This window comes from Pinus tabuliformis, chromosome 7 (genome assembly GCF_031772625.1).
Source record: "Pinus tabuliformis cultivar Carrire ecotype Pingquan chromosome 7, CPIR1, whole genome shotgun sequence".
Classification (NCBI taxonomy): domain Eukaryota; kingdom Viridiplantae; phylum Streptophyta; class Pinopsida; order Pinales; family Pinaceae; genus Pinus; species Pinus tabuliformis.
This window is the reverse complement of record NC_142293.1, coordinates 1961021363-1961093451: the sequence shown is the minus strand read 5'-3', so window position 1 is coordinate 1961093451 and position 72089 is coordinate 1961021363. Positions and strand designations below refer to the sequence as shown.

At 38.6% G+C, this 72089-nt stretch overlaps 1 protein-coding gene across 1 annotated transcript; it reads right to left on the bottom strand.

The window, feature by feature from the left end:
- Positions 1-55400: 55400 nt before the first annotated feature.
- Positions 55401-65013, bottom strand: LOC149256309 (cold-responsive protein kinase 1-like). The gene is made up of 7 exons (XM_089455308.1): positions 64182-65013; positions 63940-64077; positions 63689-63828; positions 56786-56984; positions 56430-56679; positions 55841-55985; positions 55401-55742 (listed from the first exon to the last, which is right to left on the bottom strand). The coding sequence occupies exons 1-7, from the start codon at positions 64966-64968 to the stop codon at positions 55401-55403; spliced, it is 2001 nt and encodes a 666-aa protein (XP_089311434.1). The 5' UTR covers positions 64969-65013.
- Positions 65014-72089: the final 7076 nt, after the last annotated feature.

Sequence of the window (72089 nt, the reverse complement as noted above, 5' to 3'; positions counted from 1 at the left end):
TGATTTCATAAGAAATTGCTTCGGATAGTAAATTAATGACGGAAATATACTCAACCATATTATTTGAAGTGGGACCAATGCATACTCCCCCGAACATCATCAACTAACCAGTTGGATGGTAGATTACCCAAGCTGTGGAAGCGAGGTTCCAAGTGTGCCGACTAGCACCATCGACGAATCCAAAATAGACCAATTCATCCAACAACACCTGCCACAACAGACCAAAAAGTGTTGATATCAAAAAAACTCCCGACGCGATATGTACAAACATACAAAATGTACAAAGAAGCCATTGCCTAGCTTCTACTTAAGCAAAGTACTTCTTGAGGTAGAGCCCGTTTCGGGCTCTGCCAACTTGTTTCCTTCAAAATCGATTAACTCATACACCCCTTTTTCTAAAACTCGTTTAATTATAAAGGGACCGTACCACATAGGCTTGAACTTTCCTACCCCTAAGGCATCCTTATCTTGGTCATAAACCAAGACAAGGTCGCCTTCAGAAAAGACTCGAGGACGGACAACTTTATCATACTGAGTTTTGACCCTTTTCTTATGAGCCTCATTGATTGTGGCGGCATCTCGACACTGCTCATCGAGATGTTCCAAATGAAGGAGGTTCTCTTCAAGACTAGAGGTCTCTGGAAGGAGCTCAATACCTAACTTAAGAGATGGAATTTCACATTCAATACGAAAGATAGATTCCATCCCATAAACTAACTGAAAAGGTGTAAAACCTGTAATAGTCTTTACGGAGGTTTGGTATGCACAAAGAGCTGGATACAACATAATATGCCAATTGGACTGTTTTTTGTCGATCATCCTTTGCGGGATCATCTTAAGGGTTTTTTTCACTACCTCGACCTATCCATTGGCCTAAGGATAATATGGAAACGAGTGCTCCTGCCAGAAACCCAATTTAAGATCCAATTCAGACATTAGTTCATTCTGGAAATGACTGCCATGGTCAGTGACAATCTCTCTCAGGATACTGAACCTTGAGATAATCTGATTAAAAAGGAACAATGTTGTTGTTTCACTATCGTTTTTATAAGTGTGCATGGCCTCAGCCCACTTCATGAAGTAGTCTACGACCGTGATAATGTACTTGTGATTCGCTACTAAAGGCGGATTACAAGTTGTAAAATGAATACCCCACATAGTAAAAGGACCGACAGTGACAACGGGAAAAAGAAGAGCTGGATGTGTGCGCATCTTCTGAGTAAAAACTTGGCAAGGGTGACAGTGTTTGACCGCTTCAACACAATCTTTGAATAGAGAAGGCCAAAAATAGCCTGCACGCAAGATATGCTGGGCTGTAGCAAGCCCTGAAAGGTGACCACCACAAGCTCCACTGTGGCAATCATTGAGCACTAACTCTGCTTCCTCTAGGGTTAAACAACACTGAAGGATTGAATCAACCCCTGGACGATATAATGTATCACCAATGATAACATAGTTCTTAGCTAGGTAACGTAATTTTTGGCGTTCATCCTTAGAGAAAGTATAGGGAAACTTCGAAGTCTGGAGATAGACAATGATATCTCCATACCAAGGGTCGAGTGAAGAGATGAGGAATAAATGTTCATCGGGAAAACTTTGCTCATAAAAAGTATCCTCTCCACAAGGCAGCTCGGAAATCAACTCCGCAAAAACCATAGATTTCTTAGACTTAGCGAACAAGAACTTGAGATCGAATTCTTGTAAAATGACTATCCATCGATTATATTTTCCCGCAATCACTCGCCTACTGAGGACAAATTGGAATGGATTGACTGCCGCTAAGACAAAAGTTTTGCGTAGCAAGATATAATGGCGGAGCCGCTAGACAGCATGGACAGCTGCCAAAGCCAACTTCTCAATAGGAGAATAGTGAATTTTAGGACCTATCAAGCCTCGGCTCAAATAATAAATCACGTGCTCCATGATAGCATCATCTTCCTAAACGAGAACCATACCTATGGTTGATTCTGCTGCAGCGAGATATAAAAGGAAATCCCTACCATAATTTGGTGGACTCAAAAGCGAGGAAAACACTAATGCCTTTTTCAAGGCATCGAGTGACCACTACGCAAAGTCATCCCATACATATGGAACTCATTTCCGTAACAAACATATAAACCCTTTACTAATCTTGGCATAATTCGCTATAAACCTTCTTAAGAAATTAGCCTTCCCTTGAAGACTTTGAAGTTGTCGAATTGAGGATGCGGGAGGCAACTAAATTATTGCCTCTACCTTGAAGGGATCAACTCGAATCCCTTCATTTGACATACTGAACCCTAATAACCAACCACATGTAATCGTGAAAACACACTTATTGGGATTCAACCGGATTTTGTAAAATCGACATCACTCAAAAACCAATCGAAGGTGACTAGGATGATCAGTTCTCTTTCGAGAACGAGCAGCTAGATTGTCCAAGTATGCTTCGATGATATGTTTAATGTCGTGGAAAGCATATGACATGGCCTGCTGGAAGGTAGCTCGAACATTTTTTAGAACCAAAGGCATCTTTCTGTATGCAAAGGTAACCCAGGGACATATAAAAGCTATCTTATGTTGATCTTCAGGACGGATAGAGATTTGATTATAACCGGAAAAACTGTCCATCAAGAAGAAAATCTCATTACCCACACACTCATCAATAATCTGATCAATAAATGGCATGGCGTAACTATCTTTGGGACAAGTTTTGTTTAGGTCCCTAAAGTCAATGCATACTAGGATTGTTCCTTTCTTTTTATCCACAGGGACTGGATTAGAATCCCAATCTGTAAGAGGAACAGGGTATATGAAACTCGCCTTGAGCAGCTTCTCTACTTCAGCTTTAATGGCTGCTGTTTTCCTAGGATTAACCGGCCGAAGCTTCTGACGAATCGGCTTGGCGTTTTCATATGTCTTGATCTCATGTTGAACTATGGATGGATCAATGCTAGGCATTTCTTCATAAGACCAAGCAAATACATCTCGAAACTCCTTAAAAAGGTCGGTGTAAATTTTAATTTCTTCAGGGAACATTCAGCTCCGGTGAAGAGATTCTCGATCACATTAGGGTTCCTAAAGATGTTTATAGATATCGTTTTTGAAATCGCTGACATATTACCTTCAACACGAAAGTGTGCTGGAGCCAAAGGATTTGATACCATACAAACATCACTAGTAAACAGCTCGGAGAACCTAGATTCTACTTCCTACAACGGAGGAAGAAAGTTTGAACAATGGTGTAAGTCTTCCCAAGGTTGATCTACACCCATCATTATCTCTAGGATTGCTTCTTTGGATGGTAAAACTGTATCTAAGCAGTCCATAGTGGAGGTAGAATTAAGGGTCTAGGCCAGGGCTACATCACCGTCTCACTCCTCTTCAGAGAAAGGAGTAGAATGGTTGTCTGCAGAGTTGACGATAGACTGATATCTAAGATCTGTTGTAGACATAGGGAATTCCATTCCACCAACTTGTCCTTCAGCTAATGTGGTCGTAGGTGAAGGCAAGGTCCAAGGGTCTGAAAAATAATGAGTTCGGAAGAACTCTTCCCATGAAGACTCCTTGGATGATGAGACGACATTGATTCTAGCTATAGGAGAGGGAAAATCAAATGTACCCATCAATGAAGAATACATCCCAACTCCTAAATTCTCAGTAGGTGGGCGAGCGTTATCCACTAAAGGAACAGTAGAATCCGAAGTTTCTCGAGGATCAACTGGAGAATAATCCAATTGGTCAGCCTTGACAATTTTCCCCTCATGAGGAAAGCAAATGACATGGAACAGAGTCAAAACAACGACATCCATTTCATATACCCAGTTATTTCCTAAGAGGAGATTGTAATCTAGGTTAGTGCCAATGACTTCTACTTCGATATTGACGACCTTCCCCCCAACACATATGGCAAAGGCCAGGATAATCCCATGTAGCCTATGAGAATGCCCATCGAATGCAGTCAGGAGGGTAGGTGAAGGAACAGCTGAAGGCGATCCAATGGCCTTCCAGCATGACATCGACATGACGCATGTGGAAGCTCCTTCATCAATAACGGTACGAAAAATATTAATTTTCTGGTATGTAGACTTTATTTGAAAAGCCATGTGATGAGGGAGTCACTTTTTGACATTAAGCATGTTGAAAGTGAGCACTAAAGAGTTATTTGGATCAACTACCCCTATCACTGAAAGCAAAGAACTTCGTTGAGCTGGACATGACTGGAGAACCTCTAAAGCAGACATAGCGCATGGACTCTGAGCCAGATCCTCAACAATGGAGTAATTCTGGGTGACCCTAGCATTAGGATTGATAGTCACACATTTAGCGGAACCTTTCGGTATCCATGGTATAGTCTCAACAGGGAGTCGCTCAATATGAAGGTTGGTATTTCCAAGAGCAGTTTTGTCCTTGGATGTTTCAGTTTCACCATAATCATGTGACCGAGTGGCCACATGGACATTAGGACCCATCACGAAAACATTTGATGATTTCTCCCCTTCCTGGTTGCCCCCTGCGAGGTACTAGGATTCGAGCTCACGCCAGCAAGCAATTGCTGCCCTTGGGGAAAAGGGTTGGTTAACACAGCTTGAGAGCTAGAAGTCCCTTGCTACCCTAACAAGCACTGAGCGTCTTGAATCTTTGGGTAGAGATGAGTTAAATGGTCTCCACTGCATAGCTTGCATGGAAACTTGACTTTCTTTCTAGACTCATTTCCACCACCAGCAACATTATTGCTAGGTTTATTTGCGTCAGTCTTCCCATCTTGACTCTTTTTCTTACCTCATCCTTTCTTTTTCCCATTGGAATTTTGATTTCCTTTGGGGTTGGAAGATTGGATGGCATTAACAGAAGAGGGTTGAGAAGATGAAGGGTTAGACGATGTGACCTGATTGTTAGGAGTAGTTTGTAAAGACAACTGCTGCAATTGGCTCAACAGGTTCACTGTATTTGTGTCTACAGATCCAATGATACCATCCACATGGGGACCTGGCTTCGACTTGGCTATATCAACCTTAGTCTCAGGAGCATCTAGCAAGATTTTTTGTAGAATCCAGGACTGAGAATAAATCAATTCTAACTACTGGGCCCTAAAAATAGCTTTCTCCTCAGAATAGACTCCGGACAGAGAGACATCCTTAGAGATTTCAAGTTGTAAAGATTTCAAAAGCCATTCGAGACGGTATTCCAGAGGAATTTCGGCTTTAATGAGCCTCTTTCTTCGTCTCCATTCCTAAATATGATTAGAAATGTGAGTTTTCATGTCCTGACAAAAATTGGCTAGAAGTTCAGTTCCAGCATCACAACGGATGGGCAACTGGAAATGATTTAGGAAAATATTAGCCAAATCAGCGAAAGATGTAAAGTTGCCACCTGGCAACTCTATATACCACTTGGCTGCATTGCCAGTCAAGGTGCATTGAAAAAGTCTCAACCTAATTGAGTCATCGATAAGGGAGTTTGATGAGCACCACAAATGGAATTTGGTTACATGGTCACTTGGGTCTTCACCGCCCTTCCCCTCGAACTTTGGAATGTCCGAAGGGAGTTTGGTTGGGACCGGAGGCCAGGCCGAATTGTATTTGATTGGATCATTTGTTAATTTCATGAGGTCTGGCAAATTCAACATTGCCAGAAAAGGAAGCCTAAAAGGACCTTGGGGATTCCACCCAGACTAGGCAGAGCCCCCAAAGTTCTGAAAAGATTGGCCTGGATTTTGGAAGGCACCAGGCTGCCCGAAGTAACCAGCAGAACCAGCTGAACCAAAAGTCAGACCTTGTGATCCAGTAAAACTCGGAGTTTGACCAACTCCGACTGAAAAACCTCCATAACCAGCGAAGCTCCCTCCTAAAGGATTATAAGGAGTTGATAACCCCTGATAAGGATTCCAAGCAGAAGCTAAGGGAGGAATACTTCGAAATGAACTAACTGTGGAGTATGGCCTATTCCCTTGTTGGCAGAAAAATGGATTCCCAGTTCCTATGCCACTAACCACAGGGTTAGTCCAACCTTGAAAGGCATTGTTGCCTATTCCTATAGAAGAAAAAGGCATAGATCCTATCATTAGGTTGGAATGTGGTATATGACCACCTCCAAAAGGAAAACCATAAAATGAAGCCGACCCACCCATCATGGATGTGGAGGCACTAAATGGAACTAACAGAATACCCTGTGAATGGGTGCCAAACGGGAAGAATCTAGAACTAAATGCATTGGCTTGGGAATTTCCACTCGTAGAAGGAATGGAGGTAGACCCAACTAAGGATGTGCTAGCAAAAGACCCAAATAGAGATGCAGAGGGGATGGAAATAGTTCCTCCCCCTTGTACTGATGTTGGAGTCTGCATGGTTGTAGCACTTGTAGTAGAAGCCATACTTCCAGTGGTGATCATCGAAGGTAAGTGCGTAATATGACCTAGACTTGACGGTCTATGCGTTAGAGTCCCAACGTATTGTAATACTTATAGATGGTTAGGAGGTAGAGGAGAATTCAGAGCTACTAACGGCTCTGGGAGTTCTTCTACCGCTATGTTATCTTCCCATTGAAAGAGAACTTGAGAAAGAACTAGAGTGTTCCTCTCTAGTTCTGCGAAAGTACCAGGCCTATCCTGAACACTAATGCCCCTGAGGGGAGGATCAATCCCCGATGCGTCAGCTGCCATGGGATGAAACCCACCGGCAGTATTACCTCTGCACCTTCTAGGAGAAGGCTCTAAACTTGGTGGTGAAAGACCACGAATTCTTCGAGACCGTTTAGGTGATTGGTCAGCCACTTGAATTTTTTTATTAAGATCTAATTAAAGACTCGAGAAAAAATGAAAGCTAGGCCAACTAAGAGCACAGAGCACACACTAAAAGGTCCCTAAAATATGTCAGCCAGTTAAAAAACTTTCGAGTATTTCCGCTCCTAGTGATGAGGACCAGACACCAAAATACAAGAAAGTGAAGTAAGGGCCTTCCAAAGATAGTCTGGGATAATGAAAGCCCAGTCCTACCACCGAAGGTAACAGAGGAAGTTACACTGACCTCCTAACAATAGCCTGTGCCGATGCAAGCCCCCAAGCTTCACAAGGGTGCCCTCCAGTAGTACCGTTGAGAGTGATACAACGTCGACCTCGGGTGCCATGGGATTTCCCTCCGCAGCCACTTATGTAGATCCCTAGGAGAAGCAACTATGGTTACCAACTCATGTCAGAAGCCAGGCGGAACATTCATGAGGTAAGATCTGACAAGTAGGAGAGGGGGTATCTGTCTTCCTTATCTTCAAAAACCATCGTGCTTAACTCCTAGATCCGGAGCTTTCCTGGTCTTCCTAACGATATTAGATTTGCACTCACTATTCAGACTCCTATGTTTGACAGTTTAAATGGCCTTGGATAGTTTTCTCTCCACACGCCTAATCCAAGGCCCTAAAATATCCTAAAACTTGTTGGTGTGTCTAAACTGACAATTATGAAAAAGTTCTAGTGTATTTTAATTGGCGCTTATTTTTAAATGGGTTGTTCTTAAGTCAAGGGATAAGCAGAGATGACACTAATGGTGTTTTGATGCAAAAGAAATTAATAAAAACCAAACTATATGCAAATGCACTCGTTTTGTTCTTCGATGAAAGAAATTTCTACTAGGTTCTAAGGAACTTCTAAGAAAGCAATAAATTTTTCTTTTCTTTTCTTTTACTCAAGCTTCACAGTCATAAAATTTAACAAAACTATGGATGCCCTAAAAGATGCACAAATTTATCCTAATGCAATGAGTACATGCTGATGCAAACTTAAGACTACTCTAAATCAAAGAATGAAAGTAACTTGTTTATCAATTCTAATTAGCCACTTAAGATGTTTAGATAGAATATAAGTTGTTGATGCTCATTTTCATCCAAACACTAAAAGCAAATTTCAAGACAAACAAAAATGCACTTTCACTCGCAAAAAGGAAACTAAATCAAAACAAGGCCAAAGAAAGCAAAAACCAAGTTTTCAAGAAGTTTTCTTCAAAAGAAAAAACAAAAATGACTTTTCAAAAGTGCTCCAACTAAGACTGAAACTTTATGATCGAAGAATAGGCAACAAAACACTTTGCAAGTTAACAACACAAAATGGGTGAAAACTCAACAAAAAGTGTGTTTCAAGATGCTCTTAACAATCAAAAAGCAGCGAAAAGAGCTTGGTGATAATGATCACGAGATCAAGAAAGACAATTCTCAAAATCATCACACAACAACTTTCAAAAAGAAAGAAAAGTAAATGGCCACAAAGATGCAGTTTTGACATGCAAACAAAAAGATCACCAAAACAAGATTTGCCACAAAGATTGAGACCAATCTTTCTGCCCTTGAAGACCAGAACAACCAAGATTCCTAGAAAGAAATCTTGTGTTCTTAAACAAAAATGATGACGTTTGCAACAAAACAAAACAAGACCAATACTTTCCACAACTAGAGAGAGTTTGAAATCATGAATTTTCTATAAAAATAAAGACTGACATAGAAAAGTAACTATTCAAGAAAGACTCAGACGAGCAGACAGATCTTCAGAAACAAAAATATTTGAAAAATATTGAAAATTTTAGGGTATACGCGATTGTGTCAGTGCACAACTATGTGTATACGCTATTCAGCCCAAGGAAACCTGCGTATACGCGGGTTTACTTGAGGAAACTTGCGTACATATGCCTCTATAAACTGGAAAAACAACATATGCAACAGATCTCAAGGAAAAAAAATAAAAATTTGAAGAAGCTGATAAAACTTACAGTTCAAGTTCCTATAGTAACAGACTACTCAGTCATAGCAAGAAAATAAACAGCTGAGCCCTGATTGGCTTGAATAAACCCAAACTAGGAACAACAACACTATTGTCCCCACAGAGTCACCAATTCTGTTTAGGGACAAAGTCCCCTAGGGTCTTGGGTCAATACCCTAGCATATCAGGGGTTATCTACAAAGAAAAACAAGAATTCCATGCAGCCATGATGCTAATATAAACAAACTACATGAAGAGAGGTGCACCTGGGGGTCCTTCATTTGGGAAGATCCAGCCAAGGTCCAAACCCTCTTGGAGTTCCTCTCGATCCTTCAACCTACAAAACAATCAATTCAAGAAAGCATAGCAATATATGGACCAAGCATCATAAGGTAATCAACTTCATAGCATATTGAAAAGTATTTAGTTATACAATTGAAACAACCATTCATATGTAAATCATAACATTGATATAATAAGCATGAAGAAGATTAATATCAGGAACAAGACAAGTGTTTCTTTTATTATAGATAACTAAAGTACAGAAAGGAATGATTTCACCTAAGTCTTCCTTTCGCAGGCTCCAAGCGGAACCGTCCTTCAAATTCGTCCAATCTCAAGCCTTCAACAAGCTCCTTCCATGACTCACTCAAGGATATTTCAACTAATGGAAAGACATCATAACTCAAGGAAACAAGGATTTCCTGTAATGGGGGAAGTGTTGGAAGCACAAGGATCTTCAGACCTGATCAAGGATAATCTCAGTAGGGTGATTTTTCTCTCTCTTCTCTCCTTCTTAGGCCTTCCCATTGAAGCATTTTTATACTTCTCCCAAAGTAGTTTTTAAGTAGGGAATTCATTGGGAACAGTTGGGCCACAGGCACTAATAGGTAATGAACAGGTAAAACCCATGATCTCCACCTGAAATTAAGGAGATTTAATATTTTTAAGTGTTTTAAGACATATACGTGGGTTGGGTATACACAGACCTGCGTACACACGCGTTTAGCTCAGGGCAATGTCACGTATAAGGAGTAAAACACTATTTTTTAGTATTTGGACCAGGTCTGGAAGGAGAGGTTGCCCTAGGCCATGAGTGCAACATCACAAAAATCAAGAGTGAGATTTGGAGCTATAACACGGACCATTAAAAGAGTTATGAAGAAAAAGAACACATAAGGAATTTAAAATCGAGGATCATGTGTATTTGAGAGTGAAACCCCAGAAGAGAACTTTGTGTATAGGAACTTGTCAAAAACTATCTCCACAGTTTTGTGGACCATTTGAAGTTTTGGATCGAGTAAGATGTGTAGCTTATCAATTAGCTTTGTCTAGTCACATTAAAGTTCATAATGTATTTCATGTATCTTTATTGAAAAAATATGTACATGATAATACTCATATAATTGATTGGAAAATGCTATAGGTGGAACCCAGAGGCGATTTATTTCCAGAACCACTCTACCTTCTATACATGAGAGAGAAGTGGCTCCAGAATCGAGTGATCACTTAGGTTAAGGTGCAGTGGAGGAACTTCACTCCCAAGGAGGCCACGTGGGAACTGGAAAGTGAAATGCAAGAAAAATACCCAGTGTTGTTTTCATCTTAGGAAAAACTGAAATTTAAACACTGAGGACGGTGTGAATAAAAGGGGAGGAGAATGTAATACCTCTCCCTGATTGAAAAAAACATTAGTATTTTTCCATTTTATTAAAAAAGAATAATGATGATGTTTGTCATAGGATGATGATGTAATAAATGTTTTTAAATAGGAAATAAATTGGAATTTCTTGGAAACGGAACACTGGCAGATAAGAGTATATCATAATAATATTTCCATGACTAGAACGTAGAAGGATTTTGGATAGTCTTGGTGGATTGGAGAGAAAGGTCCACTAAGAACTTAGTTGGAGATAAACGCTAACTTGAGATTGGCATAAAGTGTCGCTAAAGATAAAAAGTGAGCTTTTGGCACAAAGGGAGAAATTGCATAAAGCCATACGCCACTTTAAGAAAAATCTCACATGGAAAGAATGCATAAAAATGGATATTGGAAGAATCAATAGGGTGTTGATGTCTTGGATAGGAAAACTCTACGTGGGGGTGAACATGGAAGATAGAGTTCTACAGGTGGGTGGAAGACAATGTTTCGGATCCAAAGGAATTCCTTGACTAACACATAGTTAGCTTATAATTAGTAGTTCTTTGGTTAATGTAAATCTATAGATTGTTATTCTAAAATTCGAATGTGAGGATTTTACGCAGGGTAGAAATTAAGTATAAGAGATGCTAATTTTCATGTCAATGGAGGATGAATAGAATTTTATATTTTACTTTCTCGCAAACAATGAATTTTTGTTATATTTGTTGTGTAGTAGGAAAGGTTACTGTAATTGTGGAATAATTGATCCTTTGTCTAGATTGTGGTTGAACTTGATAGGTATTACCATAAAGGTAGAGTGCTAGTAGCCAATCCTGTTAGTGAGATAGTACACTAATTAATCTCACGGGAAAATAAAAATTCCTAGTTATGGAAACAGAGTATTATTAATTTCCAAATTTAATGAACGAAATTATAAGCGTGTAGTATAAAAGACCTTATTACATGTATATTTTAATGCAAAATTTCATGAAAATATGAACAGAGGACTTTGTTATATGCATGCCATGACATAGTTTATATTTAGATATATTCTTCCATATAAAACAAATAATTGGAAATTAAACGTTGGAGCCATATGCATCAAATCCTAAGTACTTACAACTGTGAAATAGAGAAATAATATATATGCACTTAAGGACAACCATCACATATGATGAACAATGTTAACTCTTAGATCAAAATAATATGAGTAAGTTAATTTCTTCTAGCTTCCTAACTAAATTGAATACATAAGATAACTTAAGCATAGAATAAGATCAGCAAGGTGTTGCAATATCGTAGAGGATTACAATAGCCATATTTCAACACATTTTATTAATCAAACTGAAATAGAGTGAAGAATGCAAGAAAACAAATAGGAATACTCTCAAATGAAACGTAGTAATAACTATAAAACAAATAAATCACAAGAAAATCAATAAGTGGGGGTATTATTTCTTTAAATGGAATTTGCAGCCTATACAAAGGCGTGCTAAAACATTATGACATTCACAAAACATATTCAGAAAAATCAGTGACAAACTGTCCTTGAAGTATATATAAATATAGTAAGGTGGAACCATATATCTAAAAGTATCCTTACATCCATGAACATAGTTAAAAATTGAAACAATAAGGAGCCTCTATCCTAAGCATTTAACTAATTAAAATAAGCTAGTGGCAACACCCAGAGCGATGAGTCACAACATCAACAAGGAAAAATAATACCCAGTTAAAAGAGAACAGTAAGAGAGAAGCTCCATATAAATATAAATGGTGCCTCTTAAGGACGTTGTAATTGTTATTTTAGGCAAAAATAGAGGATCATGGATTGATCAAGCCTACGACTACAACATATTCATATGCAGTTGAACACCTATATACTAGAAATAATAATAAATATAGTTCAAGAACATTTATCTGATAGCAAAGGATGACACAACATTCCATTTTCTAGAGTCATTGTAATCTACATAGAAATCATAGGCACAATAATCCATCACCCATAGCCAGCAAAATGAAAATACAACTGACCTCGCATGTAGAATTAAGAAATAAACTCATTAATTAGGGATCACGCCGGAAATGGAACAAGCCACAGATGGATTAACCTGAATGTTTGCTAGAATACATGCATAAATACAAGCCACGAGAAGATAAAGTTAGTACACATTGGAATCCTCCCTCGAACCCAAAACTGTAGAAATTATTCCTAAAAATACTACTCAGGATATAAATAATTACTTGAGGGATTAAGGGAGTTGGACTGGTTCATCCATTCATCGAATTGAATCCCCAACAGAGACAGGGAAACTAGGTCAACAATAAATTCGCAGGGAATAACAAAAAAACACCTCTAGGGTTAACATAAGAAACATATTAAGTTCACAATTGATTACCTACGAGAGCTTTGAAGTAGAGCCTTGACCTATGGCGCTACTGAAAGAAATCTTGTTGGGAAAGGATTGCAATGAGTAATAGATGCTAGATTCCCTATCTGGAAAGGAAAATTCCCCTGCAAACATGAAAAGCCCAAAATTCATTAGCACAATCCTCTATTGTAAGAAAATAACCATACACAGAAATGAAAATGATACCTCTCATTATTGATGCATAATGGAGGAAATGTCGCTCTCGACAGGTCACTATAGGGAGAGACAGAACCACTATAAAATTAGAAACGAGTAGGACGAGGAGGAAATGTTTATGAAAAACATTGTTGGCAGCAGAAGTAACATGGAGGAATAACCACTCCCTCTGAACAAAAATGTTATGCGATGACACAGGCTCATGGAAGAATGCAGTTCAGGCATGGAATGAAGGCACTTCAATGCATGTAGGAAAGAGCCAGGTTGCACCAGGGTTCAAAGAGTAGAGCGCAACAGATTATTAGGCCAATCTGTTGATGCACGTCTTGGGGGGAGGCCACCAAGATCTAAAAGATTGAAATGGATTTTGGGGGAGAGGCCCCCAAGAACTGAAAAATTGAAATTCCAGAAGAAAAAGAGGAGAATGCCTAATAAACAAAACAACAAATAATTTTTTTTATTAAAATGAAGAATAACTGTAAAAGCTACATTGTAGCAGACAAACTGTCCTTTTACAAAATGCGACTTGTTACTTATAATATTTTTTTCTTACAATACCATGGGTAAATTCCATGGGTGAATGAATACCATTGGTGGATGTCACAATACCATGGGAAAATGCCATGGCTGGATGCCACTTACAATACCATGGGTAAATTCCATGGGTGGATGAATAACATGGGTGGATGGATACCATGGGTTGATGCCATTTTCCATTCAGATCATTCCTCCCTCCTTAAGAAGCAATGGTCCCCATTGCGAGAAGTTCCCTCCTACGAAGCCTTTGTTGAATATGAAGAGCCACTGAAGAGAAGGGTTTTATGTGGTTTACCCATAACCATGATGAATGAAGATCTAAGGATAGAGATACCCTGTAATTCTTGTGACCAACTGTGATACTGACAGCGTGTGACTTAGCAAATGGACTTCGATGAAGTGTGGGTTTGTAGATGACCCATAACCATGATGAACAAAGATCCAAGGATAGGGATACCCTATAATGCTTGTGACCAACTGTGATACTGACAGTGTGCTGCCTAACAAATGGACTTCGATGAAGTGTGGGTTTTTGGATGCCCCATAACCATGATAAACGAAGATCTGAGGATAAAGATACCATGTAATTCTTGTGACGAACTATGATACTAACATTGTATGACCTAGCAAATGGACTTCGATGACAAGGATTTTGTGCAGTCAACCCATAACCGTGATGTTGGTTGTTGATGAAGTAGCAGGTGCCTACATAGCCTGGGGTGGGAGGGAACATCTCCAAAAAACCCAAGCCAAATTCTGCTATGTTGAAACTGATGAATGTGAAGGAGATGCCTACGAAAGCAGGGTGGGAGGGCACGTCTCCAAAGGCAACCCACTCCGAATGCTACTCCAGAATTAAAATAGACATAACTCGGTCAATATAACTCATAATATTTATTATAACCTGTTTTTGGAAACAGAAGGACCATTTTTCATCTGCTCATGTGTTGGAAATCCTTATCTGGACACTCTAGAATCTCAAATCTGCGCTACAACTTTTCTGCCGTCACAAAAATTCTCAAAAAATAGCTGATTTTAAATCAACGATATCTCCCACATCCAAAATTTGATTCGACCCATTTTTTTTTAATTTGAGAGATTTTTCGAGAGGAGCTCAGATCTACAATCACTTTTATGAAATTATGCACCAAAAGTTCAAAAAAAAAGGATAGGAGAGCCTCCATCCATGAATTGTCATCAGAAACATTTTTGCAACATAATTGATTTTAAATCAGCGATATCTCCCTCATCTGGACTCCAATTTAGTCGATTTGTTTTTTGAATTTGGGTATTTTTTCACAAGGAATCCAGATCTGATATTTTTCTTTGTAAATTTTGCACCAGAAATTTCAGATATGATTTGAAAACATGCCGCCCAAAAACATTCCTGCAAAAAAATCAAAAAAATAAAAATTCTTCCCACTTGGCTCAAGAAAATGCTCTGTGGAGGACATAGAACATGCCTGAAGTTTTTTGAATATTGCTGAAAAATTTGAAACTGAAATATGCATCAAACCCTCATTCCTATGCAACCATAACCTTCTCTGATACCACTAATACGGATCTTGGGGGGAGGCCCCCAAGATCTAAAAGATTGAACTGGATTTTGGGGGAGAGGTCCCCAAGATTTGAAAAATTAAAATGTGAGAGGAAAAAGAGGAGAATGCCAAATAAACAAAACCAAAAAGAATTTTTTTATTAAAATGGAGAATAACTATAAAAGCTACATTGTAGCAGACAAACTGTCCTTTTACAAAATGCAACTTGTTACTTATAATATTTTTTTGTTACAATACCACGTGTAAATTCCATGGGTGAATGAATACCATGGGTGGATGTCACAATACCATGGGAAAATACCATGGGTGAATGAATACCATGGTTGGATGTCACTTACAATACCATGGGTGGATGCCACTTACAATACCATGGGTAAATTCCATGGGTGGATGAATAACATGGCTGGATGGATACCATGGGTTGATGCCATTTTCCATTTGGATCATCCACGGTAACAATGAGCAAGAGAGGAGGTAGGTTATGGTAAAATGGAGTTACGGTTTCTAGAAGGTGCCACTACCGTTGAGATGTGGTTAAGCCAATCTCCACCATCGCACAAAACCCAAGCCAACACAACTGACCACATGAATGGCTTGAGGTGGCAAGCGGAGGATGGGACTCCTTGTACCCCAACCACAACCATCGCCAATCAGATGAGAGCATAGCATCGAGAGTAAAACCCTTCGAACAAATAGAATTGACACACATTGAACCCTCGTGCTTACCGAAACATGCCATGGGTTTAGACCTAGGGTAGTAGGTAATTAAACATATAAAATTAACCAATGTGTGCCCATATATAAGTTGGTAAGTCCTCAAAGCCATCACAAATATATAAGTGATGTAACATAAGGGTGTTTAATTTGGAACATATGCATAGTACATAGCCAATTAAACTTAGAGACATTAGGCACCTTACCATATCAGAATGCACACTTTAGGAAATAAATGGGGTGAATAAATAATAGATATAAATAGATAGAAAAAAAATAAAAAATAAATCGTATGTGTTGATGTAAGATATGTGACATATGGTATCAGAGGCCATGTTCTTCATTAGACCTTAGCAAGCCATCATAGCAGAAATGATCAAAGGAGGAGAGTATGAGCCTGAAAAAATAGACAGTGAAAGGGAATCATATAAGACCTATTTATGGAAGTCTAAGTGGAAAAGGAAACCAAAACTGTAACAAGAATTTCAAAAGATCAAACCCCCCATGTTTGATGGGGAAAGGGAGGCAGAATCCTGGTTATTAAATATGACTAAATAATTTCAAGTTTCTGACTATGAAAGTAATTTGAAGGCCATGTTATTTGTTTATCAGTTACAAGGAAAAGTGTCCTTGTGGTGGGAAGAGGCAAAGAATGTAGAGGGAATGGAGGAGAAACCATCTTGTGCGAGGAATTTTGTAAACATTTCAAAAATAACTACTTGGGTGAGCGATACTGTGATGATAGCACCAAATAATTTCACAAATTATGGTTGGGATAGATCACTATGGATGAGTTTGTATCCAAATTTACTAACCTACTGAGATATGTTCCATACCTCAGGGAGGAAAAAGATAAAGTACAAAAGTTCATGAATTTCTTGCCTACAGTGTATAAGGAGCGAATCAAATTTGATAACCCAAAAACTGTGCATGAAGTGGTGAGAAAGGAAAGTTTATGCTACCAATAGTTAAAAAAAAAAGGTGAAGGTTTCAATACTTTGCCAAATAAGGAGAATACCAAAGTAAACATAGGAGGAAGGCCGTCAAAACCAAGGCATCTCAAAAAATTTGGTTGGGATCACCAGCAGAAAAATTTGATAAGGTGGTCATAAATAAACAAGCTACTTCTAAGGTAGGATCAAAAGTTGTTGATATGAATGTTAGAAAGGGGAATGGAGAGAGGGATAAAGGAGTATTGAGTATTGGGGATGTGGTGAGCCTCATTTACTAAGAGACCACCCACATAATCCCAGGTCAGTACAAAACATACAAACCATCCACAAAGCCTCTAGAGTAAATTACATGGCTAGGACCATACCAAGGATAAGCGTAGCCTTGGAGGATAGAAAAGTAGAACATCAGTCCACCATGATTGAGATAGAAGGCATTCTCGCTAACAAATATCTTTCAGTTTTAATAGACCTAGGAGTTAGTTTAAGCTATGTGGGACCACAAGTAGTAGAAAGATGTAAATTAAAAATAGAAAAATATAAATAGCTTGGTTGGTACAATTGGCCATGGGTACCAATAGAAGAGTCACTAGCCAAGTGAAGCAATTTCCATTAAATTTAAATAGGTACATGACCATGGTGTATTTAAATATACTTCTTGTTCAGTCATATGATATCCTAATTGGTATGGATTGGATGAGCAACTGACAACACTTATAAAATTCCTGGAAAAAATTGTAACCTATGTAAACTTGTATGGGAAAACTCATACCATTCAAGGTATAAGAAAACTAATCTGAGTTAGGCAATTTTTTATGCTACAAATGAAGAAGAGCACCCAGAAGGGATGTCAAATATTTACGGAACAAGTAGAAGAAACTGGACAACATAGTGAGGAGAAGGAAATAAGTGTTGTACCAGTAATTATGAATTTGTTGAAATTTTTCCTCAGGATATTCCCAGTATACCACCCCATCAGGACATACACTTCACCATAGACTTGGTACCGGGTGAAACTTCGGTGTCTATAGCACCTTATTGAATGAGCCCCCCTAGAATTAGTAGAGCTGAAAATGCAGCTACATGAACTGTTAGATAAAGGGTATATCAGGCCTAGTGTGTCACCTTGGGGAGCACAGGTACTTTCTGTTAAGAGAAAGGATGGTACGTTAAGGATGGTTATTGATTATCGTCAGGTAAACAAACTAACTATCAAGAATAAATACCCACTACCTTGCATTGATGATCTATTTGATCAGGTAAGGGGAGCCACCCTTTTCTCAAAAAATAATCTGAGAATAGGATATCATCAGTTGAGGATAAAAAATGAAGACCTTTATAAGACAACCTTTAGAACTAGATACAGACACTATGAGTTTGTAGTGTTAGTGATTGGCCTAACTAATTCTCCTACAACTTTCATGTGTCTAATGAATAGTGTACTCAACAAGTTTTTGGACAATTTTTTTTTTGGTATTCATTGATGATATTTTGGTATATTCTTGGAATGAGGAGGAGCACAAGGAACAGTTAAGGTTTGTGCTGCAAACCTTAAGACAAAACAAATTATACACCAAATTTAGTAAGTGTGAATTTTATAAGACCAAAATTCAGTATCTTGGGCATATCATCTCAAATAAGGGATTAGCAATGGACCTTAATAAAGTAAAGGCCATGGTAAATTGGCCTATATCTCAAGATGTAGCTATTGTCTGAGTATTTGTGGGGCTTGTGGGATATTACCACGAGTTTATTAAAACATTTTCAAAAATAGCTTACCCCATCACATTGCTGCAAAAAAAGGGAGTAAAATTATAATGGACAACTCACTGCTAGTAAAGTTTTGATAAAGTAAAGTATTTATTTACTACTGCTCCTATTCTAAAACTGGAAGATTTAAACAAAGAGTTTAATGTGTGTACAGATGCATGCTTGGAGGGGATGGGAGGATTTTTTTTACAAGAAAGTTTTGTAATAGCATACGAGTCAAGGAAGTTAAAAGGACATGAGAAAAAGTATGCTATGTACAATATGGAATTAGCAGCTATTATAAATGCCCTTAAAATATGGAGACATAATTTGTTGGGGAAAAAATTCAAACTGCTAATAGATCATTTCAGTTTAAAGTATATGTTCATTCAACTCAACCCTAATAACAGACAAGCTAGATGGATGGCATTCCTGAGTAAATTTGACTTTGAGATTAAGTATATGAAAGAAAAGGAAAATAAGGTAGCATATGCTCTTAGAAGACACACTCATACTCTAACAACAATAGCTATTAGTAGTGTTAAAACACACTTTTTGGAACAAATTAAAAACTCTGTGCATAAGGATTTCAAATACTTAGAAATGCAACAAATTTTTTAGCAAGCTCATATACCGGGGTATGCAGGAAATGAGGAGAAAATATTGACGTAGACATGAAAGTTGTACATACCCAACATTCCACAATTCAAGGAAATGATATTGAATGAGCATCATAAAAAGCCATTTGCAGGACATATGGGATACCAGAAGATTGTTGCAGCATTGAGGAAAAGTTTCTTTTGGCCAGGAATGAAAAAATAAGTGGTTGACTATTTAGCGATATAGAATGCCAATAAGTTAAGGTAGAACATCAACACACTGCTAGGTTGCTGAATCAGCTACCCATGCCTAAAAGGAAATGGGAGATAGTATCACTAGATTTCATCACAGGGTTACCTTGGACAAATAGACAACATGACTCCATCATGGTGGTAGTGGACACGCTTAGCAAAGCTGCCCATTTCATACATGTATAATCTACCTTCGACACTGCTCAAATTGTCGATGTGTTTATGAAGGAAATCTTCTGATTAGATGGTGTCCCTAAAATCATAGTATCATATCGAGATCCCAAGTTCACCACAAACTTTTGAAGATCCCTATTCAAAAGCATGGGTATGAAGTTAAATTTCAGCACCACCTGCCATTCTCAAATGGATGGACAAACCGGAAGAATCAATAAGATCCTGGACGATATTCTCAGAATGTATGTGATGGATAAGCCTACCTAGTGGGCGAAATTCGTACATTTGGCAGAATTTGTGTATAACAATAGCTACGATAGCTCCATCAAAGTGAGTCCCTTCGAGGCATTGTACAGGAAGAAATGCGAAATAGCCCTCAGCTGGAGTCAACCAGAGGAAAAATTGATTATGGGGCCAGATTTATTGTAGGAAATGGAACAAATGGTACGCAACATTCAACAAAATATTAAAGTAGCACAAGACTACCAAAAGAGTTATGCATAAAAAAAACACATAAGGAATTTAAAATTGGGAATCGTGTGTATTTGAGAGTGAAACCCCAGAAGAGAACTCTTCGTACAGGAACTTGTCCAAAACTATCTCCACGGTTTTGTGGACCATTTGAAGTTTTGGATAGAGTCTGACCTCTAGCTTATCAATTAACTTTGCATAGTAACATTAAAGTTCATAATGTATTTCATGTATATTTATTAAAAGAATATGTACATGATAATACTCATATAATTATTTGGAAAATGCTACAGTTGGAACCTGAAGGTGATTTCATGCCAGAACCATTCTACATTCTAGAGAGGAGAGAGAAGTGGCTTCGGAACCGGGTCCTCGCTTACGTTAAGGTGTAGTGGAGGCACTTCACTCCTGAGGAGGCCATGTCGGAACTGGAAAGTGAAATGCAAGAAAAATACCTAGCATTGTTTTCAACTTAGGAAAAATTGAAAGTTAAACACTGAGGAGAGTGTAAATAAAAGGGGAGGAGAATGTAATACCTCTCCCTGATTGGAAAAAAACATTAGTATTTTTCCATTTTATTAAAAAGAAATAATGATGATGTTTGTCATAGGATGATGATGTAAGAAATGTTTTTAAATAGGAAACAAAATTGGAATTTCTTGGAAATGGAACACTGTCAGATAAGAGTATATCATAATAACATTTCCATGATTAGAATCTAGAGGGATTTTGGATAATATTAGTGGATGGGAGAAAAAAGTCTACTGAGATCTTAGCTGGAGATAAATTCTAAGTTGAGATTGGCATAAAGTGTCGCTAAATATAAAAAGTGATATTTTGGCACAAAGGGAAAAATCCCATAAATCAGGATGCCACTTTAAGAAGAATATCACATGGAAAGAAGACATAAAAATTCCTATTGCAAGAATCAATAGGTTGTTGATGTCTTGGATAGGAAAACTCTTCTTGGGGGTGAACTGGGAAGACACAGTTCTACGGTTGGGTGGAAGACTTTGTTTCGGATCCAAAGTAATTGCATCAGTAACACATGGTTAGCTTATAATTACTGGTTATTTGCTTATGTTGGCGGTGTTGGACCCGCCAACATGCCAGTGGATCTCCCCAGTAAGAATTCCCAATTAGATCTCAGACCATTTGGTGTACAAGTCCCAGCATTGGGTCGTACAGTAATGCGTTGACCACGGTTTCGCACAGAGGCAAATAAGATGTCCCTGTTGGGAGCAAGGGTGTGACATATGTATTAAGTCAAGGAAGGTGCATGAGCAGTTATAACACATGGAGGGAGAGATGAGTGCGCCCCTTAGAAACCTTTGATAGCACAAAGTTAAGAAGGGAGCACACAAGAAAGATGCATCACAACATGGAAGGCAAGTTAGCTAGTAATCCAAAGTGATGGTTAAGCCAACAACACATTTTAGAAAGATACATACATACATATATAGAAAGCTACACATGCATCTGTAAGAAAATAGATACATATATCATTTAGAGTACTCAAGATAGCTGAAATATAATACAACATATGCATGAAACATGTTGTCTCTGTTATATTAAGAAGTGTAAGTTCCAGTCATAAAATACAGTCATGTCCAACCACTTCTTCTGATAGCGGAACATTACAGCCACAACCCCCTCCTCCTCCAAAAATATATACTAGCTCTGCACAGTGGAGAAGCCAAGGCGCATTACAATATTGTCCAAGCTCTCTCTAAGATAGTCTTATCAGAAGCTTGGCTGACGAAAAGCCTCTACAATGTGTTATGAGGGACTATTTATAGCAAAGGGTGGGGTGGCCCTTGACATTTCCCTTGGTGATAGTTCATCTACCCTCATGACTCTTCATCTACTTTATGACTGTTACATCCATCTATTGACACTCGAACTTAAACTTGAAAAGATGTTACATTAAAATGCACATGTACCCATGTGAGACAAAATGGCTTGAGAAAGCCATGCAAGACATCACTATGATTCGTAAAATTGTTGGAAAACTAGCTCTTCGACATCCTCACGGTGGTCGACAGTATTGAACTAATGCCAAGATCGATAGTCTACAATGGTGTCTGTGTACTCTAAGATGACATCTTTCTGGAACCTCACTCTTGCCTCCATAGCATCTAGGTACACTAATCGAGCTCCTTTATGCAAGTCATATGATAGCATGCACATCATTATCTTGAGTGTGGTTGGACTAGCAACATACTTGTGCATGGTGTCTACACTAATGGGGAAGTTTGGGCTGGTAGCTATGCACATCAACTAGTCAAAGTACGAGTCAAGCTCTAGTTGGACCTATGCCTTTGCCTTTTCCTGGGTGAGTGTCAATAGATGGGATCACATGTGCACACACAACAACATCCATACTCTTGAATACACATGCATGGGAAGCATGTAGACTAGTGATGAGCTGTAGGAGATCTTCATAGTTACAGATCTAATTCTAGATACGTGCCTTTAGCTTGACCTCTCTAGGTTTCATCATCTTAGGAAAGTGAAGTGGGGCTCCCTTGTATCTCAGTGTCGATGTTTCCATGTAATCAACAGCAACACACACGTTTGACAGGATACGTGATCTTCTAGCACATCATTGTTTCCAACCATTGAGATGGACGATTACTTTATGCATGGTACCAAACATGGAATAAAATGCCTACATGACTATGTCAAGTAATAATACTTCATCCAGTATTGCCTTCTTCAATTGTGCTCGGGTAGATGTTGTAACCAATTCTCCTCCCTGCTTGGCCGTCCGTATCTCCTTCGCTATTCGCTCGTTCTCAGCTGTCAGGAAGCGAACACTCGAGCTAGTGGCTTCGGAATATGCTTTGGTAACATCAGCCAATGCTGCTAGATTTTTGTGCATGTCAGACACGATCACTCATTCCTCAAATTTCACAGGAGATGTATGATCATCTGGAGTCGACACTCTATGAGATTGCACAACTCTATGATGAGATTCATCGAATGAGATGTTGTGCATCTCCTCCTCCCGATTGTCTCCAAGGATTTCAGTGTCTCCTTGGTCTCTTGGGACTTTCTCCTCTTCTAGACATGATGAAGATGGTGGGTGAACCTATTGATGGTGAGGCATGAGGTTGACATCTTGCTCTAACTCCTGTGGCTCTACATCTATATCCATCTGTTCAAGTGCTAGCTCTATCTCCTGAACGAAGTTCTGCTCATGCGATGGTTCACCCTATCTACCCAATGCTAGCTGTTTTGATGAATCTACTATCTATACAGGAATAATTTCATCTGTCTACATAAGTTGCACCCACTGCTATACCTATTCCCATTGTGATTCCTTCTCCTCTCTGCACAGCTCCTGTTCCTTTCAGATTTTCTCCTTCAACTCATGCAACTCCTTCCATGTTTCCTCCATTCTCCATTTTTCCCTCTGCCTTTGCGCGTTTCTCTTGTCACGATGTTACCTCTTTGAATCTATTTCCAAAGCTACTTTCTACACAAATCATTCTGCTTGAAACTTGCATCTTTGCTCTTCCTCCATGTAGTTGACAATCTTGCTCTTGCCCTTGTCGCGCACTGGTATTTTTGCCTCTGCTGCTGCTGCTTTTGGTGTTCTTTTGGATTTTGCTTCACATTGCTTCATTATCCATTCCACAGTGGGGTTGACCATTTCATTGAGTCTGGAGGAGTTGTAACAATATCTCCATGGGTCTTCCTTTGCCTAATGAAATTCCACGTGGATCCAGTTGAACTGTACTCTCGTGCAGTGATCTTTCACAAGATAATGTGGGTCATATGGATTGTAACTTTGGACGTCGAATGGATACTTATTCATCTGCTTTACTTCGACATCCGCATGCTTGAAACTTTGTATCTCATATAACCCAATCCGAAATGGAAGAGTGGGCCAAGGTGCCTTCTTCTTCCAATGCAGCCTAGCTGTCAATCGTGTAGAGATGTGATATGATACTTCCTGCATGATGAGTTTTTTCAAGGAAAACTTTGGTAGAACATATGGAGGCTTCTCCATGTTGTACATTCGTATGAAGGTGTCGGACGGTGAGGCATACTGATCAACTATGTCGATCAGTGCCTCCATCGCTGCCTTCAACATGGAGAGTGGATCTTGTTCGAATATCATCTTGTAAACTGGGGTGAAAAAATGATCGAACAACCGTGTGATAACTCCTCTAAAGCTGCATTTAGATAACATATTACAATAGGTGTTCACAACAATCTTCGTCAGTGTCCAAGCCCACTTCAAGCCTGGGAAGTCTTGATGGCACATATTGCATCTAAGATCTCTGAGGACATGTAGATTTCTGCTTTCATACCTTTGGGAGGTTGTCAATCCCTTGCTACCTATTCCTTCAACTGATGAGCCAACATGTCGAACCAGTTGCATACTTTTCCTTCTCTGGGTATTTGGTCCAATGTAATCACCCAAATTTGTGGGAAGGCTTCCGTGCTTTCTTGGCCATACAATTGACATGCAAATATGACCAAGTACTGATACGCCTTCTGCGGTATCTTCGTCTTGTGGACCTGGTTGGGTGTCATCCTGAATTTGGCAATCAAAATGTCTTGGGAGTTGGCATTGTTGTTGGGTATGCTGAAGCGAGTCTCCATGATGATCAAAGGCTTTGACATCGGATACATCTCATCATAATCGTGTTCCCTGAAGGTAGCAATCTTCGTCCCGGTGGCACTGCTTAGTGTCATCATCTTAGGATCAGTGTGCAAGACAATCCAATGTATCATGTCCACGCATGGGAATACAAGATACCTGTATGGAATCTAGTACAAGCCGGACTTGTGGATGTTCATATAGAGTTTGCAATCTTCGAGGTCTTCCCCAAATGTTCCTGGAAATGCATCATTGACCTCTTGCCATTTCAACTTCATGTCCTTTTCTACAATCAACTTGGTATCTCATAGATCAGTAGAATTTCAGACACTCGCTCAACTGTTGCTCCAATTGAACTTCCGTTAGTGTCCTTTGATCCTTCTCTCTTGGAGGCCACTAATCCTGAACTGCTAAGAGGCAGACGAACACATGCTAGATCTAGAGACAAATTGACATGCATGGAAAGAAATGTGTCAATGAAACCCAAAACAAAATTAAGGAATGCCATGCAACATACCTGCGGATTGACTCGCAAGGATTGTGCAATTTTTCCTAGGACACTGGGAGACTAGCTACCAGAACTATGCAAAAGGTAGTCTGGGTTGTCTATGGAGGTTGGTTGGCTACTGGAATTGTGCAATGCGCAATCCACACTGGCCTGCTGGATACTCGAACTACGCAATTGGCAATTTCAGCTACCGGTGGTTACAGGGCCACTAACTGCATTGTGTAATTTTCTGGGCCAGCAGTCACTGTCCCTCAAAATTCTGCAATGTAAGACTAGAGGAAAGTCATTGGGAAGAAATATGCATCTCCTGAGAGGGAGAAAAAGCCTTCCCTCTTAGGATTGCGCAATGTTGTCTTGGTGAGGTAGAGTCCGGGCTAAGGCTGCCCAGAGCCGCCGACGGGAAACTGAAAGAAAATGTGAATGTGAATTCAAGGTGATACTGAGTGTAGGTAGGAGTGAATGATCGTGCATGCAAATAGTGAATGAAAGATTCAGAAAATGAAACAACATGCATGTGGGTGAAGCGAGTGGCTAAATCGGCAACATCCGTGCAAAATAGTTTCATGTATGCGACAACAGTGAGATGCTAATGAAAACTAAAATGGTGCTGGTACAAGCTAGTATGGATGTAAATGACAAAAATCGTTCACATAAATCAAGCAAATAACAATCACACAATAGAAAACACAAAAAGCGACATAAATGTTGCAAAAGACAAGCTAAGAAAACTTACCCATGAATAATTGATCTGGATGTGTCGAATATTCCTAGATGTGATGTGGGATGTTAGAGCTCCATAATCGATGTGAATAAGTGAGCTCTGAAGTGTCGAATAAATAAGTTTGAAGCTCATGACCCGCATGCCACAAATCTAGGAAAAAGCAACACTTGGAACAAAGATTCTAAAGCAATATTTGCATGTAACCTCCAACTGCTAAAAATATCCCCCTAAAATCTAGGGATGCTTTTTGCATGTTTCTTTTTCTATTCTGGGAAAACATAACCCATGCATGCAAGTCAAGTTTTCTAGGTCCTGAGTGGAACCGATCAACCCAACTACACATGCGACAATCTGTTCAACTAATGGGAAAAAATGCACATTTATGGGATGGAGCTGGGTTCGCTGGCCAGAGGGATTTCTATATTTATGGGCAGAGCAGCTGAATGCTACCCAGAATTGCGCAATTTCTAGGCTGAGCTGTCCTGCGAGGAGGAATTATGGAATTTTTCCAATGAACAGTGACAGGAAGATCTGCGCAATTCTGAAGCCGAGCAGGATGCTAAACAAAATTGCACAATTTCTAGAGGGAACGCTAGTTCCCCTCCTGAATTGTGCAATTTAATGAAGGAATTGCTCAACGTGTAGTTGGACCAAGTCTGTAGAAGTAACCTATGAGGGGGATGTAACAAGCCATGATGCACAGGTTGGCGATCTGCTAGAAAATCACTAAAGCTTGTGTACTTGATCAGGAATGACATGTTGCTGTGAAAGGTTTGTAGGGAGGCTCCAAAACCAAGCTAAGGCAAAAACATTTAGGGTCATTGTAGTCACTACATCACTGGGCAACACACTGGTAGAACTCCAACTCTCTGAATGAAACTTTTTCATGAAAAGCAAGTCTAACACCTCCAAAGTATTGTTTGGTTCTCAGTTCGTCTTGGTTTCCACACTTGCTTGATTGTAAGATGTAGCATCTACCAAGCTCTTGGTCGATTGACACACATTCCAAGCCAAGTCAACACAGTTTTTTCGATTGGGGTTCAGGGGTATATTGGTGCATAAGCAATATAATCGCCAGAGTCGTAGTTTCATCTCTAGTATTTCTCTGCTATGAGCAGGCCTAGACAGTACCCTGGCAGAGTCACGTAGGAACACAAACATCACTCCATTTCTAGCGAGCTTGGTTAGTACCTCAAATAAGTTACTTGAATCACCTCTCTATGCAAGAAGCCTTTCTATTCTTTCGCCTTATTAACTTTTCATTTTTTGAACATTTTCACTTTTCATTTTTTTCATTACTATGCATAGTTTATTATATACCTCTGATGTGCTTGTTAAGGTTTTCCCCCTCACCTTACTCTACTTGACTGAGCTGAAAAGGGTTAACCCAAAACACCCGACTAGAGTAGGCGACACTATTTAGCATGAAAGCATTGTGTTTTCACAAAGGTTCACTTTGAACAATACGTATTTTCCATTGACGTATCATGGAGAAAAGGTAACAAGTTCTTCATACAGATGTAGGATGACAGATAACCAAGTAGTGATAGTTGCAAAAGGCATTTTATACTTTTACCCAACTTGTTTCAAGAGTTGGGCATAGTTTCATGCGAAACTAAACCTTTGAAAGAAAACAAGCAAAGAAACAACAAAGAAAAGAAGAAGCAGAAGTAAATGTGAAAGAAACATGAGTAAGAAAACAAGCAAGAAAATAAAAAAACATTCAAAGCAAGTAAGCAAACATGCATGCAAGCAAACAAACTAAAAGAAAATACTACTCCTACTCCTAAGCTAACGGTGCATGGGCCTGATCACATGAAGTGATATTTCCAATGCAGGCACTAACACATTGGTTGACCCATGTTGGTGAAGGCTTGGCCTGTGAGTAACCTGTTTGTGTGAACCAACAAACAAGAAATATATAACAATGAAGACAAACACACTTCATGTTTTAAAGTATCCATAGGACATAAGTGAGTGAAAGCACATAACATGTGGTCTGTGGACTTGTCACGATGCTATGCGACATTGCATGCAGCTTTGAAGCATATGCATACTCTTGACTGTGACATGAAAGAAAATGAAAGAAACAAAGACAACTTCTGCCGTGCACGTGTGCTTGCAATGTAAGATTCATCCAATGCATGAGCGATGGGTTCATGCAGTTTGAGTGGAGGAAGCATGATTTGTGTGTGATATTGATCTTCAATGCATGCAGATGAGTGATGAGGAACCTCAAGTGAGTGAACAACTTCTTGATTAGAAGTGAAACCAACCTCAAGATATTGAGGGCCTGACATAAGCATGAGCTTGGGCTGAAGTGCCTCGACAGTCTCGGGTGTTTCGACTTCATCAACAGATAGATCATCATAAACAGGTGGCTTCGAAAGATCAACTGCGATAGAATCATGATCGTGATCGAATATGGGGGTAAATGGATCACGACATCTACGATAAGAAAAATCAATGATTTCATCGACATCCTCATGATCTGATAAATATAACACAGGGTTAGATGAGAAACAGACAAATTCATCCTCTGTGTTTCCAGAAAAGGAAGATGAAAGCTCAAGTGGATTTTCAATGAATAATTTATCCTCTCCATTTTCGGATGATGGACTGACATCCGGTGTGTATTGCAAGTGATTAAAAATGGGTGCACCTGTAGATGAAGATACACATGCAAAATTATGGATGGAAGTTTCACCAAAGATGCTAGGAAAGAATGGAGGATGCTTGAACAGAAGGGGGTCATTCTTCACCGAGTGTTGATGCTCAAGCTCCCAGTCATACTCTTCATGAATGATAGCACATGTTGGTTGTGGAACGCTAACTTCGTTAATGGTTTGATCCTTGTTCACAACAAGGGTAGAGTCTGGAATGGAAGAACACAAGGAAGTATCATCCGGAGGATGATCCAAGTATGAAGATGGAGGTTGTGGTATAAAATGCATATGACAACTTGATGGACTCAAAACCAAATATGCATGAAAATTAAGCGAAGAGATGCTGAGAGGATGTGACAGCTGAACAAATGTGTGTGCTTGTTCTTCTGCATCACTCTGCAGTGGTGGATTTCTTTGATGAGGGACAACAGACAGTCACTTGTGATAGTGACCGTATCCATCTGTGACTGCAAAGCTCCATCACTGAAGAATGTTGAGCGAGGGTTGAGTTCAAACTTCTTCTTGGGATGGACATATTTATTAAGACAATACTTGAATCGTTTCCAAAGATAGAAAAATTTCATCTGGCTCTTTGGAGCTTGAAACTACAAATCACGAAAGTGCTACCAAATATCCATAGGCGATTCATGTGTAGCCTTCTGTTGTTGTAAGAGTTTTTGGTCAAGATGTTCTAGATCAAAATGATAGAAAGTGTTTTCAATGAGATCACAAAAGTGCTCAAGTGAGTGCACGTTGTCAGCCGGTAGGTTGCACAACCATCGATGTGGAGATTCGTGAAGTGTTGGACGTGGGATTCCCCCAAGGAAAGTTTTGGGGCTTAAGGCGTAAGTTTTGACTAAGTCCAATGTAAAGACTCCACAATTTGTGGGCATGGAGCACAATGTTGTAATTAAGTCATAGGGTTGTCTGCCATTACTTTTGTAATGTATTATCGTCTTGAGAGTTCTACCCATGGTCCGCAGACCATGGGATTGTATAAGTAGAGTGAGGCTCTAAATGTAAAGAGGAACCTAAGGAATCGATCCATGTAAGAAGAAATGATGAAGCATTGAGTCTAAGTGTAAATTTGAGTCTTTGGGTAGTAGAGTAGGAGAAGGATCTGCAGTTGAGTGTGCAGAGGCCTAGTAGTCTGCATCTGAGTGGGCAGACCACTGCAGCTAAGTGCATAGGGCAGGTTGAGTCTGTAATAGATTGAAGCATTAATAAAGAGAAGTTTTACATTATTTCTATGTAAGGTTTTATGTTTTATGCATTGAAATACATTGGGTATGAATTGCAAGTTTATTGTTTATTTATTGTGTGAACTTATATGAATGTGTTGAATAAGTGAATATAATATAAAGTATCTTTTTACGTGAAGATAACTAACTGTTATAAGAAGATAAGTAAGATCCACGGTGTGACTTGGGGAAATAGCACAGATCGCTGCTTTAGCAACGTGAAAGCTCCTTAGCCCCTGGTTAGGGCTGCGTGACGTCGAGTATAACAGGGCATGAAGGCCTCGCAGGTCAGTAAAGTGCACAAAGTGACCTACACGAAGATATTCAGAGTTGGACTAAATTTATCCCTCAGATCTCAAGGGTGCGGAAGCTTGGTTCCAGCATCCCCCCATACTACTTCGAGTGAGACCTCAGTCCACACTCCATGGGCTGTTGCCGAAAGGGACAATAGTACACAGATTTGTTTAGCTAAGTAACTTTGAACCTAAGTCAGGCCCCATCAAGCCAACATGAAGTGTGTATGCAAGCAACAGACTGGTTTGTTCATCAAAACATCCATCTTCTTCGTGAAACATGGCAAGGAAGTCATGTAAGAACCCAGGCTAGGCCACTTCGCCTTCACAATCATACGTGTATGTGGACAAGAGATCAAAAAACTCCCTCGAGATTGTGACAGATTCGGCATGCGAAAATTATCATGGAGGGAGGAGAGTACAAGACTCCATGATAGATATGAAAAGGTTCAAAATAGGATGAGAGGACACAACTTATCATCTGTCCCTCCTTCTAGTGCCAAAATGTTGATGGTGTTGGAACTGCCAACATGTCAGGGGATCTCCCCGGTAAGAAGTCCTAATTAGACCTCAGACCGTTTACTTTAGGAGTCCTAGTAGTGGGTCGTATGGTAATGCCTTGACCACAGTTTTGCACAGAGTCAAGTAATATGTCCATGTTGGTAGCAAGGGTGTGACATATGGAGTAAGTCAAGGAAGGTGCATGAGTGGTTCTAACACACGGAGGGTGAGGTTAGTGCAACCATTATAAAACTGTGATAGCACGGAGTTAAGAAGGGAACACACGAGCAAAGATGCATCACAACATGGAAGGCAAGTTAGCTAGCAATCCAAAGTGATGGTTAAAGCAACAACACATTTTAGAAAGATACATACATACATATATAGAAAGCTACACAAGCATGCGTAAGCAAACATATACATATATCATTTAGAGTACTCAAGATAGGTGAAATACAATACAACATATGCATGAAACGTGTTGGCTATGTTATATTAAGAAGTGTATGTTCCAGTCATACAATACATCCATGTCCAACCACTAGTTCGGATAGCAGAATGCTACAGCCACAATCGCCTGCTCCTCCAAAGAGATATACTAACTTTGTGCATTGGAGATGCCAAGGCGCATTACAATACTGTCCAAGCTCTCTCTAAGATAGTCTTATCGAAAGCTTACATGACAAAAATCCTCTACAGTGAGTTATCAGGGACTATTTATAGGAAAGGTTTGGACGGCCCTTGACATTCCCCTTTGTGATAGTTTATCTACCCTCATGACTCTTCATATACTCCATGACTATTACATCCAACTATCGACACTCGAACTTACACTTGACAAGACATTACATTACAATGCACGTGTACCCATGTGAGACAAAATGGCTTGAGCATGCCATGCAAGACACCACTATGATTCGGAAAACTATTGGAAGCCCAACTGTTATAGACATTTTTGGGCCCTACAACCCCAAGTATGAAATGTCCATAAATCAGGGGCTCCTAAGTCCCTAAAAGTGTTGTTCTAACCCCTAAAGGAGCAAGGTCAATAGATTACAGCTTATCCCAGAAGTTCTCCATGAAAAACTGCTCAGAATTGGTCAAAACAGGATCATTTCAGTTGCTCCACTGGCTAAGTGCGTTGCATTGCACCTAAATACACTATGTGGGTGCGTTTCATTTCAAAAATCCCTTCTATGGGGTGCGATGGGCGAGAAATGACAAATGGCAGTGTCATTCCGCGAGGTGGAGAGGCAATGGAAGCTTCCATAATCTTCTCCTGTGACACTTGCCTCTCTGAATTCGACCAAGGATGAGTAAGAGACCATCAGTCTCCAAGTGGAAGCAAGAACTATTAGAGGGAAGACACTAATCAAATCACAAGCTGACTCATTCCCCTTACATATATCTATATATGGATCCCTCATCCCAGAGATCCAGAGGCTGGAATTTTGCATATTATAAGGAATTGTTGGGTGATCTAAGCTTTGTAGAAGGTGAAGAGGGGCTTCTTTGCTGAGAGGTTGATGCTGGGTCAGAATCACTGGTTGTAACTCCTCTTGGCTCTTTCTTTTTTATCAATAAAAGCTATTCTAGTTTTCCTCCATACCCTTGTGTCATTTATATTTGTTGCATTTGTATGGTCAATTTACATCTGATCCTAGATTGTTTATGATTATAGATCCATGTCTTTGTATAGTGCTATGCTACTGTGATCTTACAGGTACTTGGTGAAGCTGGGCGTGCAAGGGAGCAGGTAGCTAAAGACTATCAAAGAGGAGAGGAATTGAATCAGGAGATTAGCGCAAGACAGAGGTTGGTCTTCTTGTTCTTCTCTATTTATAATTCATAAAGGAAAAATGAAAGTAGCTTTTCTCTGTTTGTTTCTAAGGTAGCTATCACACCTTAGTGGGATAGAGCAGTTCTATATAGACACTTTTCCCTGTAACAAAATGGCGACTCCACTGGGGACGAATTAGTTTGTTTGTTTATCTTCCTTGTTGTCTATTTCATAAACTTACAGACGGAGCCTGAAGTCGTGCCAGGTAGCTTTCGAACTGCATTTGCTATGCAAATGCAAAGTAGATAAATGTCGCTTCAGTCAATCTCTGGGATCTGTTTATGATTTAAACAACTGATTCACAAACTCTCTGATTGCCCTTGTGATAGCTCTTAGATCCTCCTTAGATCTACCGATGATTGTTGCATTACTGATTGCTTTTTGCTCGGCCAAAACCCAAGAACTGATCTGCAAACTGTGACCCGGAACCCAACCAAAGTCTCGTCTCTGGTCCAGTGCAGGTACTGTTCAGAGAATCTGAACTTCAGCGCACTTCCCGAGTGGACAAGCTGCACTGCATTTCAAATTCTCTGTGTTATAGGTGCGCTAATCAGACTAGGCTCTGTGTAGTTTTGGTTTCTGTGATTCATTCTTTCCAGTTCTATTCCTGAATTTTGCTGCCTGTGATCAATATATGTCTGTTTGAAACCCCTTTTCCTTGCTATTTTTCCGCCTCCTTTGTACAAAAGAACTGCAAATGTTTTTTGTGTGTTTGTTGAGTCATTTTTAGTTCTCCTTTGCAAAAGTAACATAATCTTACTGTCGTCCTTTGATTTGAAACTGTCGCAAGTGTCAATTTCGATCATAGGAAAGAGTTTGATTGCTGTTGATAGTAGATTATCCTGTTACTATTGTTTCTTGGTCTGAATTTGTAATTTTCTAGTGTCAAAAACAAGTATTCATTTCAAAATCGTTAAGTGTTGTGATCGTCTCCATTTTTGATTTCGAAAAGAAACATGTTGATATTTGTCGCTTGAAAAGAAATTCAGATTTGTGCATCAACTTTCTTCTTATCATCCATATACTAAGAAAGTCGAAAACAAATACATGCATGTGCATTTGCATATAGACAGTCTGATTGGTTTGATTTAGGAAAGTGCATTTAGAGTGTGCTCTTTGCTCTTTGAGAAAAGATTCTGTCTTTCTTTTCCTTAGTAGCTAGGATTTTCATTGCACAAAGAAGATAAAAAGTTTGTTTATCATCTTAGATTGCATTTTAGGAATTACATCTACATATCACGGTGACCCTGAAAGGCAAACTTCATAAACAAGATCAACTTAAAATAAATTCAATGAATCTAACAACGCTTTGGAACTTGACGCACAACATCTAGAAGTCTAGGCTAGAGACGTATTTCGGCGTCGTAAAGACTAGTAACTGTTGTTCTTACTGATGGTTGGGTGATTCCTCCACTTTAAGACGATAAGTGCCAGTACGGACTTGTGCTCCCACGTACCGTCGAGTATATTTTGGGAGACCGCAATAGGCTTAATCCTTTATCCATAGGAAGCCGTGTCTGCCGCCCTATCGATCGCAATGCACTGAACACAACATTCGGGAAGATTGACTGCCGTACCGTAAAAAGTATTCTGCAGTTTTGCGATTGGTTTGGCAATCCCTCTACCTATATTTCCAGAGCAGTCCCTTTCGTTCCTTTTCAGACTCTTTAACAGAAAAGGTCCATCTGAGCACTTGTCACTTCAGGCTCATTAAAAATCGAAGGAGACTAGAGTCATCTTTTGTTTTTTATCGACTCTTAAAAATTGAAAAAACAAGTTGTGTCAAAGCGTCTAAAATTTATTTTAAACGGAATATTCATCACCCTTTCCTACATTGATCTTGGGTTGAGAAAATGGAACCCACCAACCAAGGAATTCCCCTTGGAGGAAATCCTAGTCCCTTCTCCTCTTGGGGAGATGTTCGTGTGCCCCATATGGCCACATTGTCGCTTCCAGGACTGACAATCGGCTTGCCTGTATGGCTCTTCTCAACCTCTGTCGTTTAGAACACCACAATTCCTGAACAATCGAGTCAGCAACTAGACAACTCCAGAGTTACCCCCCAACCCTCTACTTCATCTAACTCTTCCTCTCCTCCTTCCTCTTCGCTTGATGGGGCTGGTAAAGCCAAAAGTCAAGTACTTGAGAAGAAGAAGGAAAAGAAGAAGAAAGAGAAGAAGAAGAAGGAGCGAAAAGCGAATGGGGGCAAACGAGCGTCGTCTAGCGAAAATCCACACACTGCACTAACCAGGCCTAAATCGCCATGTGTCATTTGCAAAGGAGACCACTATCATAGAGATTTTCCTAGCATCCCGCGGATACTAAGGGACTGGTCTCCTCGTTTGCACAACCCGGTGTCGTCAACCTCTGATGATCATGTTGAAAACACACCGTCGACTAGTGAAAGTGAAGCCCCTGGACAGAAAGGAAAATGCAGATTTCCTTGTAAACTGTGCGAAGGCAATCATGCCATCCACAGTTGTCCCCTCTTAGATGGGGCTAAAAGAGTTTTGGACGATCGTCCGGTTTCACCGTTATGACTTCCTCCTGGATACAAGAAACTCTTGCCATGTCCGTCACTAGTTGAGAATCTGGCTAACCGGCCCAGATGGTCGGCTGAAGTTTCTATCATCGAAGAAAAACCATCCGAATCAACACCAGACGAAAGTCAAAAGGTCGAGACGGCAGTTGACCTGGTCTTGCCTTCAGAGGTTCCATCTCCAGATGATACAGTCACTGAAGAGAACAAGGATGGCACCGTCCAAATTCTTTTCATAAGCACAGACTCCGATGAACATGGGGGAAATTTACCCATTCCTTTACCGTAGGAAGGAAGTTCATCAGAGTCGTACCCGACCGTCTATTCGGTCCCACCTCCAAGCAATCTAGTTGTCTCCTTCGATTGGAATCAACTAGGCAGACCCCGTTTACCGGCCAGTATACCGTTTTGAATCATTGTTCAAATATATAGAATGGTTATGGCCGGTACCATCATAGATGAAGGGGCTTCTGTGAGTATCCTTTCCTTGACTGCTTGGAAAGCGCTTGGTTCACCATCGCTTTTGCCCGAGATGAGAAATCTAACGGCCTTTGACAAAGGAACCAGTCGACCGTTAGGGATCCTTCCCAATGTGCCCATAACATTGAGAAGGAAAATTGTTCAAATGAACGTAATGGTAGTCCAAGGACCCCTGGATTATAATCTACTCCTTGGACGAGACTATATTTATTGCATGGGAGCGATTGTCTCCTCACTCTTTAGAGTAATGTGTTTTCCGCACGAAGGAAGAGTGGTCAAGCTTGTAGACCAGCTTTCATTCCCCGGTTCACGCATAGAAAATAGTCATATACCATCCCTGAATGGTCTTTTCACGCAAGAAATGTCTCAATCCCCAGTCCGTCCACCTAATGAGCGTGAGTGATCCGGGGGATATGACTGAAACCCAGGGGGCATGCATCCTGGATTGCTTCGGTAGGAAAACTTCGGGTATAGGGTAGGTTTCCGCGAGAGTATATGACCTCCGTACTCCCATCCGTGATTGGAAGAGGGAGTTGGACTGGAATAATATTCTCTTGTCAAAGTTATGTGAGTGGATTGTCTCACCTTTGTCTATTTCGGTAGACATCGTCGAAAAAGTGTTTTCTTTACGCCGTGAATAGAACAATCTTTGGTAACCTGTAAGAGGTAGGCCTCTCTCGGTAAAACAATTGTTTTGGCGGAAAGAAGTAGGGGTAACCTTGAAACTCTGTTTTATACCTGGGGGCATGCAAACCTTTTGGAGTGCAAGCAAAGAGCGATCATTTGGCCGTTTCCTAACTTGCATAAAGAAAGGATGTGGAGCAAAAGTCTAAAAATTGTCGTTTTAAATGAGACATTCTTATCATATGACTGGATTAATCGAGCAGTTTTAACACGGACTTCATGCTCGTTAAAAAATAAACATAAGCAATGAGCACATGTTCCTCCAGAGTTTAAGCTCATTAAAAAATGAACCAATTTCCGGTAAATAACCATCGTGAATGTAGTACTTCAGCCTTTAAAGCCTTGGTCGTGTTTGCACCGTCACCTCCACTTTTGCATTGGCCGATCATTCACCTCCATTTGATTGTTTACCCATTTTGAGGAACAGTTGCAGAGAGTGACCTCACTAGCCATCCTTGTAACACTGTCGTGATTGGAAAATTCCAAACCTTACTTGGAATCATCTGCTACCCAATTTTATCACTCGTTCCTCAAAAGACGAGTCTCCTTTAAGCTCTTTTCAACTGACTCGTAAAATATGAAAATATTACCGAGCCATTAGCCTCTCCAGCTTGTTAAAGGGACAGGAAGTTCTATCCCTCCTCTAAATTTTAATCTTTTTGGACCTGAGGAATTATTACACAAAAAGATCAAGCGCTTGTTTTGTTCGGCTCGTTAAAAATATCGAAAATTCATCCCTTCTGTATTGTTTTATACTTTTTCGGACTTAAGGGATTAGATGACGAAAAAGGAATTTTGGAGTTGCCTTTACGTTCCTTTTCAAACTCTCTAAAATTGAAAACGACCGAGTTATCTTTGTCGTTAAACTCGTTAAAAAGATTAATAGCGACAAACTTGTCTATAGATGAGAACGAGTTTCACTATCGCTAGGCTCGTTAAAACGTAGCGATGGGTTTGCCCGAAGGGCAAATTATAGAACAAGCATATGTTATCCTCCTCAAGCTTGACAAACATAAAGAGGTACTGGTCAGCAATGACTGGGGAGAAATTGGGAAGAAAACTTGAAGAAACTTTGTTGGTAGCAAGTCGCTCTTGAACATGACACTTTCACTCCGCATCCAAGTCGGGTTGGGTTGTTTCATTCACCGGTCACATCACCATGGTCCCATCACACCATCCATATTTGGGGTTAATGCTACCAATCCATCATGTCAGTGTCGCCGATATGTTCAAGAGAAGTCATTCAGAGAGTTCACCTGTGTCTCACCCACTACAATACATTTACCTCCATTTTTCATGACCACCACCCTGAACCTTATATCACCAGACCGTTTTCACCTCCATTAAAATCATTTGCTCCGTTCCATGTCATTGATGTGGGATTCATTAAGGCCCTCCTATGACGGATCGCTTCTTGTCGACATCAGCTCATTATCCAAGAAGTCGATCTAGGAACACCCCTTCAGTACTTTGAAGCTTGCATGCCTCAATGGCAAGTTTCTCACTTCCGGCGACAGGTTTACATCAATGAACTTCAACCGAAAGATTTTGCGTGGTGTTCGACGCCAAATCCTTTATTCACACCACGTGAATTGTACTGCAGTACCTTGAGGGTCATCATCATTATCGGTGATTCCTCTCGCGCCTGTTAACGGCTTACATCATTGGCTGGTAATCAGGCGATGTCTTTCCATGTTCGACTCCAGAACATCTCTCACATGGATCGTCTTGTACTTTGAGTGAAGATCGAACGAGATTGAAGACCCCGGATCTAGTTTCATCCATCCGGGCTGCGATATATATTCATAAAGACATCAAATGTACATCATTGCTGCACAGATAATCATCGAATCAAAGGGATGATGGCTCTACCAGAATCATCGGTCTACACTCAGACGATTGTCTGTCCTATGTACATGAAAATGAATTTATAAAGCTGAGCATGGGAATGCCCGCCTCAGCTAGATCATGAAAATATTATGAAGATAATGTATTGTATTGTATCTTATTACAGGTCTCCTCTCAGCATTGAAAGAACTTCGAATCCTCATAATAAAGCATTTCACCTGACATCAAAAGATTAACGACCTCATGCTTTAGGGGGCAACTGTTATAGACATTTTTGGGCCCTACAACCCCAAGTATGAAATGTCCATAAATCAAGGGCTCCTAAGTCCCTAAAAGTGTTGTTCTAACCCCTAAAGGAGCAAGGTCAACAGATTACAGCTTCTCCCAGAAGTTCTCCATGAAAAACTGCTCAGAATTGGTCAAAACAGGATCATTTCAGTTGCTCCACTAGCTAAGTGCATTGCATTGCACCTAAATACACTATGTGGGTGTGTTGCATTTCAAAAATCCCTTCTATGGGGTGCGATGGGCGAGAAATGACAAATGGAAGTGTCATTCCGCGAGGTGGAGAGGCAATGGAAGCTTCCAGAATCTTCTCCTGTGACACTTGCCTCTCTGAATTCGACCAAGGATGAGTAAGAGACCATCAGTCTCCAAGTGGAAGCAAGAAATATCAGAGGGAAGACACTAATCAAATCACAAGCTGACTCATTCCCCTTACAGATATCTATATATGGATCCCTCATCCAAGAGATCTAGAGGCTGGAATTTTGCATATTGTAAGGAATTGCTATTGGTTTCTTGAGACAAAAATTAGATTGTTGGGTGATCTAAGCTTTGTATGAGGTGAAGAGGGGCTTCTTTGCTGAGAGGTTGATGCTGGGTCAGAATCACTGGTTGTAACTCCTCTTGGCTCTTTCTTGTTTATCAATAAAAGCTATTCTAGTTTTCCTCCATACTCTTGTGTCATTCATATTTGTTGCATTTGTATGGTCAATTTACATCTGATCCTAGATTGTTTATGATTATAGATCCATGTATTTGTATAGTGCTATGCTACTGTGATCTTACAGGTACTTGGTGAAGCTAGGCGTGCAAGGGAGCAGGTAGCTAAAGACTATCAAAGAAGAGAGGAATCGAATCAGGAGATTAGCGCAAGACAGAGGTTGGTCTTCTTGTTCTTCTCTATTTATAATTCATAAAGGAAAAACGAAAGTAGCTTTTCTCTGTTTGTTTCTAAGGCAGCTGTCACACCTTAGTGGGATAGAGCAGTTCTATATAGACACTTTTCCCTGCAACACCATCTCTTCGACATCCTCACGGTGGTCGAAAATATCAAACTAATGCCAATATTGGTAGTCCATGATGTGTCCATGTACTCTAAGCTGGAATCTTTCTTGAACCTGACTCTTGCCTTTATAGCATCTGGGTACATTGATCAGGGTCCTTTGTCCAACTCGTCTAATAGCATGCGCATCATTGTCTTGAGTGCGATCAGACCAAAAACATACTTGTGGATGGTATCTACACTGATGGGCAAGTCCAGGCTGGTGGCTATGCACATGAACTCGTCAAAGTATGAGTCAACCTCTAGTCGGACCTATGCCTTTTTCTTCGCTTGGGTGAGTGTCCTAATAGATGGGATCACATGTGCACACACAACAACATCCGTACTCTTGAATACACGTGCATGGGAAGCCTTCAGACTAGTGATGAGCTATGGGAGATCTTCGTAGTTCCAGATCTGACTCTAGATGTGTGCCTTCATCTCGACCACTCTAGATTTCATCATATTGGGTAAGTGAAGCGAGGCTCTCTTGTATCTCATCATCCATGTATGTATGTAATCAACAACAACATGCACGTTTGATAGGATACGTGCTCTTCTAGCACATCGTTGATGCAAACCATTGAGATGGACAACTACTTTATGCACGATACGAAACTTGGAATACAACGACCACATGACTCTGTCAAGGAAAAATACTTCATCAAGTATTTCCTTCTTCAATTCTGCTCGGGCGGATGTTCTAACCAATTCTTCTCCCAACTTGGCCGGCTGTAGCTCCTTCACCATTCGCTCGTTCTCAGCTATCAGGAAGTGAACACTCGAGCTAGTGGCTTTGAGATATTCTCTGGTATCATTGGCCAATGCTGCTAGATGTTTGTGCACATCATACACGATTACTCAGTCCTCGAACTGTGCAAGAGATGTATGATCATCTGGAGTCGACACTCTGCAAGATTGCACAACTTTATATTGAGACTCATCGAATGAGATTTTGTGCAACTCCTCTTCCGGAATGCCTCCAAGGATTTCAATGTCTCCATGGTCGCTTGGGACTTACTCCTATTCTGGACACGGTGAAACTAGTGGGTTGACCTCTTGATGGTGAGGCATGAGTTCGACATCTTGCTCTAACTTCTGTGGCTCCATATCCGTATCCATCTATTTAAGTGCTTGCTCTATCTCCTTAGTGAAGTCCTGCTCCTGCGATGGTTCACCATGTCTGTCTGATGCCAATTGTTCCGATGAAGCTACTATCTATACGGGCATAGTTTCATCTGTCTGTATAATTTATGCCACCTACTGTACATGTTCTTGTTGCACTTCCTTCTCCTATCTGTGCAACTCCTGTTCCTTCCGGAGTTGCTCCTTCAACTCATGGAACTCCTTCATTGTTTCCTCAATTCTCCTTTTTCCCTCTGCCTTTGCACATTTCTCTTGTTGTGTTGTTTCCTCTTTGCCTCTATTGCCAAAGATGCTTTCTGCACAAGTGGGTCTACTCGCAACTCGTAGCTTTTCTCTTCTTCCATGCGGTCGAAAATCTTCCTCTTGTCGTTGTCACAAGCTGGTATGTTTGCCTCTGCTGTTGCTGCTTCTAGTGTTCTCCGGGATGCTGATTCACGTTGCTTCGCTATCCATTCCATAGTAAGGTCAACCAATTCATTGAGTCTGAAGGAGTTGCAAAAATATGTCCATGGGTCTTCCTCCGCCCAATGAAACGCCCCGTGGATCTAGTTGAACTGTACCCTCATGCAGTGATCTTTCACAAGACAATGCGGGTCATACGGATTGTAAATTCGGAGGTTGAATGGATACTTCTTCATATTCTCTACTTCGATATACACATGCTTGAAACTCCATATCTTGTATAACCTGATCCGCAATGGAAGAGCAGGCTAAGGTGCCTTCTTCTTCCGGCACATCCTAGCTGTCAATCCTACCAAGATGTGATATGATACTACCTTCATGACCAGTTTTTCCAAGGAAAAATTATGTAGAACATGTAGAGGTTTCTCTGCATTTTACATTTGTATGAAGGTGTCGAACGGTGAGGAATACTAATCAACTATGTCGATTAGTACCTCCATTTTTGCCTTCGACATGCAGAGTCGATCCTGTTCGAATATCATCTTGTAAACCGGGGTGACAAAATGATTGGACAAGTGTGTGATAACTCCTCTGAAGTTTCATTCGGAAAACATCTTACAATAAGTGTTCACAGCAATCTCTGTCGGTGTCCATACCCACTTCAAGCCCGGGAACTCCTAACGGGAATAGATTGCATCAAAGATGTAAGCAAAGATGTAGATTTATATTTGCATACCTTTGGTTGGTTGTCGATCCCTTGTTACCTATTCCCCCAGCTGATGAGACAACATGTCAGACTAGTTGCATTCTTTTCCTTCTCTATCCAGTTGGTCCAACGCAATCACCCAACTCTGTGCGAATGTTTCTGTGCTTTCTTGGCCATATAATCGACATGCAAAGATGACCAAGTATTGATACGCCTTCCGCAATATATTCGTCTTATAAACCTGGTTGGGTGTCATCCTGAATTTGGCCAGCTCCTTCACCCAGTTCTTCAAAATGTCTCTAGAGTTTCCATTATTGTTGGGTATGCTAAAGAGAGTCTCCATGATGATCATGGGCTTTGACTTCTGATACATCTCATCATAATCCTGTGCCCTAAAGGTAGAAATCTCCATCCCATTGACAGTGCTCAATGTCATCGTTTGAGGATCAGTGTGTGAGATGATCTAATGTATAATGTCCGCGCATGGGAGCATGGGATACCTGCATGCAATCCAATACAAGCTAGACTTGCGGATGTTCACATAGACTTGGCGGTCTTTGAGGTCTTCCCCAAATGTTCCTGCAAATTCATCATTGACCTCTTCCCATTTCAGATTGATGTTCTTGTCTACAATCACCTTGGTATCTTCATAGATCAGTAGACTTGCAGACACTTGCTCAACTGCTGCTCCAGTTGCACTTTCGTTAGTGTCCTTTGATCCTGCTCTCTTGGAGGCCATTAATCCTGAACTACTAAGAGGCAGACGAACACCTGTTAGATCTAGAGACAAAGTGACATGCATGGCAAGAAATATTTCAGTGAAAACTAAATCAAAATTGAGGAACAACATGCAACATGCATGGGGATTGATTGGTCAGGATTACGCAATTTTTCTGGGGAGGCTGGGAGACTAGCTACTAAAATTGCTCAAAAGGTAGTCTGGGCTATCGAGGGAGGTTGGATGGCTATTGGAATTGCACAATGTGTAATATAGGTTGGCCTGTTAGCTGTTGGAACTGCACAATGCACGATTTCAACTGGCAGTCGTTGTAGGCCCAGTGACTGCATTATGTAATTTTCTGGGCTAGCAGTCACTGTCCCTCATAATTGTGTAATGCAAGGCTAGAGGATAGTCACTGGGTAGAAATGTGCATTTCATAAGAGGAATACAGAGCCTTCTCGCTAAGTATTGTGCAATTCTCTCTTGGTGAGAAAGAGTCTAGGCTAAGGCTACCTAGACCTGCCGACGGGAAACTCAAATAAAATGTGAATTTGAATGCATGATGATACTGAGTGTAAGTAGGAGTGAATGATGTTGCATGCAAACAGTGAATGAAAGATTCAGAAAAAGGAACAACATCCATGTGGGTGAAGTGAGTCGTCGAATCGGTGACCATTCATGCAAAATAGTTTCATGCATGCAACAGTAGTGAGATGCTAACGAAAACTGAAACTGTGCTAGTACAAGCTAGTATGCATGAAAACCATTGCAAGTGTTCACAAAAATAAAAAAAACAACACTCACACAATCAAAAACACAAAAAGCGACAAAAATAAAGACAAGCTAAGACAACTTACTTGTGAATAGCTTAGCTGGATGTGTCGAAGAGTCCTGGATGTTCTATGGGATGTTAGAGCTCCATGATCGATGTGAATAAGTGAGATTTTAAGCGTCAAATAAATAAGTCAGAATCTCATGACACGCATGCCACAAATCTAGGAAAAAGCAACACTTGGAGGAAAGATTCCAAAACGATCTTTGCATGTAACCTCCAACTACTAAAAATATCTCTCTAAAATCTAGGGATAATTTTAAATGTTGCTTTTTCTATTCCAGGAAAAAACAACCCAGGCATGCAAGTCAAGTTTTCCCAGTCCCAGTTGGAACCAGTCAACCCAACTGTACATGTAACAGTTTGCTCAGCTGATGGGAAGAAATGTGCATTTTTGGGAGGGATCTAGGTTCACTGCCAAGAGGGATTGCACAATTTCTAGCCAGAGCAGCTGACTGCTACCCAGAATTATGCAATTTTGTGGTTGAGCAGTCCTACTGGGAGGAATTGTGCAATTTTTCTGGTGAATAGTGACGGGCAGATTTGCGCAATTCTGGAGCCCAGCAGGCTGTGAGATAGAATTGCGCAATTTTTGGAGGGAAGTTTTGTTCCCCTCCAAAATTGTGCAATTTCTTAAGGGAGATACTCAACCCGCAGTTGGACCAAGTTCGGAGAAACAGCCTGTGAGGGGGATGCAACAAGCTCTCATGCACAGGCTGGAAATCTACTAGAAAATCATTGAAGCTTGTGTACTTGACAAGGCAAGACATAATACTTTTAAAGGTTGGTAGAGAGGCTCCGAAATGAATCTAAGGAAAAATTCTGGAGGGTGGTTGTAGCTGCTACAACACTTGACAACACACTGGTAGAACTCTAGCTCTCTGAATGGACCTTTTTCATGAAAATCAAGTCTAACACCTCTTGAATTATTTTTCAATTCCTAGTCTGTCTTGGTTTCCACACTTGCTTGATTGTAAGATGTAGCATCTGGAAGGCTCTTGGTCGATTGACACACATTCCAAGCCAAGTCAACATAGTTGTTTTGATTGGGTTTGAGGAGTATATTGGTGCACAAGTAGTATAGTCGTCAGAGTCTTAGTTTCGTCTCTGGTGTTGCTCCTCTGCGAGCAGGCCTCGACAATACCTTGGTAGAGTCACGCAAGAACACAAGCATCACTCCACTGCCAGTGATCCTGGTCAGTACTGCGGTGGAGTTAGTTGCATCACATCTCTATGCAAGAAGCCTTTCTCTCCTTTTTCCTTATTCATTTTTCATTTTTTGAAAATTTTCACTTTTCATTTTTTTCATTACTATGCATAACACTTATTCATTTCAGAGGTGAAAGAGGGATCCCAACTTATTGAGAGTAGAAGAGGTTTTTCCTTCAGAGAAGTAGTTTATTATATACCTCTGATGTGATTGTTAAGGTTTTTCCCCTCACCTTACTCTACTTGACTGAGTTGACAAGGGTTAACCCAAGATAATCGACTAGAGTAGGTGACACTAGTTAGTGTGCAAGGATTTGACCAAGGTTCACTTCGAATAGTACGTATATTCCATCGACGTATCATGGATCAAAGGTAACAAGTTCTTCATATAAAGGTAGGATGACAGATAACCAAGTAGTGATAGTTGCACAAGGCCTCTTGAACTTTTACATATCTTGTTTCAGGAGTTGCGCATAGTTTCTTGCGAAACTAACCTATGAAAAAAAACAAGAGAAAAAACAACGAATTAAAGCAGAAGTAGAAGTAAATGTGAAAGAAAAATGAGTAAGAAAACAAGAAAGCAAACAAGCAAGCAAACAAACAAACATGCAAAGAAAGTAAGAAAACAGGCATGCAAGCAAACAAACTGAAAGAAAATACTACCCCTACTCCTAAGCTAACAGTGCATGGGCCTGATCATGTGAAGTGGTATTTTCAATGCAGCCACCGACGCATTGGTTGACCCATGTTGGTGAAGGCTTTGTCTGTAAGCAACCTAGTGGTGTGAACCAACAAACAAGTAAGGTATAACAATGAAGATAAACACACTTCATGTTTAAAATAGTTCACATGACATAAGTGAGTGCAAGTACATGACATGTTGTCTGTGGACTTATCACGATGTTGTGCGACACTGCATGCTGCTTTTTAGCATACGCATACTCTTGACTATGACATGCAAGAAAATGAAAGAAATAAAAACAACTTGTGTCATGCACTTGTGCTTGCAATGTAAGATTCCTCCAATCCATGAGCGATGGGATTGTGCATTTCGAGTGGAGGACGCATGATCTGTTTGTGAGATTGATCTTCAATGCATATAGATGAGTGACGAGGAGCCTCAGGTGAGTGAACAATTTCTTGATTGGAAGTGAAACCAACCTCAAGATAGCGAGGGCGTGACATAACATTCAGCTCGAGCTGAAGTGCCTTGATAGTCTGGGGCATTTCGACTTCATTGACAGATAAATCATCATAAACAGGTGGGTTTGAAAGATCAACTACGATAGAATCATGATCATGATCGAATATTAGGGTAAATGGAGCATGAAACCTACGATCATAAAAAGTCATTGATTTCATCAGCATCCTCATGATCTAATAAATAAAACAGAGGGGTAGATGAGAAGCGGACAAATTCATCCTGTGTGTTTCTGGAAAAGGCAGATGAAAGGTCAAGTGGATTTTCAATGAATAATTTATCCTCTCTATTGTCAAATGATGGACTGACATCCAGTGTGTCCTGCGAGTGATCAACAATGGGTGCATCCAAAGATGAAGATACACATGTGAAATCATCGATGGCAGGTTCACCAAAGATGTCAACAAAGAACGGAGGAAGCTCGGATAGAAGGGGGTGATCCTTCGTCGAGTGCTGATGCTCAAGCTCCTAGTCATACTCTTCATGAATGATACCACATGTTGGTTGTGCAACACCAATTCCGTCAATGGCTTCATCCTTGTTCACAACAAGTGTGGAGTCCAGAATGGAAAACACAAGGAAGTATCAACTGGAGGATCATCCGAGTATGAAGACGGAGGTTGTGGTACAAAATGCATATGACAACTCAATGGATTCACAACCAAATCTATACAAAAGTTAAGCGAAGTAATGCTAGGAGGATGTGACAACTGAATATATGTGTGTGCTTGTTCTCCCGCATCAGTCTATAGTGGTGGAGCTGTTTGATTTGGGGACGGTCGAAGATAAGTTAAGCAAAGAAGAAGATCATCAAGGCATAGCAATATTGCAGAGTATTATAATAGCCATATTTGAATACTTGTTATTAATCAAACCGAAATAGAGCGAAGAATGCAAGATAAAAAATATGAATACCCTCAAATGAAACATAGTAATAACTAGAAATTGGATAAATCACAGGAAAATCAATAAGTGGGGATAGTATTTATTTAAATGTAATTTGTATCCTATACAGAGGCACGCTACAACATTACGACATTCACATTGCATGTTTAGAAAAAACAGTAACAAACTATCCTTGAAATATTTATAAATACAGCAAGGTGGAACCTTACATTTGAAAGTATCCTTACATCCATGAACATAGTTCAAAACTAAAATAATAAGGAGTGTTTATCCTAACCATTTAACTAATTAAAATAAGCGAGTGGCTACATTCAGAGGGATGGGTCACAACATCAACAAGGACAACTAATAATCGGTTAAAATAGAACAGTAAGAGTGAAGCTACATATAAATATAAATGGTGCCTTTTAAATTCCCTGTAATCATTCGTTAGGACAAAATAGAGTATCACGCAGTGACTAAGCCTATGGCTACAACATATTCATATGCAGTTCAACACATATATACTAGAATCAGTAATAATTATAGTTTAGGAACATTCAACTCATAGTAGAGGATGAAACAATGTTCCATTTTCCATAGTCATTGTAATCAACCAAGAAATCATAGGCACAATAATACATCACCTATAACCAGCAAAATGGAAATACAACCAACCTGGAAAGTAGCATTATGAAATAAACTCGTTAATGAGGGAGCACATTTGAAATGGCACAATCCATATATAGATGAACCTAAAAGTTCACTAGAATACCTGCATAAATACAAGCCATGAGCAGATAAAGTCAGTACACATTGGAATCCTCCCTCATACCCAAAACTGTAGAAATTATTCATGAAAATACATCTTAGGATAGATGTAATTACCTGAGTGATTAAGCTATTTGGATTGGTTCATCCATTCATTGAATCGAATCACCAATAAAGAAAGGGAAACTAGGTCAACGACAAATTCACGGGGAATAATAGAAAAACACCTCTAGGGTTAACATCTGAGACATATTAAGTCCACAACTGATTACCTGGGAGAGATTTGAAGTAAATCCTTGGCCTTTGCCATTGTTGAGTGAAACCTTGTTGGAAAAGGCTTGCAACAAGTAATAGATGCTAGTTCCCTCTCTGAAAAAGGAAACTTCCCGTGCAAACATGAAAAGCCCCAAATTCATTAGCACAATCCTCTATTGTAAGAAAGTAACCATACGCAGAAATGAAAATGATACCTCTTACCTATTGAGGCATAATGGAGTAAATGTTAGTCTTGACAGGTCATTATAGGGAGAGACAGAACCACTGTTAAATTAGAAACAAGTAGGACAAGGATGCAATGCTTACGGAAAATCTTCTTAGCATCGGAAGTAACATGAAGGAATAACCACTCCCTCTCAATAGAAATGTTACGGGACGACATAGGCTCATGTAAGAATGTAGTTCAGACATGGAATGAAGGCACTGCAATGGGTGCAAGAAAGATCCAAGTCGCGCCGGGGTTCGAAGAGCAGAGCGCAACAGATTATGAGGCCAAGCGGTGGTCAAAATGAGCAAGAGAGGAGGTAAGTAAAGGTAAAATGGAGTTAGTGTTTCTACAAGGCACCACTGTTGTTGATCTGTGGCCAAATCAATATACATCACTGCACAAAACCCAAGCCCACACAACTCACCATGTGAATGACTTGAGGTGGCTAGTGGAGGATGGGATTCCTCATACCCCAACCATCGCCAATCAAATGAGAGCACAGTAACAGGAGTAAAACTCTTGGCATAAATAGAATTTATACAAATTGAACACTTGGGCTTACCAAAACGCGGCATGGGTTTAGAACTAGGGTAGTAGGTAATCAAACATATAAAATTAACCAAGGTGCACCCATATATAAGTTGGTAAGTCATCCAAACCCTCACAATCATATAAGTGATGTAACATAAGGGTGTTTAATTTAGAGAATATGCACAGTACATAGCCAATTGCACTTAGATATGTTATGCACCTTACCCTATCAGAATGGACACCTTAAGAAAGAAATGGGGTAAATAAATAATAGACACAAAAATAAATAAATGGATGTGGTGATGTAAGAGATGTGACAAGGGTTGGATATCTTTAGTTCAATGTGACAAGGCTCAAAGAGTAGACCCCCCTCTTGCTAAGTGATATTTTTTGGTATATTTGGCTAATGGGCTTTCACTCAAGGGCTAGGCTCCCCCACCATTTAGGTCTTGACCCTTGTTAACTCATAAATTCTTGTAGGCCCCCTGACCGTCGAGAAATCTTGAATCTTACTAACTCATAAATTCTTGTAGGCTACCCCACCTTGAGAAGTCTCAACTCTTGCTAGCTCCCCCACCTTCTATAAGTCTTGGCTCTTACTAACTCATAAATTCTTGTAGGCTCCCCACCCTAGAGAAGTTTGGGATCTTGCTAAGCCATAAATTCCCAATATATCTCGCTTATTCATTGTTGGATATACTCTTGGTGTTATAGTGGCAGTGACGAGGTTTAATCTTGGGCCTTGTAGAGATTACTCCAACTAATTAATTTCTAGATTCACCATGGTATTATAAAATTAAATAAAATAAAAAATTGAAAATTTTGCTTTCATTCAATCATATAATAATTATAATAATTATAATATTTTAAATTATATAATATTCATACAAATATTAAAAAAAAATAGGGTATCGTTTAAGGATAGAAATATTATGTCATTGGTGTCTATCCTTGTTTGAAAACTTGTCAATATAGAATGTAAGTGAATAGTCAATTAAAAATCATGTAATTTAATCATTAAATTGAGAAATTTCGGGTAAATATTATCCATTTAATAGTGTGTGTGTGTGTGTGTGTGTGTGTATATATATATATATATATATATTTTAAAAAAAGTATTTTTGTAAAAAATCACATTCAGTCGACCCATTTTGAACCATCCAGTGTAGCTTATCATCACAATTAATATGGAAAGTTGGTACTAACATCATATTATGTGATGAAAAAATAGGGAAAAGATTGATCCTTAATAATTAGAATATAAAAATAAAAAGTAAAAAATGTTATAATAATTTTTAATTAAATATTGATGTAACATTTATAAACATAAACATAAATAAAAATTAATAATTAATAATAAACAAATAATAAATTAAGAAAATAATATAAATAAAAAATAGATGATGATGATGGTTAACATCCACTAAGACCAAACTTTGGTCTATTGGACTTAAAGAAACAAATTATTTAGTTTGATTTAAGATTTTATTCCTATGCTCAAAAAGCTTGGAGAGAAGCCTCCCGAGCTCACTATAATTTTGACATCGTAAAAGGCTAGGAAGGTCAGTATTGTGACAGAGCTTATGAAACTTAGATCTAATGTGGTTGTACGCAGGGCACTCTAAGAGGAAGTGGTTTTCATCCTCGATGTTCCTATTCTCACAGAGATGACAAATCCTTTCCATCCATGGTGTTTTAGGAACTGTCCAACAACCTGTTTCACTATGGAGCTCATGAGAGTTTGTTCTACTCTTCGCTAGATTAATTTTCTTCTTTGAGCTAGTTAAAACAGAGAGATACTTTTGATCTTCTAGGGTGGGGTTGATGACCTTCTTATAATAACTTAATTTTCTTTTAGCTGCTAAATCTTTCTCACACCACATTTTTTCTTTGAACTTACAAGTAATAATATTTTTAATGTTATTAATGTTTTGCAATGCATCATTCTCGTTGATCTCCCAATGGTTTAACCAGGCCCTCGTGTCTTTATACCATCTCCCTTTATACAGCGAAATAATAAATTTTGACATCTTAAACGACCACGAGCTTGACTCTGGTCATAGGCCTTTACTTATAACTCTCAATTTTGTCATGCATAGAGATCCCATAGAAAATAATCCTTATAGCCAAAAGAACTTAATAATTGATAGAAATAAAAATGATCTTTTTCTAAATGAATTAAAAACTAATTTGCTTCCTTTATCTAGTATAGACAACATAGAAGACCTCTATCATAATTTTACTACAACCCTCTCATATTCTATTAACAAGTTCTCAATTGAAGTTTCAAATAATAAAAGGAATAGCAAAACCAACCCATGGTATGACAAAGATTGTAAAAATGCGAGGAGAGCAATTAAGGAAGTTGTTGATGAATCTCTTAAAATAGGCAAGATAAAAATATACAAAGCCCTAACTAAAAGGCAAAAGAGGCAGTGCATTTGTAAAAGACAAGAGCATCTCTTACACATCTCTAAGGTAGCTCCTAAGAAATTTTGGAGGCAGATTCTGAATAGGAAAACTAAAGATAATAATAAAATTTCTTTACACGATTGGAATTCCTATCTTAAAAAGCTTTATGAATCTCCAAATTTCATGGATAACTTTGAAACCTTGCTCACAATGAAAGAAGTTTTCTCATTAGAAGACATTGATTTTGGGGTTAATCGCCTGGAAAATGGGAAAGCTAAGGACATTGAAGGTTACCAGGCAGAAATCTTAAAAATTGGAGGTCCTGTCCTCATCCCCCACATCCACAAGCTTTTCAATCAAGCAGTCAAGAAAGGGTTCCTTAAACCATAGACTGAGAGCCTCATTATCCCTATTTTTAAAAGTGGGGATACAAATAACCCCTCTAATTATTAGACAATTATGATCAGCCCTCTCTTAGCAAAGTTATATGGTATTATTTTGGAAAAGAAGTTGAGCATATGGCTTGAAAGTGAAGGTAAGTAGGCTAAAGGCCAAGTCGGTTTTAGAAGGCATCACTCAACAATAGACCACCTCGTTACACTTAGGATCATTGTGGAAGAATGTCGTAATGATAAATCCAACCTCTTTTGTTGCTTTGTGGACTTTAGAAAGGCTTTTGATACAATTCCTAGAAACAACCTTTGGAATAGATTAGAAGAGTTAAAGGTTCCTTTCGAGTTGAGAGCTGCCGCTATAAGCTTATATGAGAAAGTAATTGCCAAGCTAAAAAGAAAAGAGGGGTGGTCGAAAGATATTAAATGCAATATCAGAGTTAAACAAGGTTGCCCCCCTCTCCCCTAACCTATTTGGCATTTACATCAACAAGCTTGAAGGTTATTTAGAGGAAGCAGGATGTGCTGGCACAATCTTAGCTGGGATAGTCATCCTCCTTCTTCTCTATGCTGACGATATTGTTCTTCTCGCAAGGTGCCCATCTGATCTTGATAAGCAACTTAGGCTTCTTAAGGATTTCTGCTCTACCATGGGTATGACTGTTAACACTGACAAAACAAAAGTTATGATTATCAAATCCAAGAAGGACACTTATGCTAATTTTATGTATGATAATAATAACTTGGAGGAAGTGTATTCTTACAAGTACCTAGGAATTGATATTCATCACAAGCTCAACTGGAACTATAGCAATGAGAAAAGGATTAATGGGGGGTGGAAAGCTTATTTTGGTCTTGAAAATAATTGTAAACCGACAAACCTCGTAATGTGGGATAAAAAGAAGTTCCTTTTTGAAACTTTAGTCACTCTTGTTATCTTATATGGATGTGAGATCTGGGGTTGCAGCATCTCTAGAGAATCCTGGAGAAAGATTGAGCAAATCCAGAAGTGTTTTATAACGTATAACCTAAAAATTAAAATCAATACACCCTATCCTATTCTCCTTATGGAAGTAGGTATTTCCCCTATCGAGAGCCTAGCAATGACTAGACTTCTAGTGTACAATCACAAACTCAATAACATAGGAGATCATAGACTTCCTAAGCTAGCTTTAAAATCCAGCCAAAACCACCTAAGGCATAAGCGGGGGTGGTATAAAGACATGAGGGCCTAGTTAAACCATTGGGAGATCAATGAGAATGATGCATTGAAAAACATTAATAACATTAAAAATATTATTACTTCTAAGTTCAAAGAAACAATGTGGTGTGAGAAAGATATAGCAGCTAAAAGAAAATTAAGTTATTATCAGAAGGTCATCAACCCCACCCTAGAAGATCAAAAGTATCTCTCTGTTTTAACTAGCTCAAAGAAGAAAATTAATCTAGCGAAGATTAGAACGAACTCTCATGAGCTCCATAGTGAAACAGGTCGTTGGACAGTGCCTAAAACACCATGGATGGAAAGGATCTACCATCTTTGTGAGAATAGGAACATCGAGGATGAAAACCACTTCCTCTTAGAGTGCCCCACGTATAACCACATTAGATCTCAGTTTCATAATCTCTTTCACAATCCTGACTTTCCTAGCCTTTCGCGATGTCAAAATTATAGTGACATCGGGAGGCTTCTCTCCAAGGTTGTTGAGCATAGAAATAAAATCTTAAATCAAACTAAATAATTTGTTTCTTTAGGTCCAATAGACCAAAGTTTGGTCTCGGTGAACGTTAACCATCATCATCATCATCAATATAATTTTGAAATTAAAATTAAAAGATTTATTTTATTCCCTGTAATTATAATTAATAAACTTTTAATATTTATATTTTATTTTATGAAGAAATTATAAATTACATTTTTCAATTTGATGACGTTAATAGATTGAAATAATAATATCTTACATGATAGAGGTCTACTTTTATTATCCCTCCTCGCATGTTATAACGCATTTGTTTATGCGTTACTCATTAATTAGCCCTTGTTTAATTTAAAAATCAAATGAAAATACATAATGTTAATTTTCAAAAATTAAATTAATTTGTTTTTTAAAATTTATTTGTTTAAAATTTGATTGGTTTATGAGGTTTTATTTTTATTTTACAATAATGTGATTTAAGTTCATACAATACTGAGATGTCATAGCAATACTGAGAATTATATTCAATATTTGGTGAGCATATCATCAGATTAATTTGAGGGGAGATTTTCAATATTAATGGCATGAGCCATGTGTTTTCACGTCATTCATTATTTTTAATTTAATTTAGTTTATAATATAATCCATTATAAATATTTTTCTTTTAATGTCTTTCGATTAATCTAGCAACACATTTATATTTTTTAAATAATGTTTTATTATTATTATTATTTAATAAAGTAGGTTGGCATTGAATTAATTTTGGAAATAAATTAATTTTAGTTTTGACATTAATTTTTTTTATTTTTATTTTTTATTAATAATTTAATTTATTTATATGAATTAGTTTACATTTAACATTGTAATGTTTCTTGTAATATATGCCATGTCACTCATGAACTGTCAGCCATGTTAATTCATGTGTTATTACAATTACATATACTATTCATATGATCTGAGGAATAACCTATCAACTAATATCAAGGAAACATATTCCACCTATATTTACATATAGGAAAAAAATTAGAGGAGATCATCAACTTTTTAAAACTAATGATGTATATTGTTATAACTTACCTAGTGAATATTGATTGAAGTCTTGCAACTAAAGTCTTAACACAATCAATGACCTATAACATAATTTTTCTAGTTGTTTATAAGAAATAGTTTAATTTCAAGGAATTTTGGTGGTTTTAGATGTAAATGTTTTGTTTCGCTGTCATCAATGAATATTTATTTTTAGTATATTCAATTTTATAGGTTTTCTACAAATTTGAATTTCATCTTTTTTTATTAAAATAAATTTATGTTAATATAGTTTTAATAATAATATTATATTTTTATACACATATAACTTTATACATTAATTATATATACATATATCAATATATTTCTAATTTTTTACTTTTTCTTTTTAATAAATATTGATTTAAATAAATTTATATTTAACAAAATCCCAATTAATGTAGGTATCATATATTATTTATACTTCTATGATATGGTGTGTTCCTTGTCTTGTTTCTCAACTTATAATTAAGTTAAGTGAATTGAGACTTATTTCTATATAGGCTTATGGCTTATATGCTTATGGCCTTGTGTAAAAATAGTTGCGAATATAGAATAATAAATAAATTAATAGTTGTGAATATTGAGATAATTTTGATGGATTGGGCAATGCTAGTAGCATATTATGCCCAAATCTTATTGAACAATTAAATAACAACAAAAGCAACCGGCCAATGAAAACATTTAATGTAAAAAGCATTGAATAACTTCAAGATTGTAGGGCCATAAGAATACCATTTCATCTACATCTATGACATAGTCCACTCCATGACACATTCTTTGGAAATATGGGTCAATTTCACACTAAATTAATCAATCTACCCCATTCACTCATACTCAATAAATTGAACGGCACAATGGACTACATGATAGCTTTTACAATAATCAATCTACCCCATTCACTCATACTCAATAACTTCAATGGTACAATGGACTACAGGATAGATTTTATGTGTAGAATGTTCCAATTTTACACACAATAGTCAATTATTTTTTTCTCTTTTTGTTTTGGACAATAATTTGCTATACATATACCTACTTATTAATTGAGAGAAAATTCAAAATTGAAATATCTCAATATTATCTAAATACTTCTTCATTCAAGTAAAAAATAATGTTATTTAAAAATAATTTATTTTACTCTAACATTTTTTTATTTTACATTTTAAATTTATTGGTTCAATTCTTTTCCAGTTATTTTTGGACATAACTATAATGTAGCACACCACTCATTTTAAACTTAAAAGATAATTATTTTAATTAAGTTATATTTATATAAAAAAAGAGAGAAAGTGAAAGAAAGCTAGCTAACTAACCTTGTTAATTAAGATTTATTTATTTTATTTTAGCTAAGCTAGCAAGCCTTTTATTTATTTTATTTTCGCCAATCTAGCAAGCCTTGTCAATTGAGATTTTTTTTTTTCGCCTTTCTCAACTGATGGAAATAAGCAAAGAGCTAGCTTAATCGGTATGCGATGAAAATCCACCATTTCCCATGACCAAATCCTCTACGCTTAATTTTCTTTCAATAACGAACAATCTCATTATGTCATTTATGAATAGCAGCAATAATAAGTATACTCATTTCCTGTGGACAAATAGAAATTTTAGCACCTAAACGTTGGCTGATTTTCAACTCCGATCCAGGGTGCCTGACGAAGGATCAGCAGTTGCAGAATGGGTATCGGAATGTGTGTTGGAAGAAATTACTGTACTGCAAGATGCTTTGTCAGGTAGCAGTTGCAGAATGGATATCAGAATGTGTGTCAGAAGAAATTGCTGTGCTGCTAGATGGTTTGTCAGGAACAAAAACTGTAGAACGTTGAAGTTGGTGAGATTTGTTCACATTCTCCACATCTATGGAAACAGGCCTTGTCGGTGAGGAAAGATGTTCTACCTCACTGGTCAGCATGGACACTACGAGTGACATTGAAGGCCGCAACGTTGCAGCTCCTTGAGTGCACAGAAGACCAAGTTTAATCACTTTCATCACTTCCTCACCCAAATAACTTCCCTCCAATATGGGATCCATAACTTCTAATGCTCTGTCCTCCTTATACAGTCTCCATGTCTGATAATTGACCAATATGCACAAATCATAAAACGTTAATCAGCAGAAATCAGTTTACAAAATTTCTACTTTAGATATTAGATCCACATTAGCCATACTTCTTCCGGGAGAAACATCATGTGTTGGGGCAAACTCTGATTCTTTCTTCCGCTGATAATCTCAAGAAAAAGTACTCCAAAACTGAATACATCTGCTTTTTCTGTCAGCTGTCCGCACAAGGCGTACTCAGGCGCCATGTAACCACTGCACAATGCCATCTATAATGAAATCAAAATATCTTGACCTTTTAAGGAATTTAGACTTCTGTGATCCATAACATTGTCTAGATAATCTTCGGCAAAATCACATGATCAATCTTTTGTCGATGCCTTCTGTGATCCATAACATTGTCTAGATAATCTTCGGCAAAATCACATGATCAATCTTTTGTTGAAACGCGTCAACAAAAGATTGATCATGTGATTTTGCCGAAGATTATCTAGACAATATCTTGACCTTCTTAAAATTATATGATGCTTTCTCAAATATGTGAATTGTAGTTGGTTCATATCCCGCAATTTATTAAATAAAGTTGGGGACATCAAGACTTTGAAATGTAAAGAGAATTCTTACAAAGTTCCTGCAATTCTAGTGCTATTAAATATAGTTGGGGACATGAAGAGATTGAAATGTAAAGAGAATTCTTACAAAGTTCCAGCAATTCTAGTGCTAACGTGGCTCTGATCTTCTCCAAAGAGTCTGGCTAGACCAAAATCTGCTATTTTGGGTTTGTATTTTTTATCAAGTAAAATATTGCTTGCTTTAATATCTCTATGGATGATCCGAATGTCAGATTCCTCATGAAGATAGGCCAGCCCACGTGCAGTTCCAACTATGATTTCATACCTATCGCTCCAGTCAAGTAAATGGCATTTTGTTCTATTTGCAATGATTACATGACAGGAAGTGAAAACGTTGGCAAGCTACCTTCAAATACTCGAACAAATCCAGGATCCATGAAGCGATTAAGTAGTAAAAGAGAGAGAAGCTACCGAATAGAATCTTGTCCAGGCTGCTGTTATGGAGGTATTCGTAAACTAGTAGCCTTTCTGAGCTTTTAACGCAGCAGCCAAGCAATTTCACTAGATGCTTGTGCTGAACACGACTGACAAGATTAGCTTCATTCAGAAATTTAGTGTCTCCTTGCCTTGAATCTATATTCAGCCGTTTAATTGCAACCTCTCTTGCATCAGGTAGAACCCCCTACAGCAGATCATGTTGGGGATTTTTCTGAGAAAATCCCAAAAACACATAAAAACTAAAACTCAACACACAGAGACAGTGCTCTGTTTCCTTCACTCCAGGATCTTTTGTGCACAGGGAAGCTTAAATTTTTTTTTTTACAGAGGAACAGAGTATTTCACCACCATAAAAACATTTCCATTCATTAAAATATATGCTTGATACATATTCATCCTCTTTGCTGAGAGGGATTCACCACAAAAAATACATTCAACAAAAAAATTTACTCTGTCTCCACATGAGAATTTACTCTGCTGGGTAAAACTCTCATTTACATTCACTGCTGTGAAAACATATTACTTACTGGTGTAAAACCTTCTTTTACATACTGCTGTAAAAACAAAATTTACACAGGCTTACAAAACCATGTGCGCTCCTCTCTTTGTCTTTATGCATTGCTGTGCAAAAACATTGTTGTGTAAAAACTTCAATTTCGTTACTTTACATCAAGGAAAAATTACCCACGCCTCTGTTCCTTTTTTTTCACACTGCTATGTGTTTTTCATTACACATCCAATGAACAACACACGAGCATATATATTTGGCTCGTTTTTAAAAAAACATAATACATTAACATACTATACTACCATGGTTTTTTTTATTACATATGGTCAACGCTCCATAAAAAATATAACACGTTCTTTATGAATATTAATATATGCCGTATGAAAAACTTAAATATTTTACCAACGCGTATGACATTGCAATTGATAGCAGGTATGGTCAACCAGAACTTAGTTTTACTCCACGCAACATAGTTAATGTTTGCCGTATGCAGGTTTGAGCAATCAACGGACAAAAACGCTGGAGACAATCGAACGGCGGACAGAGATATCGGGAGGCATTATATGGCTGAGCGATAGCACCCGAGAATGTCAGACTTGCTTACGTATGGGGTGAGCCACGCGTCTGCACCAAATTCTCTCGGGCTCAAATATACGGAAAATCCCTTTGCCGGAAAGTGGCCCGAGAACTCTCAGGCGGGTTTGGTGAACGATTTCTGGCGATATAACTCTGCGTTGAAATTACACATTCAACACTCCCCTTTAATTTCAACTGCTGGGCATTTGGTCATACCGAGACACTTCCTCAAAAATTCAAAGCTTTTCTGATCCAGTGGCTTTGTCAAGATGTCTGCTACCTGTTCTTGGGTCCTGCAATGTTCTAGGACTATTTCTCCATTGTTCACCAATTCTCTGATGTAGTGAAACCTTGTATCAATGTGTTTCGTTCTCTTATGAAACACTGAATTCTTTGACAATGCAATGGTTGAGCTATTGTCACAAAAAATCATTGTCGCCTTTGTCTGCTCTTGGCCTAAGCTTCTCAACATTCTTCTCATCCACACTGCTTGACATGCTGCTGCTGTAGCTGCCACATATTCAGCCTCTGCTGTAGACAATGCTACAATGGACTGCTTCTTAGAAGCCCATGAAATGGCTCCTGAACCCATATGAAAAACATAACCGGAAGTGCTTTTCCGATCATCTACACTTCCAGCCCAATCACTATCAGTGTATCCAACCAAATCTGAATGTTCTGAGACATTATATAAAATTCCAAACATTTTGGTACCTTTGACATACCTTAAAATTCTTTTTGCTGCCTGCCAATGTGCCTCCTTTGGCCTCTCCATGAATCTGGAAATTAAACTAACAGCATACATAATATCAGGCCTAGTTGCTGTTAAATACATAAGGCTGCCAACAATACTCTTATACAAACTAGGATCAAAATCCTTGCTGCTGTCCTCTCTGCTGAGTTTTAATCCCATTACTGTGGGAGTGATCGCTGCCTTGCATTCTTGCATGTTAAATCTGCTCAATACTTGATTTACATATCTAGCTTGTGAGATAAAAATTCCTTTTTCATTTTGATCTACTTCTATGCCTAAGAAGTATCTCAAGAAACCCATGTCAGTCATTTCAAATTCATCTTTCATGACTGATTTAAAATTTTCAATGAGCTAATCATCATTACCTGTGAAAATAACATCATCAACATATAAGACAACAATTAAAATTTTACCATCTTTTTCTTTGATGTAGACGGTGGGTTCTCCTTCACACTTGTCGAATTCATTATCCAATAGATATGAATCTATCCTGCTGTACCATGCTCTTGGTGCTTGCTTCAGACCATAAAGAGCTTTCTTCAATTTGCACACTTTGTGCTCTTCACCTTTCTTCTCATAGCCGAGAGGCTGTTCAATGTACACCTCTTCTTTTAACACTCCATTTAGGAATGCTGACTTCACGTCCATTTGGTAGACTTTCCATTTGTTTTGAGCTGCTATAGACAGCACTGCTCTCACGGTTTCCATTCTTGCAACCGGTGCGAAAGTCTCCTCATAATCTCTCCCATACTGTTGCTTGTATCCTTTGACAACCAGCCTTGCCTTGTGTCTTTCTATCTTGCCTTCAGCATTGCTCTTGGTCTTGTAGACCCATTTGACTCCAATGACTTCTTTGCCTTTTGGTAGCTCAACCAAATCCCATGTCTTGTTTCTCTCTATGGCATTCATCTCTTCATCCATAGCTTCTATCCATTTCCTATCTTTAATTGCATCCTCGAAATGAATAGGATCATCAACATGACAATACAAGGCAAATAAGGAATTCATTCCGTCATCATAAATGTCACTTAGATTTCTAAATTTCTTACCTCTTTCACTTGGTGTGCAAGTGCTTGAAGATGCACTTGAATTTCCTCCTTGTGGTGTGCTTGGAGAAACACTCTCATTTATCCTCAATGGTGTCCCTTGTTGTCCTTGTGTTGGCGCTGCTGTTTGGGGATCCATTTCAGCCACCTCCTCATCATCTTCATCATGAGACAAACAGTTCTTGACATTCACTGTTTTCTCTATGCTTCCATCCCAAGCTTCCTCTTCAATGAATTGAACATCTCTGCTGACAAAAAACTTCTTGGTGGATGGGATATACAACCTGTAGGCTTTGGATTCCTCACTGTATCCAATGAAAAGACATTTCTCCCCTTTGCTGTCCAACTTCCTCCTTAGCTGATCTGGAATGTGGGCATAGGCCACACATCCAAAAACTCTCATGTGGGTGACTCCTTGCTTTCTCCCACTCCATGCTTCTTCCGGCACTTTGTTCAACACTGCTTTTGTAGGACACCTGTTCAGAATATACACTGCACAATTTACAGCTTTAGCCCAATAATCATTTGGCAAATGCTTTGCCTTCAACATGCTCCTCGCCATATCCATGATGGTCCTGTTCTTCCTTTCAGCAACTCCATTTTGCTGTGGGGTGTACCTAGCTGTAAACTGTTTATGAATTCCATTTTCTCTACAAAATCTTAGGAATTCCTTGGAGATATACTCACCTCCTCTATCAGTTCTCAAAACTTTTATATATAGCCCGCTTTGGTTTTCCACAAATGCCTTGAAATTTTGGAATTTCTCAAACACTTCACTTTTGTTTTTAAGGAAATATACCCAAGTTTTTCTTGTAAAATCATCAATGAATGTTAGGAAATATTGGCTGCCTGCTAATGATGGAGCTTGCATTGGTCCACATAAATCTGAGTGGATGATCTCTAAGGGTGCCTTTGCCCTTATGCTTTTCCCTGATGGAAAACTTTCTCTATGTTGTTTTCCCAATATGCAGCCTTCACAAAGGCTGTCCGGTTTCTCTATCAATGGTAATCCTTTCACCATTCCTTTTCTGCTTAACAAGTTTAGACCTCCAAAATTGAGATGTCCGAATCTCAAGTGCCACAACCAATTTTCATCCTTTGGCACGCTTTGGAAAGCCTCTTGGGTAACTGCTGCAATTACATTTTTGTTTTTCAAATCTGCCCTGATTCTAAGAGGGAACATCCTGTTCCTTGTCATTTTTACTTCAGCAATGCATCTTTTGCTGGGTGCTATATCCATGATGGTGCATACATCATTTTTAAAGAAGACATTGTACCCCTTATGGACAAGCTGTCCAATACTCAAGAGGTTACATCTCATTCCGGGGACATAGTAGACATCTGCTATGGTTTTCTTTTCTCCTTGCTTTGTAAATATTTTTACCTCCCCTTTTCCCATAACAGAAATTTTGCTATCAGTTCCTAGTGTGACTTCTGATTTCACATTTTTATCTAGGGCAGAAAAGAAGGCTATGTTTCTTGTCATATGGTTGCTGCAACCTGAGTCTAAAAACCATATGTCCTCACTGTTTGTTTCAGCCATGTTACATGCTAACAACACATTATTTTGACTGTTGTTTTCCCTAGTGACATTTGCATTTTCTCTATTGTTCATATCATGCTGCTTCTTCCTACATTCACTGGCATAATGCCCATATTTTTTACAATAATAACATTGGACATTGGATTTTTCATACCTTTGTCCTTGAGCATGATGTTGTCCTCTTTGTTGGCTGCTGCCTTGGCCTTGGTTCTGATTTGGATTGCTGCCTCTTCCTTGTGCATTTGATGGGCTGTTCCTTCCACCTCTGTTCTGGCTTCTGCCTCTTCCTCTCTTGTTTCCTCTGCCTTGACCTCTTCCTCTTCCAAAGGACATCTGGGTCTTGAAGGCTTGCTCAAGAGATGAGTTTTCATTCCTACTCAACCTCTGCTCATGTGTTATCAGTGATGCATGTATCTCATCAACTGAATAGTTTGAGAGATCCTTTGTCTCTTCAATGGTGGTGACTATGGCATCAAACCTTGAGGGTAAGACCCTCAATATTTTCTCCACAATCCTTCTATCTTCAATGGTTTCTCCACGAGTTCTCATTTGTGTGATTACACCAATCACATGAGTGAAGAATGAGTCAATGTTATCTGACTCCTTCATGTTCAAGTTCTCAAAATCCTTTCTCAGCAATTGTAGTTTTGCTGTCTTCACTCTCTCCATGCCTTGATAGGCTGTCTTGAGGGTTTGCCATGCTTCATTTGCTGTCTTAGCTGCTGCTAACCTTGGAAACACACTCTGGTCTACTGCTAGATACAACAACATACGGGCTTTTGAATCCTTCTTCCTATTGCTCTTCAGCTGATCTCTCTCTCCCTGAGTTAATGCATTGAACTCATTTTCATCTGCTGGTTCTTCAAACCCAGATTCAACTATTTCCCATAAATCTTGAGAGGCAAACAGGGTTGTCATGGTTATTGCCCAATAGTCATAGTTTTTCCCATTAAACTGTGGGAGCTGGGTGTTAAACATACCCATACCAGTGCTTGTGCTGGCCATTCCTTGCATTCTGATCTATGCCTCTAAATCCTTGACTGTATGTTTAAAACAACTCACTGCTTCTTCAGCAACACATAAAAAAAAACTTTTTGGAATACCTGAGTCCTTTGCCTCAGACTTTACTTTGCTGGAGAAGATCTCCACTGCTGCAACAAAAGACTCCTCCTTTCAGCTTCTTGAACACTTTCAAAGAGCGTAAGCCTGCTCTGATACCACTGTTGGGGATTTTTCTGAGAAAATCCCAAAAACACATAAAAACTAAAACTCAACACACAGAGACAGTGCTCTGTTTCCTTCACTCCAGGATCTTTTGTGCACAGGGAAGCTTAAAATTTTTTTTTACAGAGTAACAGTTGATACATATTCATCCTCTTTGCTGAGAGGGATTCACAACAAAAAAATACATTCAACAAAAAAATTTACTCTGTCTCCACATGAGAAATACATTCAACAAAAAAATTTACTCTGTCTCCACATGAGAATTTACTCTGCTGGGTAAAACTCTCATTTACATTCACTACTGTGAAAACAACATTCAACAAAAAAATTTACTCTGTCTCCACATGAGAATTTACTCTGCTGGGTAAAACTCTCATTTACATTCACTGTTGTGAAAACATATTACTTACTGGTGTAAAACCTTCTTTTACATACTGCTGTAAAAACAAAATTTACACAAGCTTACAAAACCATGTTCGCTCCTCTCTCTGTCTTTATGCATTGCTGTGCAAAAACATTGTTGTGTAAAAACTTCAGTTTCGTTACTTTACATCAAGGAAAAATTACCCACACCTCTGTTCCTTTTTTTTCACACTGCTATGTGTTTTTTATTACACATCCAATGAACAACACACGAGCATATATATTTGGCTCGTTTTTAAAAAAACACAATACATTAACATACTATACTACGGTGGTTTTTTTTATTACATATGGTCAACGCTCCATAAAAAATATAACACGTTCTTTATGAATATTAATATATGCCGTATGAAAAACTTAAATATTTTAGCAAAGCGTATGACATTGCAATTGATAGCAGGTATGGTCAGCCAGAACTTAGTTTTACTCCACGCAACATAGTTAATGTTTGCGGTATGCAGGTTTGAGCAATCAACGGATAAAAACGCTGGAGACAATCGAACCGCGGACAGAGATATCGGGAGGTATTATATGGCTGAGTGATAGCACCCGAGAATGTCAGACTTGTCTACGTATGGGTGAGCCACGCGTCTACACCAAATTCTCTCGGGTTCAAATATACGGAAAATCCCTTTAACGGAAAGTGGCCCGAAAACTCTCAGGCGGGTTTGGTGAACGATTTCTGGCGATATAACTCTGCGTTGAAATTACACATTCAACAGATCAATGAACTTCAAAAAATTTTCTATTTTTCATGGAACCTGCAGTTTCCAAAAATCTAATTTGACAGAAAGCAATGATATTAAGCCCTCACTTTAAATACGGATCCAAAACCTCCTTCGCCAAGCTTGTTTTCTTCATTAAAATTGGACGCAGCCTCTTTCAGTATGTCGTACTTGAATATAAGTTCAGGATTAGCTACACTAGGCGATAAGTCAATTTCTCCTCCTTCCCCTGAGAAAACATTAACAAGGCATCTATTTATTTTGCGGTAAAGAAATAGTTTATAAGTTCACAAGACACGAGTATATCAAGCGCACACTAATGGTTTAGCAATTCCAGAACCTCCGCTTCGAGAAATGCGTTTCCAAGGGTTTCGACGAGAGAAAAAGTTCCACTTCCAAAGGCTTATGAATGTCACTAATCCGACCGTAGCTGCTAGTACGCCCGCAATTATCCCGACCAAGTTAGATCTTTTGCTTCCTGCAAATTCACACTTTAAGGCTTAGTAAATTGGTTATTTTATTTTAGAGAATGAACAAAATCACCATACCACTTATCATTGCAAACTGTGTGAAAGAAGATACCGTATACGGGAGGACTTTCCTTTGGCGGCGGCGGGAGGGGCGGCGACGGCATGATAGAAGTATTAAAAAAGCTGTAACTCTCGTAACGCAAAAGGCAGTACATACTTAAGTAGCGTCCTCCAAGAGCTCCAGTTCTGCATCCCTCGGATAAAATCGACGGACCGGCAGCTAGGCACGATTGGCAGTTTGTTGGCGACACATAATTCCAACATTGGGCTAGGCCGTAGATTTCCGGCACATCTGCATAATCTGTTTCGTATTTCTCTGTAGCAAAAAATGTTTGTTTCGGCACAATTTTTTTTAGAAGTTTTGACAGAGCCTCCAGCGTAATATTTGCGAAGCGATCTGGCTGATTGCTTACAATGTTGTTACAAATTGTCGGGAACACATACTTCTCATCATAATCGTTGTAAAAACTATGAATGTCGTAACGTAAGAAGCAGGCGTCTTTATAAATGAATCCAGAAGTGGTGTGGCATTCCTTTACAAGGATTTCTTTCGCCATAGAAGCGCAGGCTTTGCAGTCGGAGGAATTTAAATCTCCTCTGCACTGGATAAACCCATAAACAGCGCTATTGCTGTTTTGCCGCTCAACACTTGAGGTATTGAATCCGCTGGTAGAAGCATTCCCCGACAATGATTCCAAAACCTGGATTACATTACGTTGGAAGTCGCTACCATCTATATATTCGGGGTTCCAACAGGTAGGTTGAGCTAGTAATAGGTGCAGGCGCGTCCATACAGTGACGATAAGCAACATGCGCCCGTGTATTGTTTTCATCTCCATTGGCGTCTCAAGACAGAGCTCGACGCTCTCCACTCCAACTTCTATTTTCTAATTTGATGAGGGGAGCTGCACCAACGATCATAAGGCTCTGCGTGATTTATTATTTTTCTAACCCTTTGTTCCCGCTTACGTAGATACACTGAATCTGCCGTTCATTTTACAAGTCTGAGGGCGTGGAATTAGTCTACCATTTACTACACACAATGAAAATTCAAGCATGAGAAACTTGGATGGAATGGGCTCCTACATTGAACTGTGAAAAAGAAAATTCAAACTGTGGAAAACTTGCATGGTTGTGATTGTGATGTTTAAAATAGTTTAGTTTGCTTTTACCGATTATGCAATTGGAAATTAGCAAAAAATAGTTTGATTTTGACCGATTATGAAATTGGAAATTAGTAAGAAACTTCTGAGTTTGATTAGGGGAGCTGCACCAATGATCATAACGCTCTGCGTGATTTATTATTTTTCTAACCCTTTGTTCCAGCTTACGTAGATCTGAATCTGCACTTCTGATAAATATGTCCGTTCATTTTTCAAGTCTAAGGGCGTGCAATGACTCTACCATTGACTACACACAAAGAAAATTAAGGCTTTCCTCTCGAACTTTTCTTTTCTAATTTGATGAGGGGACCAACGATCATAAGGCTCTGCGTGATTTATTATTAGATACACTTCGGATAAAGATGTCCGTCCATTTTTATAGCCTGAGGGCATGGAATGACTCTACCATTGACTTACACACAAAGAAAATTCAAGCGAGAGAAACTTGATGGAACGGGCTCCTACATTGAACCGTGTAAAGAAAATTCAAAGTGTGGAAAACTGGCATGGTTGTGATTATGAATTTTTAAATAACTTTAGTTTCACTGTGAGGGCAGTAGTTGTAATTTTAAAGTAAGTCTTTACTTCTTAAACATGGAGTTTTTAATTTCTGAAAATCACATTGTTTTGAAATCGGTAATTCCTAGGAAACTTACACCAACGATCATAAGGCTCTTTGTGATTTATTATTTTTCAAACCCTTTGTTCCAGGTTACGTTGATCCACTGAATCTGCACTTCTGATAAATATGTCCGTTGATTTTTCAAGTCCGAGGGCGTGGAATGACTCTACCATTGGGTACACAAAGAAAATTCAAGCGAGAGAAACTTGATGGAATGGGCTCCTACATTGAAAATTCAAAGTGTGGAAAACTTACATGGTTGTGAGATTGACTGTGACTGATTATGAAATTGGAAATTCCTAAGGGCAGTAGTTGTGATTTTAAAGTGAATCTTTACTTTTAAACATGGAAGTTTTAATTTCTGAAAATCACATCGTTTATAGTGGCAAAGAGCTTATATTATTAGAATTAGTTTGTTGTGTTTAAACTAGTTTTGTTTGACCGTGACTGACTATGAAATTGGAAATCCCTAAGCAACTTGCACGGCTCCGGTGTCAGTTTGCGATATTAAAAGTCAGTCTTTACTTTCTAATATGGACTTCTTAAATTCTGAAATCACATTGTTTATCGTGGCATTTAATTTTTGTTGCTATAATTAGATCTGTTGTTTAAACTGCTTTAGATTATGAAATTTAATACCATGTAAATTGAAAAAATAGAAAATTTTATTAAAAAAAAGGTTAATAAATAAAATTCATATTAAAAACAAATATGGTATTTTTTAAGTTAAGAAAACAATTTTTTTAACGAAATAGAAGTTTTGTTACAGTTGGATTTTTAACCAGCATATTTTTAATGCACGAACTATTGTGAGTTGTTAACCTAGATTTTTATAATTTGTTCCATTGTTATAGCTATCTTTAACTAAGTTTACACCTCCTCTTGTATATATAAAAATTCTTTGTGCCTATTTCATACATTGTGACTTATAACAAAAGGCTTCTATATAGTATTAGATTAAGGGTTTCCTACCGTGCTAAATCGTCATTATTTTATTTTTAAATATGTGAATGGGGTTTTATGTGTGAAAGCATATTTTCTTTTCATTTCTTGCTATTCTTTTAAACAGTAAACATTGTAATATCACATTTTTTGAGCTAAGAAATGTAGAATTATAGAATTGTTGTCTTTACTTTTAAATATGTAAGAAAAAGATGGGGTCTAATTATTTAGATGTTGGTTTTTTTCTCTTCTAAAATACCATTTTTCTAGTGATGATCAAAATTATTTGGTTTCTAATGAGGATATGTTGAAAGTGTGAGATTGAATCACAAACATTTTTTTACATATATATTAAGCCCTCATAATTCTTGCTACAAGTGGTTGGTTGTATTGAAATGAATTCAAATCAAACACTTATTCAAATATGCACTATCAATCTCCATCAGATTCAAAGGAATGATTAACTCCTACCTAAGCCAACAATCTTAACCTATCCTATATATTTCTCTCACTTTCCAGGTGCTCAATAAACAAGTTATTCTTTGTGGATTATGCTTTAGATATCTACGAATTTAGCCAATATGAGATAACAAAATCACGTCAAGCAAGCCTAAAAATCATCTAGCCGGCACGTGGACTTCATTGGGGGAGTAATACCATACCACGTGCATTCATATTGGGGGATATATATTTAAGAAAAAATGACATAATATATTGGGCATATAATAGGGGGTAAAGGGTTTTTATATTGGAATCTATAAAAAATGTAGCTCAAAGTTAATGAAAAAATGGATACTTACAATATCTAGTGAAGATAGGGGTTTTTAAAATTTGGAAGGTGTATTGGATTCGTATTGGTAGGGGGTTAAATAATGTTATATTTAGAGGCATTTTCCAATATGTAGTCAAAGTATGGATATTGTTTAATCACAGGGGATTCACTCAATAAACATCAGACATATCACGTGCGTTCATGGCATATTAAACAATACCCTTAATTTGAATACATATTGGAAAATACCTATAAAATCACATTATTCAACCCCCTACCAATACTAACCCAATACAACTTCCCAATTTAAAATCCTCCACTAGATATTGTAGGTATCCATTTTTTCATTAACAATTTTTATACCTCTTTATATTTTTTCAGTAACTTTGAGGTCCATTTTTTATACCCACCAATATAAAAACCCTTTACCCCCTATATATCCCCCAATATAATATGTAATTTTTTACTAATTGTATATCCACTAATATGAATCCACATGGTATGGTATTTCTCTGCCAGTGAATACCCTCTGTGTTTAATATGCCATGAATGCACGTGCTATGTTAGAGGTTCATCGACTGAAGCCCCCATGCTAGCCGGTAGAATGTATTAGAGATTTAGTATTGATTGTGGGTTTTAACCATATAAAAATAATTGTTGCAAAAAAATTCCTAATTAGAATAGAAAATATGCAATGGAAAACATATACATTTTATCTTGAAAACCCAAACCATGAAAAACAAAAATAGTTTTTTGATTATATATTCTTTTATAAAATATTACATAACAATATATATATCATGTTGCATCAATAAATTGTCAATCCATTTTCCATTGATTAGAATAAAACCATAATTAGTTAGCCACAGTTTTCCATGAACCCACGTGTAAGAGGGCTTCCATCCCCATGTGACCCCCCCCCCCCCCCCCCACGCCCCATGTTCAATGCAATGTACAAATTGTGACAATAACCATGCAAAAAGAACAACACATACCCAACATTCTCTCACTTGTTTTCTTTCTTTGGATGTATTGGGGCATAGGAGTACATGATCAACAACCCAGTGCAATAATTTCCATTGTTCCTTTACATGATGAGAAATTCTTAGTGCCATATATTGTGTTAATGAATTTGCAACATTATTCAAAATGTCCACCTTCACTAGCAACAACTTCTTTTCTTCAACCATATCTCTCACAAGGTGATACTGAATATCAATATGTTTTTCCTTAGAATGATATTTTGGGTTCTTTGCTAAGAATATTTCTCTCTAATTGTCACAATCTATCATCAAGCTCACTCAACCAACCTACTTACTGAACAAAATATTTGTAATCATACGACTTCCTTGCTTACATGCAGAGTGGCTATAATGTATTAAGATTATCATACAGTTGACATTGCCACTACAAACTATCTCTTTCTAATACAATTACTTTCTCCTCCAAATAGTTTTAACACATACCCACTTGTAGATATGTTGTGGGCTAGATCTCTAGCCTAGTTTACATCAACATTCCCATGTATATCTAACCCCCTGTCTAATCTTGGCGTTTCCTGGTAGTACAATCCAAATATAGTAGTGTCATTATGAATAACCTTGTTTAGTGTAATGTAATGCTCCTTCCTTAGTTTCTACTTCGACCTTTTCAATACTCACACTCTATGTGCAATGTTGTGCCCAATAAATACCATTGCATTCATTAAACTTCCATCCACATTGTTATATGGAATATGGGATATGTTCTCTTCGTCCTTCTATGACTTGGGATATTGATTAGTAGATAAATTTACATCTATAGGAATAGGCACCTTCATTGATTCATATTCTTGTATATTAAATATCTACAATATTGTCTTGACACACTTCCTCTAATTTAATCAAAGTTTCTTGTTTTTCCAATCCCTTTTCATTTCCATGCCCAAAACAAAAACTATAGCACTAATATCCTTCATATCAAATTATAGAAAAGCTGAGTTTTCATGTCTTGGATGATTTCCCTATTATTCTCAAAAAGCATTATTTCATCCGGATATAATACCAAATAAATGACATAATCACTAACTAATTTGAAATGCAGGCGTGATCATCTTTTCTCCTTATGAATTCAAGACCTAATATATAAGTATCAAATTATTGGTACCACATCCTTGGTGATTTATTTAACCCACACAAGGGATTTTTCAACCTGTGTACTAGCTCTTTTTTTCCATTCATAGAAAAAGCCTTATGCCTACTTCATGTAGATTTCTTCTTCAAAATCACCAAGTAGGAATACTATATCATATCCATATATTCTACTTGAAATTAAAAAGAAACAATAATATATAAATTCAATTTAATAGAAGTTAAATTGATAACATTAGAGAAAGTTTCACCAATGTCAATTCCCTTTACTACAGAATAACCTTTTGCTACCAACCGAACTTTGTATTTCTACACTCCTTTTTCAACATTCAGTTTCTTTTTAAACACCCATTTTCTTTCAATAAGATTTGTTCCAATCGAAAAATCCACTAGATCACAAGCCTCATTCTTGTCCAAGGCTATCATTCCTTCTACCATGGCCTTTTTCTAGAGTTTTCTATCCTTTAAATCCATTACGGCTATCATTCCTTCTACCATGGCCTTTTTCTAGAGTTTTCTATCCTTTAAATCCATTAGATCCCTAACAATTCTAGGATCATTGTCAATGTTAAACAAAGCAAATTTTGAGAAAAAATCAAGTGGAGACTACCTTTCTAACTACGTTCACTCTCGAACTAATTTCCATAGTGCTACAATCTATGGTTCTTCTACTTCAGATTCATTTTCTTTTATAGAGTTTGCTTCATCATCCTTCATTTCAAAATTTATCTTCTGTATTTATTTCTCGCTTGGTATGGCTTCCTGTATTTCTCCCTTGGTATGGCTTCCTGTATGACAACATCTTTGACTTATCTAAATACTACATGCTCGCCATCGACTGGATTTTAGGTTCTTGAGTTCCAAATTTTTCAATATTTCATTTCCAACAAAGATACACTTTCCATCTTTCTTATTTATCTTACTCCTATCATCCTTTGGAACATGCACATAACCGTCACAACCAAATTGATGAGCCTCATCATTGGGTAACTATATGGACCTTAATAGGGTACTCACCATAACCATTATTCCAGTGATGAAAAGGCTCTGAGCTGCGCGCGCATCGATTAGGGAAAGAATCACAGCGGGTTGAACCGCCGTCGTGGACGCTCCAGGGGGTGGAGAGGCCTCTCCCCCCCCTCCAATATCTGCTTAAATCGCATTCAAAAAGCTCCTGACCCAGAAAGGGAAAAAACGGCCAAACCCTGAAGTCCCAACATTTATCAAAAAACTTGAAGAAATACCAGAGATCGCACTGCCTGAAGAACAACCAATCAAAATAGCTCTTGCATTGGCGAACAGAGGATTGGTCGGGCAATTTATGGGTCGCTGGCCATCAACAAAATCGACAGATGAATGGGTTCAATGAAATTGGAGGCCTCTGCTGAAGAACAGCGTGATCTGCTATGCTGTCGGGCGAGGATTTTTCATCTTCGAATTCACTACCAAGGAAGACCGGGATCTGGTGTTCAGAAACGGTCCTTATTTCATGGGAAATCAAGGCCTTTTCCTGAACAAATGGACCCCTAATTTCGATCCTTCAGTCGATGTTCCAAAGGAGGTCCCTGTTTGGGTCTGGCTCCCCAACCTGCCGATCCACTGCTGGAGCTACCAATCTCTTCAAAAGATTGGAAACGGGCTGGGTCGATTCATTGACAAAGCTGATAATAAAGGCCAATACACCTGCGCAAGAATCTGCGTGGAAGTTGACTTGGAAGCTGGTCTACCGGAAGCCATTAAACTCACAGTGGGAGATTGGCAGCACTACCAGAAATTGGACTACGAGCAACTGCCCTTCAAGTGCAGAATCTGTCATGAGCATGGTCACTTCCAACGAAACTGCCCTAAAGCCCCATCAAGGGACAAGGTGGAAGAAGAAGGATGGAAAGAGATAAAAAAGGGCAAAGTAATCTCAAAAGCCACTGAACAGGCAAAATCTGGGACAATGGGGAACCCCCAGGCCAATACTCAGAATAAACCAATCACAAGAGAAGGCCCCCCCTCAGCTGAAAAGGTGAATGTAGCAGAGAATCAGGAAGAAACTGAAGACCACTCGAATAAACTGAAAGAAACCGAAGAAAATTCTCCGGATCCCCTAGTAGATGCTGAACAAAGGGGAACCGAAGGGAATGAGGAGCACATCAGCCCAGCCTTTGATTCAGGGGAAGAGTCAGAAGAGAGAGACACCGAATCAGATGGATCACAAATCACTCCTATCAAATCATCTAGGGGACGAAAATCCAAGAAGAAACAGAGAGAGGAGAAAACGTATCTAGATGTCCTTCAAGGCTCCCAGAAAACTCTAAAAGGAATGATGAACACCAGATCCGGG

Excerpts from the sequence above, each read along its gene's own strand:
- LOC149256309 (XM_089455308.1), bottom strand. The coding sequence starts at position 64,968 with ATGGAGATGAAAACAATACACGGGCGCATGTTGCTTATCGTCACTGTA. Across the intron at positions 63,829-63,939 it reads ACGCATTTCTCGAAGCGGAG|GGGAAGGAGGAGAAATTGAC; the intron begins GTTCTGGAATTG and ends ATGTTTTCTCAG. Across the intron at positions 56,985-63,688 it reads GTTTTGGATCCGTATTTAAA|GGGGTTCTACCTGATGCAAG; the intron begins GTGAGGGCTTAA and ends GATCTGCTGTAG.